The sequence below is a fragment of the Hyperoodon ampullatus genome (genome assembly GCF_949752795.1).
Source record: "Hyperoodon ampullatus genome assembly, chromosome: 15".
Lineage (NCBI taxonomy): Eukaryota > Metazoa > Chordata > Mammalia > Artiodactyla > Ziphiidae > Hyperoodon > Hyperoodon ampullatus.
Genome location: NC_136928.1, coordinates 34257817 through 34329905, shown reverse-complemented (window position 1 = coordinate 34329905; position 72089 = coordinate 34257817). Strand labels below are relative to the sequence as shown.

The 72089-nt window shown below is 41.9% G+C and overlaps 2 protein-coding genes across 2 annotated transcripts; one reads left to right on the top strand and one right to left on the bottom strand.

Annotated features, from left to right (window-relative positions):
- Positions 1-5226: 5226 nt before the first annotated feature.
- Positions 5227-13314, top strand: CEP68 (centrosomal protein 68; the record flags this gene model as incomplete). Its single annotated transcript, XM_079721383.1, is given in 5 exon segments — positions 5227-5371; positions 5374-5573; positions 7234-8763; positions 10221-10343; positions 13007-13314. Coding segments are annotated over 5 exon segments (2121 nt in total). The 3' UTR covers positions 13130-13314.
- An 8769-nt stretch (positions 13315-22083) lies between these two features.
- RAB1A (RAB1A, member RAS oncogene family) lies at positions 22084-48952 on the bottom strand. Its single transcript, XM_079721209.1, has 6 exons — positions 48825-48952; positions 33965-34037; positions 29320-29415; positions 24652-24747; positions 23160-23291; positions 22084-22903 (listed from the first exon to the last, which is right to left on the bottom strand). The coding sequence occupies exons 1-6, from the start codon at positions 48845-48847 to the stop codon at positions 22706-22708; spliced, it is 618 nt and encodes a 205-aa protein (XP_079577335.1). The 5' UTR covers positions 48848-48952; the 3' UTR covers positions 22084-22705.
- Between the last annotated feature and the right edge of the window lie 23137 nt (positions 48953-72089).

The window sequence follows — 72089 nt, the reverse complement described above, 5'->3', positions numbered from 1 at the left end:
AGGGCAGCTGTTTTTCAGCCTTGCTCTTTGGTGGGAGCAGAGTGTCCAGTTGATTGACATGTTGAGTCCCCATCATCCTCATACTTGGAGCTTTGTTGGATGGCAGCAATCTACTGACTGCTGAGGAGGCCAGAGAGCTTGGGGTTGAGGGGAGGGGTGGCTGGAAGCTCAGTTAAGATCCTCGTAGGTGTGGCAGTTGCACCTCTTTATAGGTCATCTAAAGACCTCTCATGACAAGTTAGCAGACTGGCCTTGCTGTGAGGTTCTCTGCGGCCCCAGTCAGTCAGCCAGCTATTGAGAGTGTGAAAGGAGGGGAGAGCAGCCTGGTGGCGGCCTTCCCACCACGTTATTAGAGGGACCCAGTGTGCCTCCTAGGGCCCTGGAGGACTCTTTGACTCCAAGCAAAAGGTAAGGAAGCTGCCCCAGTGGGGGCGGGCAGGAAAAGGGCTGCTGGGGCCAAGGATCCTGAAGACGGCGTCGACCTGTTGCCAAGCTGTGGGAGACACGTCTACCCCGTCATAGCTTTGAGCCTGTTCTCCCTTTTCATTTTGCTTGCTTTCACCTGCGAAGGAGGGGGACACAACACTCGGGGTGACCTGCCCCACAGGGAAAGACAGGGCCAGTGTGGAGGCCTGAGGGGCCGCGGGGCTCGTACATCCAAGGAAGGAGCAGGTGGAACGGCGGTAGCTCTCCGCCGTCGGCCTCCCAGTCTCAAACCTCCCGCCACAGCGTTCCCGGCACCCCCCACCCCACCTTGAGGCGGGCCTGGCCCTCTTGTGACTGCCCCTTTTGTTGGCCTCCCCCGCGTAAGTCTTTACGCGCTTTCATGCTGCCTCCCATGCCTGGACTGGCTTCTGCCTTTGAGCTCCTTTCTGTTGTCCATCTGGTTCCCCCAGAAGCCTTCCAGCAACCTGACAGTGCTGGGTCCTCCCCACTGGCCCCCTTTCCTTGTGGGTAGCTTTATGTTCCTAGAGAAAGAGCGGCATTGAGAGCCTCTTTGTCTGCTTCTCTGGCCAGATTCTGCCGCTGTGTGTGCACGCCGTGACCACTTACACCTGTGGCCTCCTGCAAAAACAGCACGGAGCTTCAAGGCTTTGGCTCCTGAACTGGTAGGGCTGGCTCTGTCAGGCAGCGCCTGGCCTCCATGGCCCGTACAGGTGCCGTCTGTGCACTTGGCTACAGAGACAGGCCCTGACCAGAACGCAGCTTCCTGGGCAGAGTTGGTAGTGATCAGATTGTTTGGAAGGGGAGCTTGTGATTTACAGAATCGTGGGGAAAGTCTTTTTGATCAGAGGAGGATTGCTCCCTAAGTCGATCATTTGTACCTTTGAATGGTTTAGTTAAGGGAGGGGCATCACCCCCCGCACCCCCCACACGCACACCTCCCAGTCCTCTGTTCTCCATCCTGGACAGGAGCAAGTGGGAGGAAGTCCTGGTAGCCGTGACAGGCCTGCACGAGGGTGGTGCAGCAGGTAGCGGGAAGCCCCAGGAGGCCAGGCTTACCCACGTAGTGTGACCCCATACTTCTACTGTAGGGCAAGAGTAAGCCAAGCCTACATAACTCCTCATTATAGCTGGTAGGTCATACGGTCTCTGCAGGCCGTAGAAACTAATGGAGCATTTTAATACCAAATTCCAGGTGGTCCCTCGAACGTCCTGAAGCTTATGTGTCTTGTCGCTTGGTTTGGCCAAGCACAGGGCTGAACTGGTGTGTGCACACCTTTCTCAGATGGGAGGCTTGAATTCCTTGTTCATTGTCTGTGCTCAGAGCTCTCCAGTCACTCTGTCCAATCTCCTGTGGCTTCCCGGTTAGGAAGGAGGCTGACTGAGACCTCTGCCCACCAAGGAGGCTGCTAGCCTCCAGAAACACTGTAAAATGTGTGATCAGAGAGCAGGGAGGACCCACGTAGAGGAGTAGGTTGTTTGAAGCTACCGACAGCATAGCAAGTTGTTTTCATCTGAGCAGTCCATTGGGTGTTTAGGAAAGGAGTAAGCTGTCTCTCACTGGAAGGGTTCAAGCAGAATCCCCATCTCCATCCTCACCCTCAGAGGGTTAGAAGGAATGATGACGTGTAAAATCTAGAATCTATGGAAATGAGGACTGGACTTCCATGCAGTATTACAGATGCCCACCTGACAGATGCAGACCGAGTTGAGCCCTAGAAATCCAAAGCTTGTACATTGGCTAGGCTGATGTTTTCTTTGACATGATTGATGTGTTCAGCAGTCATTACTTCAAGGAGTTTCCCCTGATTATCTCGCTCCGAGTTGATTTTTCTTTGTATTCTGTACTACTTTACATAGAATTTGGAATGAACGCTCATGGACTTTTTTTCTTTCACATGAATCTGTCTTAGTTCTCACATAAAACTCCTGTGGCGCAGGGAAAATACAGCATGCTTTGTTAGGCAGATTAATAAGTAAGATTATGAAGGGACTGCGTATCCAGACTGAGAAAATAACCACCTATAATCTGGCTCTTCAGAAGTACCATTTCCATGAAAATCACTGAATTTCAGCCCTTCTTTCCTGGTTACTGAAGGGCCTCTGGCGACACTGTTAACCTAGTTCAAGTTTGTATGTATACTTGTAAGTTATCTAGAGGTATATCTGCTGCATAGCTTATAATTCTAGCTCACCACTCACCCCCAGAATGAATGGATACCTTCTTTTTTGAATAACGAGATCCAGACAAGACAAATCAAAAATACATCATTAAAACAAAGAGGTCATTTGTGTGCACCCCTCTTTTGCCCCAGCATCATCTCATTCCAGTCCTGTCTTATGACCACACGCTTTAGTGGAGGGGGAGGGGACTAGGAGAGTAAAAGGGGTATTAGCCACCCATCATGGCCCAACTCTGGCCATTGAGAGAATCTCTAGAGGTGGAGCAAGAAGTAGAAGTTGGAGGCTGCAGGCTAGGTTCAGCCGTCACCCTAATATTTCCAGCTTGTGGGCTCAGCTTATTCCTGTAATTGTGAAAAGTTTGCCTGAATCGTCTTCATGTGCAGTTTCTTAAATAGCCACTAGGTGAGGATGTGGCTCCATGAAAATCGTTCTCAGCAGGACTTGGTCACTCATCTCTTTGTCCCTGTACCAGTCTCTCCCCTCTTCTACTTTGTGTGTCTGTCTGTTTTGTACCTTGTTCCCCAGTTCATAAAGAGGTTGGGTTCTGGAGTCACACAGGCCTGGATTTGACTCTCTCTGAGAGGTTTCCCCCTGTGAAATGAGGATAGGAGGACCTGCCTTCTGCGGGAAACTGGCACTCTCTCAGGCCACCGGTGGGAGTATAAATTGATGCCACCCTGTAGAGGTAGAACATATGCCAGAAGTACACACGCGGGTCCCCTTCGCCTCAGCAGTTCTCCTTCTGACTGTTGGCGCTGTGGGTGTGCTAGCACACGTGCAGTGGTGTGTGTACGTGGTTGTTGATCACCGTTGTTTATAGTAGCAAAAGGTTGGATCTAACGTAAGTATCCACCAGTAGGGGACTGGTGGAATACGCTGGCGTGCATCCTTACAGTGGAGTGCAGTGCTGGACAGTGGTTAAAAAAAAGAGAGCGCTAGGAAAGATCTCCAAGATATTTCATTTTTAAAAAAAGAAGAAAGAAAAGCAAGGTTCTGAACAGCGTGTCCTGTACAGTTTGCTCTTTCATGTAAAAAGAGGGGGAAGGATGCAAATAGATTTTGGTGTTTGTCTGCATATACAATCGAGGTGAGAAACACACACGACTTTAATTAGCATATTTACCTGTTTTTGTGGGAGTATGTAGTGGTAAGCATTTTGCTTGATTTATATGAAAAAATACCTGCTTTTTCGTCCTCTGTTGGACTCCTTCGTTCCTTGCAAGGTGACTTTCTGCACTGATTCCGCCCCTGCCCCCCCAAACACTAGCTGACACTCAGCATGCACTGTGCACAGGCGCTGTCGTCATGCCCCGCGTGCCCTGGCTCGTTTTAGGAATGGGGACAGGGCTGGAGGGAGACTTACATGTGCAGTGTATTTTATATTTGAACCACATGTGACCGGTTCAAGACAGTCATTCTTCTGATTAGTCCCTGCGCACGTGCTGCTGGCTGTGAGAAGGAGATGAGAGTGCGTGTGACGCGTGTTGTGCTCTAGGCTCGCCTCTGATTGTCTGGAGCCTCGCCAGGCAGGCAGGGCAGGACACTCTTGTTTTCAGGGCACACGGTCCTCACCAGTGGTGGTTCCCAGTGTGAGGGCCCAGCAGGATGAGCCCGCGGTCCCAGCGCTCCGCCCCCTCAGGCTTCCCTGCTGCCACCAGCGCCTCCTCTTGCCGTCACCGGCCTTCTCGTCTCTGAGGACACGGGGCTGTTTCTGGCCAGGTTTTAGCTTTGAGGTTGACCCAGTGCCTTCCAGGCGGCCGCCCAAATCCTGGGCGCTTGCGCTTCCCTCGCCTCCCTGTCTAGATCCTCCTGGAGTTCTCTTCCTGCCCGTTTTTTGTCCCACCCCATCCAGCCAGGGCTCCTGGCAGAGCCCCTGCCTGCACACTCAGGCTGGGGGGGTCTCCCTCTGTGGTCCCTGAAGCTCCTGTTGGAACGGTTCTGTTTTCAGATCCAGCTCCCAGATCGTTCCTTCTCTCACCCCGAGTGCTCACCCTGGTCCCCCGCCCCTCCTGCCCACCTGCCCGCCGCCTGCAACCCAGTCAGCAGGAGGAGAGCTGCCGCTCCCTCCGGTCACGGGCCATCTTGGAGCCCCCCAGGCCGGGTGTGGATGCGAGGCTGCCTCTCGGCCGCTGTGGCCTGGAGCCGCCTGCCGCCGGCTGTGTTGCAACGACAACTGCTGCAGGCTGGTGCAGGGAGGGCCCAGGCCAGGCCCCTTACCCAGCGGGGCTAGGCCAAAGTGACAGGGGCGGAAAGGCGACTTGAGGCAGGACAGACCTTGACTCTGATTGGGGCCTGCACTGAGCCTCCTGGCACCTGCTGCTGGGACTGCTGCCAGCCACACAACAGCAGAGGACACAGTGATGTGCTCCCGTGTCCCCTGTGGAAGGGTCTGGAGCTGAGGAAAAGCCAGACCTCTGTTTTCCTTCAAGGAGGGAGCCATCATTTGCTCTTTTGGCCAAAAAAGTGTTTGTCTTAATCATTAAAAGGTAAAAAACAAGGTTTCTTAGCCATAGATGCAGAAAGCTTCTCTTTTTCTCTCCCCTTCCCATTTTGTAGGGAGCTGAAGCTTCAGCAGAGCCCTGATCTAGGAACATCTTGATGGCCCTGGGAGAAGAAAAGGCAGAGGCAGCCGCGGCCGCGAAGCCCCCGTGCCCTGGGGGGTGGAGCTGCCCGGATCAGGAGCTGGACCCCACAGGGCCTGCACGCGGGGAGCAGCCGCCCCACCTGCAAGCCGAGGGGGGCCTGCCTCTCCTGTCGGGGGTGCCCAGGGGCTCCCTGCCCCTGCTTGCTACGGTGGGGCTGGCCCTGGCCCCTCGGGAGCCTGCCAGCCACAGGCCAGCGGGGCCAGCAGGGAGCCTGCAGCGGGTGGGTCTCAGCCAGCTCTCAGTTCCCTGCTTCCCCCTGCCAGCCTGGGGACTGGAGATTGGCACTCCGTGAGAAGCCAGGTAGGGGCTGAGGCAAGTGGGGCTGTAGCGTCACCTAAAACTGTCCTGTGAGAGTACCTTCCAGCACTGTCTCAGCATCTGACACGCTTTCCCAGCCCCCGTACGAGGTGGGGAAGTCGGGGAGCTTGGGTGTGATGATTTCTGTTTTACAGGTTCACATGGAGACTTGGGCCTTGGGGCCAGCAGGGGGCTCTGTCCACAGCATCTCCTATTCCTCAGGCATGTGACTGGTGACCTTTTGAGGATCAGGGAAGCTATGGCCAAGACCTGCTGTCCAGAGGGCTAGGCCAGGGGAGCCCTGACAGGGGAAGCCATGCCCTGTTTTAGACTCGGTGATGTGTAGGCTTTACAGGGCCCCTGAGGAGATGTGCGAAAGGAGGGTCAGGGGCTGTGGGCTCCTGAGGGCTTTGAGACTGTATCCCCTTGGGACCCAGGGAACCTGGCGGTACCTTAGAGCCCCTATGGTGGGCAGCACCATCTCTGGGCAAGGAGAATTTTGGGGGCCTCCCTGATTACAGGGCAGCCTCACCTAATGGGAGTCACGTGGAGCAGGGAGCCCTGCCTGTGTCTGTGACCTCAGGCAAATCACCGGATCTTTCAGGCCCTCAGTATAGTTGAGAAGGTTATCTGATGGACCTGTCCCTCCCATCTCTACGTCCTGTTGTGTTCTGCTTGCCAAGGCCTTTCATGGGAACGGCTTTGATCTCTTCTGTGGCACTGTGGCATTGACTGCCACATGCTGCCCCCAGAGCCCCATCTTGTGAGGAGGTGCTGAGCTGACTGGGAGAAAACAGGCTAGGCCCACCTGCCTGGGGGCTAGGGGCGGTGCAAGGCTCGGGTACCTGAGTCAGATTCAGTGAGGCCGGCAGCACGTGAGCAAACACAGAAATGGGCTGTTTCCTGAGTGTGAGTCTGGTGCCATTATAGCGCTGCTGTTTGTTGAGCTCTCACCCTGTGCTTTTCACCCTTGAGCTCATTTAATCCACATGTCCTGAGGAAGCGGTCCTATCACTACCCCCATTTTACAGGTGAGAGAAGTGAGGCTCAAAGTCGTAATCTGGAAGCTGGCAGCTAGGGGCTGGACTCAGGTCTGTCTGGTTCCAAAGCCCATGCCCTTAACCTCTGTGCTGTCCTGCCCGCCTTGCGGGCAGCCTCTTCATCAAGCATGTTAAAAACCTGAAGTGAAGAGGCTGAGGTGAATGACTCATTTTGCCGCGCGTCACCGCTGGGTGTGAGCTGAGCCAGGTGGGCTGCCTGACTGCCAGGTTTGGATGCGAGTCTTGTCAGCGACAGAATGGTTGAGGCTCTGCCTGCCCAGGACACGCTTCTCAAAGGTTAGGCAGTGTGTTCCAGCTTCAGCGCGACAGAGCTATTTGAGTTCCGCTCACTCACGAACTAGGCATCTGCGGAGGAAGAACTTTGGAAAGGACGGGGCGGGGGTAGGATCAGCTCGGGGCCGGCGGTCTGCTCCCCGGAGCAGGCTGCGTCTCCAGTCACCGGCGGCACACTCTGTCTGATTCTTGCACCAGGTAGCAGGCTCTTCCTTTCAAGACCTTTCCTCAGTATCATCTGGGTCCCCAGAGAAAAGTGCCAACTTGTCACTGAGGAAAGAAATTTGGCGTGCTTATTTTCACCTTTTCCTTCCCTCCTGTCACTGCAGATGGAGGAGACTAGGCTTTCTGCCTCAGAGGAGCTGCCTCAGACTCGCACCGTTCCCAGAACCACCACTCTTTGCTCAGGACATGATGCTGACACTGAAGATGACCCGTTCCCAGTGGAGTCGCCGCAGGCGCTAGACCACAGCCCACAGTCTCACGTCTCAGGGTTCCCGTTCCCGTCAAGGTGGAGGTCCGCGGTGAGCCCAGGTGCCACTGTGCCTCAGTCTTCCAGCTGCAGCGTCTCTGCCTCATCCCCGGGCAGCAGCCTCCAGGGTCACCAGGAAAAGGTGGAGCCTCAGAGTTGCCCCCTTGCCAAGGTCTCCTCCTCCCTGGAGCTGGCTGTCCCGCTGTCGGCCCCCTCGGTGGTGGGGCTGGGGCCTCGGCTCCAGTGGTCGCCCCAGCCAGTGTCCTCAGTGGGCGATGCTCCTGGGCTGGGCAGGAGGCGCCTGTCCTTCCAGGCCGAGTACTGGGCCTGCGTGCTGCCAGATTCCCTGCCTCCCTCCCCTGACCGCCACTCCCCGCTCTGGAGCCCGAATAAAGAGTATGAAGACCTGCTGGACTATACTTACCCCCTCAGGCCCGGGCCTCAGCTCCCAAAACACCTTGACAGCCGCGTGCTGGCTGAGCCCGTCCTGCAGGACTCGGGCATAGACCTGGATAGCTTCTCTGTCTCCCCAGCAAGCACCCTGAAGTCACCCACTAATGTCTCGCACAGTTGCCCACCAGCAGAGGCCGCTGCCCTGCCGTCCTCAGGGCCCAGAGAGCCGATCCTTAAGCGGTGGCCCTCAGGAGTACCCCAGAAGCAGGGCAGTGTGGGGTTGGCGTCTTGTAGCCCCATTGCCTCTACCCCCAGAGCCCCAGGCAGTAGGGACACTCCTTGGGAGAGCAGAGAGCCAGCCCTGAGGGGCATGAAGCACTGGCCACCTGTGGGCAAGCACCTTGAGCTGGGCTCTCCCAGCCTGAGAACACGGGACAGAGGGTGGCCCTCACCCGGGCTGGAGAGGGAGAAGAGGGCCAGCCAGGGTACCGGGCGCTTCGCCTGCACGGAGTCTGGATGGAAACCACAAGAGGAGGTGGAAAGTGATGACGAGTATCTGGCCCTGCCCTCTCGGCTGACGCAGGTTTCTAGCTTGGTTTCGTATCTGGGTTGCATTCCCACCTTGGTGCCCCTGCCCACTGATGCCGCCGAACGGCAGAGATCCCTGGACGTGTCAGACAGTGATGGGCCAGCTTCCCTCCCGTCGGACTCCAGCCAAAGCCAGCTTCCCTCTGGGGCTGCCCTCAGAGGGTCCCGAAGCCCTGAGGACCACAACCACTGTTTGCTACGCTCCTTCGTCCGTGCAAGGGGCTCAGCGGGAGAGGGCAGTCTGGCGAGCAGCCAGGCCCTGGGGGTCTCCTCTGGACCACTGAGAGCACGCGCCTCCTTGCCGGCGATGTTAGACCAGAGGGCATTCTCGGATCCAGATGCCGAGGGGCAGCCTCCCAGGAAAGGAGGAGAGCAGGGAAGAGAGTCGCTCGTGCAGTGTGTGAAGGTAAACTCAGCCCTTCAGAGGAGTCTTCTTTCTTCTTCCCCAAGTCCACTAACCTCATACTAAAACCTAGTGACACTGAGTACTGACGCGCCAGGCACTGTATTGCACCTTCTCCTGTCTAACCCTCATGACTTTCTACTGGCGTTCTCATGTCCCAGTTGGAGAAAAAGGCAGTGAGGGATGAGGTAACCTACCCGTTCACAGTTAGCAAGGGCTGGAGCCTGAGCTGCTAACCACTACCCAGGCTGCTCCCCGAGGCACTTGACCTTGAGGATTAACAGGTACTCTGCACAGGAAGGACCGGTGCTCAGATGCCTTCAGGAAATAGGGGCTCAGTGAAAGTGCTTCTTGGCCGAAGGACTTCTCAGAGTTTCAGTTTGATAAAGCGGTGTAACTGCAGGGTTGGAGGTATCAGATGCGCCGCTTCCTAGGCTTCTCGGTCACTGAACCTTCTCTTGTGGACCACCTAAGACCACCAGGAGATGGAGCTGATACTCCATGGAATCGGGTTGTCAGCATCAGGCAGATGTGAACTTTGGCTCAGTCTCTTTAGTTTGCTCGTTTGTAGAATGGGGAGCTTTGCCTCCGTGGGACTGTCGTGTGGATTAAATGAAGTAATTCATGCCGAGGGCTTTGCGTGGTCCCTGACACAAGGATGTTTGGAGCGTGGCTGTACACACGCTCGGAGAGCCCACGGCCTGCCTTCCGGCTGAGCGCCCAGGTGCTGTGTCCACACGGCAGCAGGGCAGCCAGCCCGAGGGCTGTGTCCCCAGGAGCGACATCACAGAAATTTTCTAGCTCTCAAGGAGGGCTTAACCTGCCCCCTGATGTCCCATGGATGACTATTTGTATGGTGAAGCAGATGGGACAGGTGTTAGCATGTGCCCTCCTTTGTGATGAAAGACCGAGAGAGACCATGGGGTGAAGTGCTTGGGTCACAGCCACCCCTGATGAGTGGGTGGCAGGAGTCTAGGGCCCCAGCTCCATGGGCGGGTGGGAGCAGAACAGGGACAAGCAGTTTTAATTCAGTCGTTTTCAGGCATAGGATCAGGTCAGTCACGATCACGGTCACGTATTTTACGTCCATGTCTTCCCCAGGAGCAGTTCTAGAGTTGGCGGTAGTGCTGGCCCAGGAACTGGTCTCTGTGCCAGACAGGTCCCTTCTGGGCTGTCCTCGTCCCTGCCCTCACCTGAGCTCCTCTGTCCCTACCTGCGGGGCTGGACTTTCTCAGACTGAGGGGCCACAGAACCAGGTGCGCTCTTCTTACTGCCCTGGCGGAGGTCTGGAGTCACGGGGTGGGGACAGGCATGGAGGAGAGAGGAGACAGCACCTCAGTGGGGGAATGTTCTCGAAAGGTGCGCAGTCTGTATCCTGGGATTCCCCCAGGTATTTTTAGCCTTTGAAAATGTCAACAGCGGTTCCATGGGTAACACCACGTGTCAATTTGTCTACACAGACATTTTGCTGTCAGCTGGAAGAGCTGATCCGCTGGCTGTATAATGTAGCAGACGCTGCTGACCACCTGACTGCATCCAGGTCCAGCCTGACAGGCCTCAAGTCTTCTCTGCAGCTTTACCGGGTAATATGTGGTCCTGGCATCTGACTGTTCACTCACGAGAGTGGTGGCTAAATTACTTGATGAGAAAATAGAAGTTCAAATAACTGACGCTATGTATGTTGTGGTCCATTGATTTTTACCTGAAGTCTAATCAGAGGTTCTTTTCAAATTCTTAGAGCTGAAAAACTGTAACATGTATGAGTTATTTCCCAGGCGAAATAGAATTAGAAGAAAGTGCATTTTATTTATCCTCAATCAGAAATACTTCAGGGTTATTTGTGATGTGATTTTCCAAATATCTCAGGGATTGATAGGCATAGATCTGCACTCTTCGGAAGTCAAGAGTCACACATGGCTATTGAAATTAAGTAAAATTAAAGATCAGATTTTTCAGTTATCTGGCCACATTCCAAGTCTTCAGTCATCACATCTGTCTGGTGGCTATGATATTGATTGAACAGAGCATTCAGAACCTTTCCAGCATCACAGAAAGCTCTTTTGGACAACACTGACTGGATTTAAGGATCTGAGCTGCAATTGTACTGACTCCAGAATATACACAAGGCATTTTGATGGTATATAAACAAAAATAGGATCCAGTTTGCTTCTCAAGGTATTTTTTGGGGGGTGGAGGTGGCCTCTTTTTAGATTTTGTGATTTTAAAAAATCTCTTTGTGGGTTCCGGTGAACTTGACTTTAGAACAGGTGTATTTTGGGTGACAGTCTGTGCTGTTGTGGCATAATTACCAGTAGGTGCCCCTTCATTCTCAAAAGTGTTCTGAATTGGATGATAATCGGTTACCCTAAGTATAAAGGTTAACTGTGACTGAAGTGCCCACTGACTTCTGGCATGTCTGGTTGGCCAAGCCTTTCTCACCTCTTCTGAAGGATCAGAGGTGGTGTTTGTGGTCTGAACCTGACGCTGGTCTAGAAGGGGTTTTCTGGGACAGTCCTTTGAGTAGGAGAGCGTGTGATTTACTTGTGCCTGAGCCACGGCCGTACCACCCCACTCAGAGCTCCCACCACACCCAGGCAGGAGGCAGGGCCTTTGTTTTACAACTTGGGAGCCTACTAAAGTTTAGGGGAGGGGGCTTGCCTGGGTGGGCCAGCTGCCCTACCCTAGTGGGAATGCTGTTTCCTGCTGTATGGAGAGAGGCTGCCAGAGTTCCTTTCTCGGAGTACACTTGAGGAAGGAGAGGAAGGCCGAGTGCAAGGGTCCTCTGTGTGGGACCCCCGGAGGGTATGTGCAGAGCTGGGCAGGGCCCACCCCCGGGAGGCCCAGGGGCATCACCAATGTGGGGAGAGGACATTGCCTGGAAATTGCCCTAGTTGGATCTACCTGGGTGGCCTTTCTGGAGTGCCCCAGCCCCGCTCCCGTCAGAGCAGGTGTCACGTAGAACAGCTCCATGCCCTCCGTTTTATCCCGCATCCTGTCCTCCTGCACCTCCACTTCCAGGGTGGTCGTAAGCAACTATCTTGCTCTGTGGGTAGAGCTGAGATCTGAGCTGGGAGTTACCCCTGCAGGTCAGCGAAGCCTAGCCCACTTGTGTCATCCACACAACTGTGTCACAGAGTGGGACCACACTGTCAGTCCCTCCCTACACAGAATGGGGCTTGGCTCAGGCATATGTATGAGCTACCTTGACCTAATATAAGCACACATGCTTGTGTTCATGTATTTTCACTTGTGACTCTGTCTTACATACTTTGTCTTAATAACACAGTGGGTTCCTGGCAGCATATAAACTGCAGAGAGTGCTAAAGAATAAAGTAATAAGTATAGGTAATAGGGAAAAGGAAAACTGAAGACAGGAATACAGTAAATCCAAAAGTAAAACTGTAACTTCAAAATTAAACTGCCGGGCTTCCCTGGTGGCGCAGTGGTTGAGAGTCCGCCTGCCGATGCAGGGGACACGGGTTCGTGCCCTGGTCCGGGAAGATCCCACATGCCGTGGGGTGGCTGGGCCCGTGGGCCATGGCCGCTGAGCCTGCGCGTCCGGAGCCTGTGCTCCGCAACGGGAGAGGCCACAACAGTGAACGGGAGAGGCCACAGCAGTGAGAGGCCCGCGTACCGCAAAAAAAAAAAAAAAAATTAAACTGCCAGTTTCTGCACCCTGTACTAAAGGTGGTCACAGATTTGACTTTACATCTTAGCAGCTAAAGGAAAAACCAGAAACGGCTACAAGGCTTGATACTGCGAGGGGAAAAGAAATCAGCTGCTTAGGAGACCGTCAGCTTCCCTGACGCCTTCCCATGTCCTAAGGTCCACAGAAAGCAGGACATTGAGGGGAGGACGTGGGGCGAGGCAGCAGCTCCCTGTGGTCATGTGAAAGGCGTTGCTCTTGTGGCTCTTGCTTACCAGGTCCGTGTTTTGAGTTTAAAGAGAGCCCTGTGAGGTGTGGCACAAGCAGGAAACCCTGACTCCAGGCTGTTCGTGAGCCAGGCTCTGCCAGGGAAAAGAAAGCTTTTCTTTTGTCAAACTGTAAACAGAAAAAAGGATTGACTCTGTGTTTGCCTTGGGCTCAGAGAAGGTGAAGTTAAACTATCGTACTGTTTACTTGGATTCTGAAGACTGGGTGGGTTAAAGGGGAATCAAGCTACTGAACAAGGGATCATTTTTAATAACTTATACGAAATGGTAGTAATGAAACTTTTTTTCTTTTTTTTTTTTGATATGCTTTAAGCAATTTAAGAAAGATATAGATGAACACCAGTCCCTGACGGAGAGCGTCTTACAGAAAGGGGAGATTCTACTTCAGTGCCTGTTGGATAATACCCCAGGTGAGACGCTTGAGGTTTTGAATTAAGCCGGGGCTTAATCCCTCTCAGTGTAAGTCCGGGACCCACACTGTCACTGGGAAGGAGCCTAGTGCCAGAGTCCCTCCCATCCATACCCGTTGCCTTCAACTCCCACAGCCGTCTGCCAGCCCCTCGAATCATCACGGCCCCGCAAACACATGATGAGGCAGTCACAGCCCTGCAGGTGCTAAGAAGTTAGGCATTGAGCCTGCAAGAACCGTGCTGTCTAGTTTCTGCTTTTATCTTAACTTGGTGGTGTCCTGGATGGGAATGCTGGCTTTAGTCCTGTCCTCGGCTTTCGGCTAGGGTGCCCACAGCAGGGAGCCCCTAGAGTTCCCTCCCTTTCGCAGTGCAGGCTGGACCCCTCTCTGGTTATGTTTGGGGAGGGATTTGTTCCAGGATCTGAGAGCAGTCAGTCTATTCTACAGGAAGAGACTGAAGGAAGAAGTGAACTGATGAGAGGGGACAAGTGGACAGCAGTGCACAAACTAAGCTTGAGCCCCTTTTGCAGGATGGGGTCCCAGGTTAGAAAGGTGTGAACATCACAGATTTCGAGAGTACATCTCAGCGTGCAGGGTGCAGGGGTTTACGATTGGCCTTGACCTTGCTGGGGCAGATATGATAGGATGAGCTAGGAGAACGTAGGTTAAAGCAGTGAACTGATGGACCACCCCCCAACCCCCGCCAAGAGCAGCCGCTACCTTCCTGTAAGACTGAACAACCAAGTGTTGAAAGAGCCTATGTCTTGCCTCAGTTTTGCAGTGCAATGGGGTTTACGCTGGAAGCAAACAGCATAAGCAGAAGTGGGCAGGACCCACTGGCTTGAGATGGGAAGAGGTGGCGCTTTCCTGACCAGAAGTGGTGGGCGGTGGGTGGTAGGGAGGTGGTGGAGACCGGAGTTTCTCAGCCTGAGCACCGCTGACGCTCTGGGCCATGGGATGCTTTGCTGTGAGGTGGCTGTCCTGTTGTTGCAGGGTGTTCAGCAGCGTCCCTGGCCTCTACCCATTAGACGCCAGCGGCACCTCCCCAGTTGTGACAACCCTGAACGTCTCCAGACATTGCCAAAAGTCCCCTGGTTAGAAAAAACCGAGATTGAAAACTGACTGGGCAGAGGGGTTTTGATGGGACGAGCAGCCACTGAAGGGTTTTCAGCAGGGCATGGCTTATCCAGTGTGAATTATGTGAGCCCTTGGTGATCCCCTGCCTGCGGGAGGCCTTTGTCTTGGCTCTTCTGATGTTCTCTTGCACTAGGGTTTTTAGGGTTTTTTGGTTTTTATTGGGGCAGAAATTCAGTATGCCAGGCTCCTTTGCCACTTGTAATTACACCAGTATTTTCTTGAATACTGTGTGCTGAAGCAGTTGACATACAGTTTTTTCGTTCCATCACAGCCCTGTGAGATGGATACTATTATTACTCTTATTTCACAGAGCTGTGCATCTGCCTTGGGCCGCACAAGGAGTGGCAGCCTGGCTCCAACCCCTGTGCGCTGACCCCCGGCTCAGGCTCCTGCGCCTCCAGACTCAGCAGCACAGAAGAGCTCAATACCAGGACACTTCCTGGAGGCCACGTGTTAACAGTGGGCTTCTTACAAGCTTCAGGTTCTTGGACCTTCATTTAAAAAGTGATTCAATAATACTTCTCAGTGCTTAATCTGTAATAACAACCCACTTTGCCCTCCTCTCCCAAAGGAGTCTAGAGGTATTTTACTGCCCAAATAAGAGGATTTTAGGGAATTCCCTGGTGGTCCAGTGGTTAAGACTCAGCCCCTTTCATTGCTGTGGGCCTGGGTTTGATCCCTGATTGGGGAACTAAGATCCCACAAGCTGCACAGCACAGCCAAAAAAAAAAAAAAAAGAGGCTTTGGGTATTCTGTGGTTTCAGAGTGACACCCTGCCCCTCCCGACCCTCTGCTTAGAATAATCAGGAACTTGGCTGTTTTGTGAAAATCACAAGTTTCCCTAGACATTCACAGGGTCTCTCCAGCTAGGTGCACAACTCTTCTTTCCAGAGCATGCTGTCAGAGACAGTGGAGCCTGAGCACGGACACCTCCCATCCCGTCCCACGCCCCCGCCCCCCTCAAGCTTCTTCAGAGCCTGCTTTCTTCCTCAGCCACAAGTATAACTTTAGGGACAGGTCGTCAAATTAATTCCTTCAAAATCTGCCCATCTCGGCTTCCAGCCAAAGGCCTCCCCAATGGCTATCTGGCAGGTTTTCACATTTTGACCCAGTTACTTTGGTGCATGAGTTGACGGTCCTGTCTCACACCCTAATTTCTCATTATACGGGATCAAATAACTAGAACCCATTGGCATCAAGCTGAACCAGGCCCCTGTATGCATGTATTCAATTAAAACATCAAAGTCTCAACTGAGAAAGATAATTTCATCACTGTTCCCAGCTTTCCTTTTATTTGGAGCCAACCAAATGTTCTAACATTCTAAAATAAAAGTTCAAAAAATAAAGGTCCCCTTAATTCCACTGACCACTCACAGGAGGACCGGGCAAAGGTCTGGTGAATGTGGGAGGGGAGAACCCAGCCCATTCGCCTTTCCAGGTGAGCTGTGCCTTGTGCCCTGGCTGCATTCCTCGGCCTGCCTTGCTGGCTCTCATAAAAGTTGTCCGGTCGGCACTTTGCCCTAACGATGCTGCACTGACGTGGCTTCCCTAGGGGCTGATCTCAACACAGCCAGCCCATTCCTTCTTCCACCCATCTGTCAGTATCCTTTGCAGATACGCAGCTTCCCCTTTCCCTTCCTCTGTTAGCAGATGTTGCAGCTGTGGCAGGAAACTAGGGAGGGTGTGAACACAGCTGATAAAGGCGCAGGAAGCAAAAGCAGCCTTTGTGTTTAACAAAGGAAGTAAAGTTTTTAAGAGAAAAAAACAAGCCTGCTGTGGGTGATGCACTCTGAACCTAGCCCATCCCTTCCTCAAATGAACACTTGACCTGTAGGGGGTGGAATCTTGGCCTCACTAACCATCTTGTCTTAGCCTGCTTTCAGGTAATTTTCTTTTGAAGTCTGTTCATTTAGGACCCACAAAAAAGGGTTCACAAGCATTCCCATATTACATTACCAGATCACCCATATATGTGCTAAATGACAGTCCCACAGCCAACAAGTTGATAGGACCTGGTAGCAGGACCCAGAGTCCTAATCCTGGCATGTTGTTTTGTTTCATTTCAGACTTCTGCCCCACAGGATCTGGGCGTGTGCCCTGGGTCTTATCTCTAAAACTCAGATAATTCCAGTCACCAGACACCTATGTCTCTGTGCCTTTTTGTGGATTACGTAACTCCAAAGTGGAGCCAGTGAAATAATTCTCTCAGCTTTCATCAGAAGTTAACAGCATAGATCCTCCAGTGCAATACAGTCCCTGGAGAGTCACTGTCAAAAAAAAAGTGGACATTGTGAAACTACTGCCGTGTTCCTGTCTTGTATAAAGTGCTACACCCTTATATGTTCTTTTGGAAACACACTTGTATTGTCTCTTTGGCCTGACTGCTTTAAACCTCATTTGTTAGTGTTAAAGGACATCCTCGGGAGGATCTCCAGGCAGCCCAGCGAGCTGGAGAGCCATGCAGATCACCTGTATGACACTATCTTAGCCTCTCTGGACACACTGGCTGGCTGCACCCTCATCCCCGAGAACACACCAATGGCACACAGGAACGCCAGTGTGAAGGGGATTAGCCTGGTAAGTAGAGCAACCCAAGAGAAGAACATCTGTCCTTGTGCCCAAGTAGGGTACAGAGCTCCTGCTCTAACAGTTGGCTGTTTCTTAGAAGCTTGTCGAGCTAAGAGCTGCTGAAACAAATAAGAGGCTGGGAGAAGCCCCTGAAACTGAAAAAGGGAGATGCTGCCATTGCCAGGAAGGGGGGGGGTGTCTTCCAGTGATGATGAAAGCTCACGGTGGTGCTTCCCATTACTCAGCTTCAGCCCTGCACCTGCTGAGGACTAGGGTGCTCTAGCTTCCGTTGTCTATGCAGACCCGACACCGCCCCCACCCCCCACAAGAACAACTGCAAAATTTACCTGTACCTGCTTTTTAATGTCTGCACGTGGACACTTCTCCAGTACCAGCTGCCTCTGTTCTGCAGACTCTTCTCACCCAGCTCATTTGGTGCCCTATCTCTAAGCAACTCTTAACAGCACCAAGTACCCACAGGGATCCAGGATTGCTGACCACTCTCCATACCTCCTTTTCCTGAAAAGGCTCCCTTCCAAAAAAGGCTAGGGGGATAAGATGGGAGTTCCATGCCTTGGAGACTTAACAGTACAACTTCTTATCTCTGGAAAAGTCAAGCAGGAGTCATAGGGAAGGGAGGCCAAGAGAACAGAGGGATCGCTGCCGGCTGTGGAGTTGCCACAGCCCAACGTGATGATTCCACAACTGGAGCATACTTTCGCTGAAACTTCCTGTCCTACAGCCAAAATCTGGCGTTTAACTCATAGATTTTCTGGGTGAGAATTCACTGTAGACACAAAGAAGGTAAAGGATAAATCCAGGTATATCAAGAGTAGGGGAGTCCCTTTATTTGCCTCAAATAAATCTGAGCAGTAGTCATTTTAATTCTCAAATGAATGCAGGTGACTGCCGTGTCATTTCTTCCTGTGCAGCATTCTGCCTGTAACAGATGCTTCTCTTTCTCTTTCAGGCATCTTCTCAGGAAGACATGTAATCTGTTAGCCAAAATCTGGCTATTGGGAAACTTTCAGAAGTCCTTGTTAAGAGCCATTCGGTACTGAAATCAAGGGGGAAACTTTCATGTACTAGCTTTAAAATGCCTTTCTCTTCCCTGAAGTAAGGGCTGTTGAGTTACTATTTTTATTTAAAATGAATCCTTCCAAATTAAGGTTTTCCTCTGGTGCTTCTCTACAGAGAGCATGTAGCTTTGCAGTTGTTGATAAAATAATGCAAATAAGGCTTACAGGTCTTTCCTCTGTCCATTTAAAAAGAGAGAGTGCTCCTAAACTAGTCCACCTGCTGAGATCATTTAAAGAAGGTATGAGAAAGCAGGTACCCAGTACTTGGTATTCTCAGACATACAAGAGGATCCAAGAGACTGGTGGGCCAGGAACTTGGGTCTTTTCATAAAATGAAGCATAGGCTTATAAATCCCTCTTTGAAGATTGTAGAAGAGACTTTTAACTCTCCCAATAGAAGGTTCTCAACAAATAGAACCTCTGTCAGTTATTTTGGGCTGTTAGGGTTATCTTTTATCATCCTAAGTGCTCAGGGCTCCATCTGTCTGCCTAACTAACATCTTAAAGGAGAATGTGTTAGGGACTTGGGGAACTGCCATTGAGCTTCAGCCCGACTGTGGACTAATTATCCGCTTTAAGGGTGCCTCCGGGAGGAGCCTTCCTCCATTCCTGCTCTCCCTTGGAAGAGTAGTCCATGGTCAGAGAAGGGCATGGATAGGATCACACAGCCTGGTTAACTGCAGAAGCTAAGGCTGTCGATAGTGAGGGGAAAAAGGTAATTCTTCGTTGCTTTGGGAGTTGACGTGTAAGTATCTTGTAGAGAGAAAAAAAAAAATCTATGGATCAACCATTTAAAGCCAATTCTGTGGCTTTTTAAAGCAAAATGATCAGCTACTGCTGGTAACCACAGATTCTGCAAAAATAAAAAAGCACTTAAAAAAAAAGTTTTATTGGGCTGTGAATGAACATGGAAGGAGGAAAGCACTTTCCCCGTTTACTTTTAGTATTACCGTGGGCTAAGACTTGAGGAAAGGTTCTTCACACTTAAATATGTGAGATAAACACTTAAAGATCTTTTTTTCAAACTCCAGATTCTCGTTTGAGGAGGGTGCTTAAGAAAGGAAGATCTTTTAAGTTCATAAAGAAATGAACAAGTCACCTGAACCCAGAGAAGGTAACATTAGAAGTTATTCTCATAAAGCAGACTTCTGATATCCCCTCAGAATAAAACATTTAATACAAAAGTAGCCTCTTTAAGAGAAGTTGTGGACTTTAGTTTTGGGGGCTGAGCCACATAAGCTTAACACCATCTCGTCCACCTAGGTGTGAACTAAAATCCTATGAACGTGACTTTTCTGCTTCAAAATTTCTCAGACTATGCTGGAAGATGAGCTGTAAGTTCTAATATTTAAAGATTAACTATGAAGTAAAACTATATATAATTCAATAGTAGCTATATAAAATGCAGTATTTCAAGTGCCTCTGTTACTCTGGTATGATTTATCATAATGCTTAATTAAGGGCATGTTCTGTGTATTATGATTCTGCCATCTCTATTTTAATCTTGGTTCCACACATAGTGAGATTTAAAAAGACAAAACACCTTCCTAGCAGATCATTATATATGTAAAACATTCTTAAAAGCCTAGAATTGGTGAAAAAGGCCCATCTAATGGCCTCTGTTCTTAAATTGATATATTTCACCTTCTCTCTGTGGCTATAAATTGGTACATGCCTTTCCAATGAGTGTGTTACAGGATAGCCCTTGGGAGTTAAACCATTTATTTACTAACATTTGACTGGCATGAAAATAAGTCTTACTAGTCAGCAAAAAAATTGAAGATGACAATCCTATAGAAACTAACTGGCTGATGGTATTTTATAGCAGTTGAATGCTGAACATGCCATTCTACCATTCAACCTAATAATTATAATCGGCTTCAGCTGACAGGAATTTCCACAGAATATTTTATTTCGGAGTACCCTGTTTCCCAACAAAATACTGCTTTTACCTAGAGATGATCTAAGATATTTTTGTTCAAATAAGGTGTGAATAATGTTTGAAATAAGGTGTGACTGAAGGGTGCCTACTCTGGACCTAGTTGTGAATGCCACTGAAGAGTATGAACACAACCGTTAATGATGTCTTCGGCAGTGCTATAAGAAGTTGAAGACCTCCCTTACAACTCAAGCTGAAGTTGTTTCTGACTAGGAAGACGCTGCCAGCAGCATTCCATGAGCAAATACAGCCAGGTTAGATTCAAGAGGCCTGGCTGGCCAGTGCACTGTGGTACATACTACCTTAAGGACAGCAGTGCCTTCCAGTGACGTATCATGTAGTTCCAAAATCCCAAGTTTACCTGTATTATAATTTCCTAGTAGTCCCCTTAAATTAGTAGAACTTAAGTCCACAGGGAAGTGGCAGTACTAGGAGCTGGATTGGCAGTTTCAAAACCTGGGTTCTTGTTGAAGCTCCATGGCTAAGCTCATCTGCAAATAGGAGTCAATACAGGGCTGTTTTGAAGTTTAAATGGGAACATAAAGAAGGGCCGATGTAAAATATGCTGCAATGGCGACATACATGCCAAAGGAAATTCTGGTCCAACGTCAAAGAACAGGAAGTTACTGCTCATACCAGAATGGCTATCATCATTCTGTAAGGATTCCCGGAGACTGTGACTGCTTAGGTTTAGAACACTCTTCACTTCTGTAAGCTAATTCATGGCAGCCACTTATATTATTTAAAATATGGCGAGCAATAATTCCCTTTACGGAGTTGAACGGATTATGAAAAGCCCATAGTAGCTTGAAATATTTGTACTTGAAAATGGGGGTAGGAATGGGAATCCCCCCCCCAAACTGCATTTATTGGCAAATTTAAAATAGCAAGTAGTGAAGCATGCTGAAACATCTTACAGTAAGCCCCAGTCTGGACTGCCATGGGGGAAAAAGAACACTAGAATTTTCCAAACTAAATAAGTGTGTAAATATGCTTACATCTCAAATTCATGTAATGTTTTTTGCTAACTAACTCACCAAGAATAAGCTGACAGTTTGAACTTGCTGTATAAAACTGAACTGCATCACACTTCTAACATTTGTATCATCTACTTTAAAACAGTTTGAATTCTTTCCCCCTGTATACTGTATTGATAAGGCAAAAAAACACAAACCTTCTGAAGCATTAAAAAAAAATCTTCACCCAAATAACTACTGGTAACTTGAGGAATTTTTCAGTTGCCTTATGTGAGGATGAATAGATCCAACAAGCACATCTATAATACAAAGTAAACTGTGATTTTATTGTGAAATTCTCATAGATGGAAAATTAGATTGAATATTTATTCTGTCCATTTCATTTTACAATACTCTTACCACTTATTTTTGTACCGTGTATTTCAATTGCCTGTTTAGTGAAAATAAAGAAACCTATAATTTTTGGCTTGTTTTAGCTTAAATTTTACCATTGAATTAAAGACCCCACCATGAAATGCGTTGCCAACAGCCACATCCCAAGCCCCTAAGTAAAGAATGTTTTGGCTGCTAGTTCAACCCCAAGGAAACAATCTTTCTTTGACTTCTATCACCTTAAAATGCCAGTGTTATTAGCAAAAGATTTTTGTCCCCACAATAAAAACCAACCCTAGGATCTTTAAGGTCCTAGCTAACAAAATTGTCACGTGTGCAAAATTCGACTGAAATAAATATATTTCTCTCATTTATCATTCCCACCCAGCATTCCTGTTTTCAGCTAATTTTAAGGGATATAATTTCTAAAATTAGGGCAAAGAGTAAATTTCCTGCCTTCTACTTCAATGCTTTAACTCTCCTCCAATCTACACAGTTGTGGAGGATAAGAGAGCTGACATCTGATTCCAAGCATGGAAGAAACAATATTAGCACACGTTAGTCTAATCATCTTCCACTTAGAAGAGGTGTGCTGCTTTCCACCTCTACCACAGAATTAAAATGTTGATCAGTGAAGCCATTTCAAATGGTTTTAGAGAAGGATCAGAGATAACAGGCTAGATAGCATACATCTCCCTGAACCACTAAGCTTGGTTAAATCCCTATGCAGCACAGAAGCCTCCCTAGGTCATTTATTAGTTATATTATCTGGAAAGCATATTGGATGTTGCTCTAAGATAGGTCTACAATGCCCTGGTTGCACACACAAATAAATGGCTGTTTTGAGTATAATGCAAGGCTCTATTTCCCTTTAGCCATAAGAATTAAAACAATACTTATCACCATACATTTTGGTATTACTTCCAATAAGTACAATATTTATTAAACATATCTTCAGTTGTTTTGTTACATAGTGTGCAACAAATTACAATATTCTGCAGCCACAAATTATATGCAGAGTATGAAGAAACTATTAATCAGATAGTGTAATCTTTCCGTTTATAACTCTACGAGGAAGAACTAGCAAATCAGATCTTACATATAACATCTCACTAAACTTTATGCATGGAAAGTGACAGACACTGGTTGTGCTGTTTGATACAAAATGGCTGAACTTCATCTTCAGAAGACTAAACCTGACATCTAAACATGCCAATATAAACATCAAAACAAAATATATTCTAACCAACCACGGGAAACAGTCTGGTATCAGGAAAGCAACAAGGATTACACACATTATTTTATAAACCAGCACACAAAGGTTTAAAACAGTTCTGAAAATGAAGTTAGCTGTCTTGAGTCAAGGGAATAAAAAAAAAGTCAGTATTGACCATTTACAATCTCTGACCTTTGTGGAGACGGTAAGAATCTGTTGTAGTGCAGCTACATACAGTACAATTCAGGCAATTTTGTTTTTTTCACGGGTTCAGATTGCAAATTCATTGCTGTGAGAAAAGGACGGAGGCAAATTTTAGCAGCAACCTCCACCTGACTGCTTGACCGGAGTGCTCTGGATTTTAACATTGGACTTCTCTGCACCACCAGCTGTTGCTCCAGGACCCATTCGCTTTTTAATCTCAGCTGCCATTGTCATGAAAGACTGTTCTACATTCGTTGCATTCTTAGCACTGGTTTCCAAAAATGGAATTCCGAGGGAATCAGCAAATTCCTAAGAGAACATATAAGGCACAATTAATTGAAAAATCTTTTTCACTTAGTGCATTTCATCATCTGAAATGGGGAGTGATGAAGGACTAAGTTTACTGAATCCAAGTAGACACTGCACAAATTATTACTGTCAAAGTATTCTGGCGCATGTATTTTTAAAAGCTAAGGCAGTTGCGGCCATTGTGTGACTCCATACCCATATATAATTCAAATTCAGCACCTTCCAATTCAGTTTGAAAATCAAACTTTAAACATACCTTTGCTGTTGTGTAGTCTACTACTTTCTTTGTGGTCAGATCACATTTGTTCCCTACCAACAACTTGTTGACGTTTTCACTGGCATAACGGTCTATTTCCTGCAGCCACTGTTTAACATTATTGAAGGACTCCTAAAAAGACATTTTAAAGAATGATAATACAGTTCTGGACACAACTGTTCTAATGAAGCAAGTGATAAACAGATGTATCTCTCCCGACCTAAGACGAGCTAGTGAGACAATCTAGCTACAAAAGAAGAACTCTAATGCTGGGAGAGAAGTGAACTGACATTAAAATGATGATACATATGTACATGAATAAGAAAACAGAATTTGAAGCCTTGAGGATGAAAATGCCTTATCTGAGAGGGAAATACAGCTCAGCATTAAACTACAGCTCAGGCAAATCCAATTGTTTCGGAGTATGCCATTTATATGCACTACGAAACCTGGTTTTTGAAACGTGACAGAATTTTGGTTTATGAATAAACCTACTAAATGTGAACTACTAGAGATGTCAAAAATCATTAAATAAACGGGTCCAAAGTAAAGATGCTTGTTTTGTTTTCCATAGTCATATTTAAGGGAGGAAATTTTCCATTTTTAAATATTACAAGTCATTACTGGAGATTTTTAAAACTAGCAACATTTTTTTCCTCATGTTGATATCACTCACCCAATACTCCTAATGGTGCTGAATCTAAAGTCTGTAATTCTAGCTATCTCCTAATTAGCTATGATTTCATAGTTGAGGTGAGATTTAACATCTCCTACAAGAATTATATATTCTAATTTTCAGAGTTCATCTTTCATTCTTTTCTTTGACGGGCAAAATAAAAGGACCCTGAAATTTTCTAACTTTCTGGTCAAAAGATCAATTATGGCCCTCGGACCACATTCTTCACACTATCTCCACATCCCCCTACCTTCTTTCAACAGCTCACCTTTAGCTTCTCACTCTCCTCTTAAAATCTTCCTCAGAGCTCATCCTATTTCTGAACCACATACTCCACAGGCAGAAGCCTCTAATCTTACTTTTGGCAATTCCGACAGGTCTAATTACCAGGCAAACTCCTGTTAACACTTGGCACCAAAAACAGCATAAGCCAAACAATCTCAGTTCCCTACACACTCTTGACAAAATGATCAGTCATTTAGTTGATAATAAATATAACTTGGGTCCCTTGAAAGCAAATGTAAAACCAATTACTAAATTTCCTATTTACTAAAGGAAAATATTAGGAAATTTTGGTTGACCCATTCATTAGGTGTTCAAATGATGTAGGGGAGAAAAATAACAATGTACCTATCCTTAAAAGATACATTGGTTTAGAAAAAATGTTTTTTATGTCATTCACTTCCTTAGGGGTGGACAAAGTTTTCTGCCATATAAATGATACTGATGGCTTATATGCAAAGTAAAATAGTCTGCTATTTATCAAATAGTAACTTACTACTTTGTCAGTATAACACAATTTTTCCTGGAGCTTACCTGATCTGTCACATCATACACAACTATGATGCCGTGGGCTCCTCTGTAATAACTGGAGGTGATTGTTCGAAATCTTTCTTGGCCTGCTGTGTCCCACTATTAAAAAACAATCAAGAAATCCAAACAATTCCATTAAAACAGAGTTGGGGAAAAGGAGGGAGGAGGGAGAACAGTTTAGTTTACATAGTTGTGGATTACCAGGATTTGATATAGAAACATTAGCTCTCTGTGCTCACACTACTAAATTGCAGGGTAACTGCCAAATACCCGAAGGTCCAGAAAAGAAGGCAGTGTCTAATTTAGCTTGCAGTAATGCTACCAATACTATAAAGCTACTGGTCTACTAACACCCCTGTAACAGTACAACTCTCACACATAAGACAAAATTACTTGCGAGCACAATTTATCATCATGGAAAGCACTGAAAGGACCTAATGCAGATAACCACCAGTCAAGATAGCACTTTAGCCATCTCAGGAACAATTATTTTAATCCTAGGGAAAACAATGTAGGTAAGATGATTCCAAATACTTTTATAAAATTCATTTTAAGAGCACTTTACCACATTTCATTTAGGCTCCAACACTGGAAACAAATAACATTGCTACATTAAAGTTCTGGGTTAAAAAAAACTATTAAAAATATCAAGGGACTCCCTGGTGGCACAGTGGTTAAGAATCCACCTGCCAATGCAGGGGACACAGATTCGAGTTCTAGTCCGGGAAGATCCCGTATGCCATGGAGCAACTAAGCCCGTGTGCCACAACTACTGAGCCTGTGCGCCTAGAGCCCGTGCTCCGCAGTAAGAGAAGCCACCGCACCTCAACGAAGAGTAGCCTCTGCTCGCAACAACTAGAGAGAGCCCACGCGCAGCAATGAAGACCCAATGCAGCCAAAAAAAAAAAAAAAAAAAAAATCAAGAAAACAGATTTTTAAAGCCACGACTTTAACCAGGGCAATGAGAATTTTGTTTAACTTGCTCCTAGACAATGTCCGTTTCTTAAAAAAAAATTGTTTAGAAAAGCTACCTACCCCACTAAAAAATACCGGTAAAAGGTAACATCTTGATTGATGGGGAAATAACAGAATGGTTACTTAATGGTTACCATTAAAGAAACAAAAACAAAAAATGGACTTAACGCCTAAGACAAGTGGAGATTAAGATGCCACAGCCTTTAGTGGGAAGGAATTGTAAAGTTTTGGAATATATCTGTGAACTTGACATTGATCCCCACTAGTCCTAGATGGCAAAAAAAAAAAAAGTTCAGGAGCACTCAGTGAAATCACTTCCTTTTCTAAGACCCAGCCAACATAGAGCTGTTAAAAATAAGCTTTAATTTTGGGGAAATTTAAATACAAACTGGATATTAGATAACATTAAGGCATTAGTGTCAGTTTTGTTTTACTATGTCTATTTTACATAGTAAAATAGAGATGCATAATTATTTCTGGAATAAAGTATCATATCTATAATTTAACATACTGAGGGGGGAGGGCAGGGAGAAGTAATAATGAAGCAAATAAAGTAGTATGTTAACAATTGTTAATTTAAAACAAACAAAAGCCACCATAGCTTCATTACCTTTTTCGTCCAAAGTACTAGCCTATGAGAGTCAGGAGACTATCTAGATCTACTGTTATCAGTAAGGAGCCTCAAGTCTTTCAGGATATCCTTGGAGAAGCATGACCTCTGGAGCCAAGCCAACGTGACTTCAAAACATCTTCTTTGGCTTCCTGGTTATTTAACTCTAGGAAGAGTCACCTAACAGTTTCTTCGTCTATAAATCCCAGATACCGCTCACTTTATAGAATTGCTAAGTTTAAATGAACTAATGCTTGTAAAATGCCTAGCACAACGCCTGATTATAGATGCTGCTCAATAAAATGTTAGTTCCCTTCTCTTCTCTGCCCACCAACCCCTTTCACAAAGATAGCACAACAACAGGAAGAAAATGTTTCTGAATAAATGTTAACAAAGAATTGTAGCTGACTAAGCAATGGCATCCAAAGAGCAAAATTTCTGAGGTCTCCTTGCCACTCTGAAAACTCTGCTGACTCTATATCCTAACAGTACCTTCACCTTCCTCTGTAACTGATCACCCTCTATGTACATAATCCTCATTACCCCTCATAATCACAGGGTAACTGATTTTCCCATGTTTGTCTCTCCCACTGAAATGGGATCTCCTCCTATGGGGCTGTGTTTCATTCATCCCTTCAACCTTGAATCTATCTGAATGTCTGTGTAATGTATGCATTTCCATAAAGCTTCGAAAATGAATAAACCATCACAGAAAGAGGCCTTTCATGGTATGGGACTACACTCTGTACATGCCCCGCACCGCTGAATGTTCTGTATTCACCAACTCTGATAAAGATCCAGATGGCACACTTGAACAGGAAAAGCAGAAAAGATAATTAAAATATAGATAAACCCAATCATTTTGAAAGACCCAGAAAACTTGGAAGGGTAATTCAAACCAGGCAAGATGAAATGTAACAGGGTTAAAAGTAAAATCCTGCATTTAGGTTTTTAATGCCCTAGTCACAAAATATAAGACTTAAAAACAAAAAAAAAACAAAAACTTTAAGATCCAAACTAGTAGGTAAAATGGTTATTGAGATAGCAAATGTAGTAAACGCAGGTTTTCTTTTTATGTCCTTGAATGGGCCAATGATGAGAAAATGGCATGAGTCCCTGAAGTGTGAGAGAAAAAAAAGAAATTCAGAGTCCGAATCAATAGAGAATTTACCCCATGTAGTCACACTGGCTGGATTATATCTTTGTATTTGATTTTAGGAATCATATTTTAATAAACAGCATGTATAAAATGTAAGAGCAACCCAAACCCAAATTGTAAAAGGTTCTGAAAACATGCTTCCAGAAAGGAATGACCAACTTCAGAGGTAGAAGGTGTGGTAAGATCAATCTAAATGGCAGGCTGCCAATAGAAAAGAAATTAATCTCTATCAGGCAGCTGCAAAAGGCAGAGTAGTAAGAGACAGAAGTTAAAGGAAACTGGCTTTGGCTCAAAATAAAGAATTAATAACTAAAAGGTTATTTATAAATGGAACTAGCTGCTTTGAAAAATGGTGAGCTTCTCAGAAATGTTCCAAAAAAGGCACCAGATAGGGAAAGGAAAGATGAAAGAAGATGAAAGAAGACTGAGTGAGTGACCTATAAGATCCCTTCCAGCCAGAGGAAGTAGCAATATATAAATGTTTCACAAATATATACCCAAATGTTATGAAGACCAATGATCACACATAACACAATCATTTCACATCAGTAGTTACAGGCTTGGGTGCTTCTTTCTGAAATATTCTTTATGGTGCCAAGTTGGCACTCTACATATAATGGGAAAAATCAATATGGAAGATACTCTGTTCATTGGTTGAAAGTATTTCAAGGTATCTCTGATAACTACATCCTTGCAAGTCCTAATTTGGGATATCAAGGGTGTTCACTTGTATCAAAATCCACAATTCTTTTGTAATGTACCTTTCTTTTCCTTATCAGAGTCACATAAGAGAACAAATAAAAAAATAATAACCTATCAAATATCCACTTGTCTGGGTGTGTCGTATCATCAGTAACAATTGTGTATTGATTGCCTAAAAGTTTACAAAGGGCTTTCACATACATTATCATACACACATACACAGAGCTATAGATTTGGTTCTCACAACTACCTTATTAGTTAGTAAATCAAGCATTATCACACTCATTTTAGAGGTAAGAAACTGAGTCTCAGGAAAAAGACTGAAGTAAGTTAAACCCATGACTCTCTAATAAATAGCAGAATGAAGACAACAAATCCAAGTTTTCTGACTCCAAATTCAGAACTCCTTCCAGTTCAGGGTGTTATCAATTCTATATAAAGAACAGTCACTTGTTTTCTATGTTACCTCATACTAATACCCAGATACCCAGATATCTAAAAGATACCCAGAGGTTTTTTTTTTTTATGACCATAGGTATGTCCACACTGGTAATACCCAGACCCATATTAAGTTTCTACTACAACTGCCTACTTCTAATTCAGGGTTGAGGATATAAGGATGGATAAGGGAGTGAGGACGGCACAGGGACACAAAATATTGAAAACAGAGAGCTATGGGTCACTTGGTTCTGCTAGTAACTGTAGGCAAGTCACTGAATCTCTTAGCATCCATCTTCTGAGCTGTAAAATACGTAAGAAAAGCTAAGTTCCCTTCCAATAAAATTCTACTTTTCTACAGAGTTGCTACATACTATCTAATAAATACTCTTCAACTAAACCACATATGAAGAACCTCTCCTAGGTTTCTTCTAATGTTCCATAGTATTCAGCACAATAAAAGACATATGAAAATTGCTCAATATACTTCTGCTGTAAGACAAGGTAAACCTCAACTTAGACCCCTTAGACCACACTGATAAAAGCACAAGAAAAAGAACTAGGACCAAGTTTGACTTAAAAACATGTATTTCTGCTTTATGAATAGAAAATTCAATGAGGAAGGGTAATCTTTTATCATTTTTCATCTAAACAATTCTTATTCTACCACTGTCATTAGATGAATGATTCTTAAGATACTTTAATTTTGTTAACATATTAATAACAAATACACTCTAAATTTACCAAAATAGTTTCCACAAAAATTTCTAGTCCAAAAATTACTTACTATTTGAAGTTTGATTGTTTTCCCATCTAACTCTATAGTTCTTATTTTGAAATCCACACCAATTGTGCTGATATAGCTTTCCGTATATGTATCATCCTGAAGGGAAAAAAAGCTAACAATTAAAATGAATGTTCAATAGAGTAAATAAGAAAATACAAAGTTAACTTTTATCTACAAAGCAGATAAGTGCTATTTAGCAATGGTTTCTTCTTAAAACATTTTTTTTCAATAGCTATTCTTTAATTTTTCCAAACATCTCTTGGCAAATTCTTTACATACATCACATAGAAAAAGGTTTTAAATTTTTAATGATTATGAAATATTTTTCTAATTTTCTAATCAGTGGAACTCTTGCTCCTCCCCATCCAACTTATTCACCACAAAGCTATGATCATGTCCTCTCCTGAAATATTTTAGAAGTCAATTTTATTTCTCAGTTACAACTTTTTAAACAGATATAACTCACATACATGAAATTCACCCTTTTAAAGTGTACAATTCAGTGGTTTTTAGTATATTCAGAAGGTCGTGCAACCATCAGCACTATTTAATTCCAAAACATATTTTCATCACCCAAAGAACACCCTATACCCAGCAGCACTCTCCATTTCTTCCTCTCCCCCTAGACTCTCGAAACTACTAATCTACTTCATGTCTCCATGGATTTGCCTGTTCTGGACATTTCACATGAACGGAATTATATACAATGTGGCCTTTTGTGTTTGGCTTCTTTCACTCAGCATAAACTTTTCAAGGTTCAGCCATATTATAGCACGGATCATTCCTTTTAATGGCTTCATTCCTTTTCATGGCTGAAAAATAGTACCCTGTGTGGATATACCACATTTTGTTTATCCATTCATCAGTTCGTGGACATTTGGGTGGTTTCTACATTTTGGCTATTATGAACAATGCTGCTGTGAACATTTGTGTACAAGTTTTTATGAGAACAATGTTTAACTCGAGGTTAAACTTTTAAAATTACACCTGTTTTTTTTAAATTGAAGTATAGCTGATTTACAATGTTGTGTTAATTTCTGCTATTCAGCAAAGTGATTCAATTATATGTATATACAAATTCTTTTTTTTTATTCTTCTCCATTATGGTTTATCACAGGAAACTGAATATAGTTCCCTGTGCTATACAGTAGGACCTTGTTGTTTTTCCAATCTATATATAATAGTTTGCGTTTGCTAACCCCAAACTCCCACTCCATCCCACCCCATCCTCCCCTCCCCTTGGCAACCACTGTCTGTTCTCTATGTCTATGAGTCTGTGTGAACCATGTTGTGAATCGTGAATCAAACCAACTATAACACCACACTTCTTAGACAACTAGGGAAGTTAATTTTGTTGTCAACAAATGTATTTTATAGGAAAATGTCCAGTTCTTAGAAATACATATTGAAGTATATAAGGGGAAAATGACACATTTGGGATCTGCATTTGTGGCACTTCCAAAAAAGAGAAGGGGGAAAAGGATTGAATGAAGCCAGTGTGGGGAAGTCTTGATAATGCTGAACCTGATGAGTACATGAGACTGAAACAAAGATCACTAAAGAACAAAATGTGATCAGAGAGAGTTCCAAGTGGCTAGAGGTAGCTATGCTGACTTATCCTCCACATATATTCACATTAATGCACACACAGAATCACTGGATAAAAGGATAGTCTTGAAGCATTGACTGCAATTTGACAAAATGCTCATCATTAAATTTAAATTTTTTACTTGTCTAATAAGCATCAGGTACTATAGAAAGTGGATAGAGAACAAAATGAATGCAATCAACATTCATTCAGCACTCGTACATGCCACGTACTTTGTTAGAATTCTTATAGACCCCTAAATGACCCTCACTTGCATGCCTCTGAACCACTGCACACGCCCTTCCTACTGTCCAAATTCTCAGTATCTCCTTCTCCCCACTCCCAAGCTTTATCCCCCTACTCCCCAGTCCCTGGGTCACATGGCAATTTTTATTCATTTTTCAATTCTGAGCTCAGGCAATACTGACTGTCCAAACATTCCCCAACTATTCAGCCAATAGTTAAGAGATTCTTCCCTCTGTGCTCCCAAAGCTTATTATACATTTATCATACCTTTCACAGCCTGTCTCTACTTCAGGGGTGTGAGAATCAGTATTTTCAAAATGCATCCTAGGTGATTCTACTGTGTAGGTAGTATGAAAACCTATGACTTAGGTCAATAGGCATCCTGGAAGGGATTTTCTTTGAAGCACAAATACCTCAGGCTATAGCCATTTTCCTCAAAAGAGGCCAGCTTCTTCCCACCTACCTAGAATTGCTGATTTAATACTAGGAATTATTCTTAATTTTAATTAATTAATTTTTAATATTTGCCAATTTAATAAAAATTAAGTAATATCTAATTTTAAAGTCCTTTAAATACAAATAAAATTGAACTTTTTTTCATATTTATTGGCAATTGTATTTCTCCTTTTGTGAACTGCCCGCTTATGTATTTGCTCATATTTCCATCAGGGCAAACATCCTTTTATTATTAATGTGTAAGTGTGCTTTATATATTGAGAATATCACCCCTTCCTCATATATATTTTTTTCCTAGTACCATTTGTTTTCCAACATTTTTATGTGCTCAGCATTAATTTTAATGCAATCAAATTTAACAATCTTTTCTTTCCTGATTTTTTTCTGTGTTAGAAAATACTTTCACATAAGATTAAAGAGCCACCTAACTTTTATTCTGGTACTTCCATGGTCTCATTTTTTAACTATTATATATAGTGAAGTTTTATATATATATATATATATATGGGATTCATTAATATCACTTATATCATCAGAAAAGTCATATTAAGTATTTGAGATGCTGTCAAGCTTGCAGTGGTGAATTTTAAGTTTTCTAAAATTCTGATTTTCCTTTGAAAAGCTTGAATTTATTACAGGCAGCAAATGCTGTTAGATATTTTCCTTGAAGTGATAATGTCTGTTCATCTGATAAAATGTGTACCCAATACTCAATTCTACATAATTATAGTTTGTTAGTTGTTCTTTCAAGTTAAAAAAAATGTTCAATGAAAAAAGCAGCTAGTTTAGCTCAAAATGGAAGCAACTATACAAGTGCTTTTCTTTCCCTTGAGACAGCCAACATACTCCAGTCTTCAGTAAAACTACTTTATGCAAACTCCTCATTTCTTCACACAGAATATTTAAAAAAGAATACTCGAGGATCAAGATTTTTTTAATTAATCATTTTTAGAAGCAACCTAAGTGTCCATCAACAGATTGAATGAATAAAGATGTATACATACACATATACATACACATACAATGGAATACTACTCAGGCATAAAAAAGAATAAAATTTTGCCATTTGCAACAACATGGATGGACTTGGAGGGTATTATTGTAACTGAAATAAGTCAGACAAAGACAAATACTGTATGATATCACTTATATGTGCAATCTAAAAAAATAAACTAATGACTATAACAAAAAAGAAATAGACTCACAGTTTGTTCATAGAGAACAAACTGGTGGTTACCAGTGGGGAGAGGGAAAGAGGGAGGAGCAAGATAGGGGTAGGGGATTTAGAGGTACAACCTACTATATATAAAATAAAAAGCTACAAGGACATACTGTACAACACAGGGAATAGAGCCAATATTTTATAATAACTATAAATGGAATATAACCTTTAAAAATTGTGAATCACTATGTTGTACACCTGAAACTTATATAATATTGTACATCAACTATACCTCAATTTAAAATAGTATGAAAGAAATTAATCATTTTTACTGTTTCATCAAAGACACTCTTAAATGAAAATGGTGTTTTTCCCCGCTGTGAGTGAACAGAGGTAAACACCATGACTATGAGTATAATTTGGGGCTTAGCACTGCTTCAACATGGTGCTAATAAGGCACCGGCAGTTTTACCCACCACTGCTTTTGCATCATCAGAGCAAAGATCAATAGAGTGAAAAAAGGCAAATGTCTTTTGCCTTAGTACTAAGTAATTACTTACTTAGTAAATACTAATGGTTTAGTATTATTAGGAAAGTAGTTTTGACCTCATGGACCCCAAGACGGTCTTGATAATCCCCACTGGTGCATACTCTTAAGAACCAATGATCTAGACAGTGAGAAGGAAAACATGCTAAATTTGAAGGCAGTTGATAAGACTATGAATAAGACTGTAGATTTTATTTATTAGGTTGAAAGCTACTTATCAGTTTGTAGATTTCAGCATATAGAACACTATGCCATTGTCAAAAATAGTTTGTACCAGACCCCGCTTTTTCTTTTTATTCTACTAAAGTTTTACTTGAAGATTTGTTTTCCATCAAGTCACTTTCAGCACAGACCTATTATTTTCCCCTTACCTCACTACTTATGCTGGAATGAAACACTGATCTCCAAGAAGAGTATTAGACACTCTGACTTTATAACTACACTTTGCTTGAATTTCTTTGAAGAGCAACAGCATTTCTTCTATTTAAGAGTCTAGATATCACTGGGGATGTACACTTGGAGGCTTTATATATAATATATAAATTCTGGAAGAATTAATATTCTGAATAAAACTGTTTAATCTTTTGTCTCCCTAGGAAACATAAACAGCATTGATTTCTTTAAAAGCATTTTGATTTCAACTTACTGCAAACCTAAGAAGGAGGCAAGACTTTCCAACTCCAGAGTCGCCAATCAGAAGTAACTTGAATAAATAATCACTGCAAAGAGAAAAAGAAAATCACGTTAATAAAAAGCATATTGTATTTTAAGTTCTACAACAACAAAAATATAGCCAAGAATAACAGCTCACTGAGGAAGACTACAGCTCCTGAAAAGCCCATGAACGGCCTAACAGAAGACCAAACGGCCTAACAGAAGACCAAACTGCAACAAACAGCAGGAGCCCTTTTGATGAATCACTGAACACGACAGAATTATGTAAAAATAAGATAGGCAATGCCACCCATGATCTCTAATATAAGCTGAACTTCCACTTCCAAGCAAAGATTGAAAGGAAACATAAGTGATATGCATTCTTGGAGGGTCCAAGGCTTACGCTAGAAAAATCCCACTCTTCTGCAATATTAGAACACAGGGAGCTAACTTTTCATTGTTCTTGCCAATGAAACGTATCTCTTCTTCAAATTCCAATCTAAAGTCATTATTTCATAGCAATCCTCCAACGAAGGGCTTTAATGATCCTTCCCTAGCATTCACCTGGAATTCTCTCCCTTAAAAAAAAATGGATCATTTAACTTCTGAAAGTCTATATTATAAATATCTTAAACTGGAGATGCAGTAAAAGCAAAGGCTGTGTAAATGCACAACTTTACCAACATTCTAAGCTTGTATTAAAGCATTCTTTGGAAAACACTGAAAGCCAGGCTACGTTTATGCACCTTTACCACTGCCAAACCTAACTCAAAAAACCATTCCCAGGCACGGACATATATACACTACCAAATGTAAAACAGATAGCTAGTGGGAAGCAGCTGCATAGCACAGGGAGATCAGCTCGGTGCTTTGTGTCCACCTAGAGGGGTGGGATAGGGAGGGTGGGAGGGAGATGCAAGAGGGAGGAGATATGGGGATATATGTATATGTACAGCTGATTCACTTTGTTATACAGCAGAAACTAACACACCATTGTAAAGCAATTATACTCCAATAAAGATGTTAAAAAACAAAACAAAACATTCCCAGGAATTCTTTCCTGAACCTGAAGACAACAGACGGTCAGCCAATGGTCTCCAAAGGAATCTCTCATAGATTCTTCCCAACTCTGACCAATTCTGTATGTTCTTTTAAAGCAATTTCAAGAATTTACAGATTTTTTTTTCAGAAGATATACATGATTCTTTATTTTCTTCCTTGTGATTTAGTTTTTAAAAAAATGCTGCATACTTGAAGTGAACCCCAAGTATCACTTGCAAATGAAATGTAGATTAAAATTATCAGATTTACATGTAAGCAAGATGTTTAGAAGTGATTATGTCTGTGAATATTAATCAACTGTTACCTAGGTTTATACAGTGATATGTATTACTTAAAACATAGCTTTCTGGTTTTACCGAGTTACCATAGTACACTTATTGTTCCTAATTATACCTAAAGGAAATAATTTTTTTGAAAATCCAAAGTGCCCTAGTCAGCAGCAAAATAAAGGTCACAGAAGGAAGTAAGCTTTTAAATAAGTCATTAGGAAGAGTTGATTGAAACATAGGATGAACTTAACAACTAACATCCTTTCCAGTTTGAGATCCTAAGGAAAATAGGGGGTAGTGGGGATAATGATTATAAAAATTTACCCTTAATAAATTACTGGTACCTAATACCAAACAAGTTTTATTTTAGTCAATACAGTTGCTGTGCTGACTCGCTTCAGTACTACTGATAGCTTTCTCTTTAATTAGCCCAAATGAATTCTTAAGAATGCTGAACACTGAACATTAGCAATGAATTTACATTTCAGTCAGCAAGAAAAAAAATCACACCACCAATACTACTACAATTACTTACTTATTAACAAAAATTCTGATACAACAAATGCCCTGAATTTACCCGTTTCCCTCAGGACAGTGCCAGGCATCCAGTAAACACTCAATAAACATCCTCTGAATCAGTGGTACTGGACCCCTTTACAGTAAAAGACAGCACTGGGCCACATATGCTGCCTATAGTATCATTCATTACCTTAAAGATCAATTTCTCTCTTTCAGAATAACCATAAGGCTGTAAAAAACATGAATGCTTCCTAACTGTGCTACAAGTTACATTATGATTTCAAGGAAATTAGTAGTCAATTTTTTAAAAATTACTTTTCAATTATCATTCTTTTTAAATTTTACAAATGGCATTATTTTGAAACGTTATTTAATTTATGAGTTCCTGATAATTTAAGGCTCAGAGCCGTTGTAAATAATATGAAGAACTAGTTGAGCACTCTGTTCCAAAATGAATCCTGTTAAAGAAGGCTATTTTGTTCTCTCCCAAACCATCAGCTTCACTAACACGACAAGAGACGTGGAGGAGAATGGCAAACAAAATCAACTAACAAACTTCTTTCCTTACCGAGTTCACACACCAGGAGACTGTGATCAACAGCATGTTACCTGCACTGGAACGTTTTAAATTACCTACTCCTATAGTACCTTATTTCTAAACTATTAATACATAGGATGTACAAGAGAATTCAGATTTGAGATCACTTAAACACATTTCTGTAACTATAATTTACAAAACAGAACACAGTAAAAATGTTGATAGGAAATATACAAATCTAAAGTTAGAAAGCTCAATATCAGAATTTTGGTACAAAGAGTCAAGAATAATTTAGCAAATAGTAAGACTTCAAATGTATTTTTCTTTTATTCTCAAGAATTTGGATTAAGTTTTCAGTCTGCAATACCATTTTGACTTAAGTGAAAAAACTGAATTATATCAGTTGAGAAATCTTTATGTACAACTGTAATCACCACTCACCTAAATCAGATAGTTCTAGTAAATCCTATCCACTGTTCCCAATCAGAATTTCCTCAGGTTTTTTTCATGTCTAATTTACTATGACAACGACACTTCATATTTTCTCCCCATAAGTAGTCTGGAGTCTGTTTTTCCCCATTCTTATGTTTAACATACCTATCTGTGTGAAGGTAAACTGACTTATTCATCCAAAATATAACACTGTGCCTTTTACAAAGCACTGTGCTAAGAGATCAGAGAACATTTTAATTTTGCGTTTTTAATCAGGTCTCTTTCATTGTGAGAAACACCTAAAGAATATCTATAGCCATCCTTGAGTAACGTTTTGGGCAAAATGCTAGAGAAAAAAATTTACAGGAACATGGCATGTTAAAAGGACAGACACCAACCTCAATGGCCAAGGCAACAATTTGAGCCACAAAGTAAACAATCATGTACTGGATTATAACCCAAAGAATAAAATAAATATCCATGAGTCCGTAAGTGTATAAATCATTAACTAAATAAATAGGAGAGGAGAGACAGCAATTCCTTACATGAGGATTCAAACTAATGCATGTAGAAGGAATGAGAGAAATAGAAAATCACTGGTAGATTAACTGCTGCAGGCAAGATCCACTGATGAATGCTAAAATTAGTGGGTGAAACTTCAAGGAGACTTAGGATATTTTCACGGCCTCAAAATTTGTCCCCCCCCAAATATTTATTACTGCAGTGGTTTTAACATATGCCCACAAATTCTTTGAACACTCCTCCCTCCAGGAAGTGGAGCTTAGTTTCCTTCCCCTGAGTGTGGGTTCTTAACGACTGGTTTCTAACAGAGTGTAGAAAGGGAAAAATAGTAATTTTACACTGGAGAAACCTGACAGATGCCATTTCTACTAAGTGATCAATGTGAACATCACCAGCAATAAGTCATACTGATATTATGTACCTTCTGATACGATGTAATGAGTAGAGTGCTTCACCTCTATGGTATCTCTCTCCAAATCCATAACCCCAGTCTAATCATAAGAAAACATCAGACAAATGCATACGGAGGGAAATTTACAAAGTACCTAAACTCTTCAAAACTGTCAAGGTCATGAAAAATAAGACTGAGAAACTCACAGACTGAAGGAGGCTAACATGACATAACAATTAAATACAATATGGTATCTTGGATTAGGTTCTGGAACGGAAGAATGATATTAGTGGAAAAACTGGAGAAATTGGAATAAAAGTCTATAGTTTAGTTCATAGTTTACCAATGTTAATATCTTAATTTTGATAAATGTACCATGGGATATAAGATGTTAATATTAGGGGAAGCTGGGTGAAGGGTATACAGGAATTCTCTGTACTACTTTTGCAACTCTTCTGTAAATCTAAATTTATTTCAAAATAAAAATGTTTTAGAAAAACAAACTATGAGGACATTAGTGAAATAGGTACAATCTCGTTGAAAAGCTAGCCCCTGATATCTTTTAAACATGAGAGACATATTTTATGTTTTCTCGAGTTAAATCAACAATCATAAACCATGCTGGATTCTGTAAAATAAAAACTTCGCTTTTGAGGCACAAGTATTTTTTGAGAATATTAATTTAAAGTGGAAATAATTCAGTGAGAAAGTAAGACAGTTAAGACTGACATAGATTAAGGCTCGATGGAAAGGGGCAGATTCAACCTTTTAACAATTGGATGGTGGGATGTCAAATATGGTAGCAAGTGAAAAATTATTTTTGCTATCAGTTTCTCCTTAAGTCTACTCCTGGTCTACTTCAGCAATACTCTAGATCCTCTATTTCCATTATTTATGATCTGAACATAATCGTGATACCCATGCCATTTTTGCATGTAAGCATTAACATTTTCTATACCTTAAAAAACGCCACTATTGTGAGAGCATGAAACAATATTTTTTAAAAGTTATCAAAACCCATTTTGACTCAAAATTCGATTTAGGTAAAATGTTTTCCTTTTTATGAAGTTACCAAACTACATCTATAAAATATGAAGTAGGAGATGAATCTGCTTGTTGCTGAATCTAAAATACTACTCGGAATTCTATAATCTTAAAAGAGACTACTACGTGATACTGTTATGTAAAAGGATTATAGACTATGTTTGTCTAGTATAACCCATTTTTGTTAAAAAAAAATTTGTACACACATAAAAGATTTGGGGAAAGAATGGACACTTCTAAATTGTACGATTACACTTGATCTTTTCTTTATATTTTTAAAAAATAGTCTGCAGTCAGACTGTATTACTTTTCTAACCAGAAAAAAAAAAGTCATTTGAGGGGAGGAAAAATTGTTAATCAATGATTTATTCAATGACTGAACAACCTTACAAGTTCTTTCAGCATACCTGTCCTAACACAAATGACATCTAAGTAGGTAAAGTAGGTCAAGGTTGTAAGCAGACAGCACTGGCACATTCCCAATATAGCCACAAAGATATGAAGTCAACTTTTTGGATTAAATAAGAATAAACTTTTTTTCTTCTTTTATGAAACAAAATTTGGATTACCAGACATAGTTCACCTGTCAATGAATATAAGAGATAGCTGACTGACATTAATATAAGTTTCAACTACCCTTTGGAAACACACCAAGGAAGACAAAAGTAAACAGTGGAGAACTATATAATTGTTTTTATCCAAACAGCACCCCCAAAATACAAATTTCACACTGTCAGCTATAAGTATACCCTAGAAAAGGCCTGCTATTTTAAAAAGTTCAATGGAGCCTAAATTCGTTCTCTTTCACTTAGAACAAGTTCACTTGCATGATAGGAATCATTTAGTTTTTATCTTTTTATAAAATCATACTTGAAAACAGCCTAAAACTAAGCTAACATAACAAATTTAAAACAAAATCATGGTTATGATATTATGATATAGTGGCCAAATAAACTTGAATTCACTTTTAAACTATACACTAGTCTATTAGTCTTTGGGGTATGGAATGACTAATAAAACCTGAGCTGCAATAATTGTGCTTGACATCTACTTTTCTTCTTCACTCACTTTAAGTATGCTCCACAGAACACAATTCAAAACTGACCATCGGGGGACTTCCCTGGTGGTCCAGTGGTTAAGATTCTGCACTTTCACTGCAGGGGGCGTGGGTTCTGGGCAGGGAACTAAGATCCCACATGCCATGTGGTGTGCGGGCAACAACAACAAAATTGCCCATCAGGCTGGATAAAAGAAGTAAGAACTTTTAGTTACTTCATATGCTTCTATATCATTTGAATTTTACAGAGTACATATTAGTTTTGTGATTAAATTAATAAAAAAACTAAATAAACCTTCAGCTATGGACAAAAGCAGCCTGTTAGTCAAAATAAATAATTACCAAGAATCTGAGAGGGCAACAGTCTTTCCTCCATATTTAAGAAAATAGCCAAGCAATTTTTAAAAAACTCTCCCCATAACTGACCCCTAAAACTACATTAAAAAAATATTTAGAGACAATAGATTAATTTTCCAGGTTCCACTTTATCTCTGTTTAAAACAGTGTTCCAAAAATCCAAAGCTGGAATTCTGAAAATGAGGGAAACTTTGGTTGTTCTGAAGAAGTAGTAAGCCATACAACAGGACAAAAGAGTAAACGGTCTTACCACGTAGATAACAGCAAATATTTAGTGAAAAACGCACCAAGGAGGGGCTGTGAGTGTCCATACCTCCTTACCTTTCAAAGCCTGCATGGGTCTTAGACCTGGAAAGAACTGTATTTGAATTCAGGCTTCATCACATACTAGCTACAAGATCTTGAGGTAAGGTACTTAATCTATCACCATGAAGCTCTATTTCCTCATCTGTAAAAAGGTTCAATTAGCACTCTCTACCACCCAATTAGGCTCTGGTCAAGATTATAAATATTGCCTCTAAAGCATTTAGCACAGTGTCTGGTACAGGAGCACAATAAGTGGCAATTATTATTATTTTTCCTTCCTCCCTCCAAATCAGGATGCAACCTGATGAAAAAATCTCAAGAGCTACAGACAAAAACTTTGAAGCTATTTATCCAAAGTTTCAGTACAGATGATGGGTGACAAAGTATCCCAGGAGTTTACCAGTATAATCTAAAGTAAAAGTGTAAAAATTACCAGCTAACAGTTATAAGTACAATGATCACAACTCCCAAAGTCTAGCAACACATGAAACAGTAACACGGTCTGCAGCAAATGTGCCTGCCTCTCCAGCAAGAGACAGGCATTCTCTGCTTTACTTGCTTTTCTCACAGAAAGACATCCATGACTTTAAGGCCCCAAGTATAAGTATTCAAGAATAGTCATGAGGGTAGAAAAACTGAGAATGGATAAGATAATTAACTTCAAGCCTAGAGAAGCTTTAAATATCAACCCAAAACAAGATGTGAAGAAAGTCAAAGGGCCATTCACAATACATACCTCACAAACCCTTCTTAACATTTTTAAAAAGGCCTCTCCAATCACGAATTTTAGACATAATTGACCACAAAAATGCTAGTCGCCTAATTAACTGGCTTACTTTTAAATTCCTAGAAGTTAAACACACACACTAAGCTGGAAACAGCATACTTGGACTGTAAAATCACAGGCCCTTGAGTTAAAATTCCAATTCTACTGCTTCCTCTGAATGCCCCTGGGCAAGCCATTTAACTCCTCTCTGGCTCTGATTGCTGTAAAATTAGGACACTATTTCTTCATACTATTAGGGGAAATAATGGACATACATAAAATTTCTGACTAGTGGTGGGAACTCAAATTGTTATTTGTTGACCTTATCCCAAGACCAGTGTCAGGGCTTCGGGAAAGTCCTCCTTGGTGCTGTTCCTCTCCAGCTAAAGCAAAATAACTAAAACTTTGTGTTAATAATAGAAATCCTAGGCCCCTTCCCCAAGTCTTTTGCACTATTATGCCATCTTATTCTTTAAAAATATCACAAGATTTAATTTGTGCTAATACTGTTAAATTGATTATGCTTGTTTGAGCTTGAGTCATCTTAACTGGTAAGCACCTGGGAGCAAAGTCCGTGTTTTATAATTAAAAAATAAAAACCCCTCAACTCCTAGCATAGTCTAACTGATAAAAGAGAAAGAAAGGGCTGGCTATTTTCTTTACCAAGCTTTTTTTTCCAGGGAAATCAAATTGTGTGTGCGTGTGTGTGTGTGTGTGTGTGTGTATGTGTGTACATTCACTGGAAGATTTTAAATATCTGTATTGAAAACATTTTTCAAATAGACAAGGTCAGAGATCAATGTGTAATCATTAAATGTGTTAGAAAAACATTAAAATTGAAACCACCTGCATATATATATTACATATATTCTTACATATATTCTAACATCCCTTACTGGAATACATGTGTCAACTCCTGCATAGCACTGTACAGTTTACTCTTGAGACTCAGAACTGAGGCAGTACTAATCACGTTATAAAGAAACAGGCTCAAAAGGCATAAATGACTTTTATGAGGTAAGTGGTGGTGTGAACTTAAACCTAGGGTTTACAACTCTAAATGCTGGGGTTCTTCTGTTTTTTTCATATCTCACCACATTCCCTCAGTGATATATACTCAGATATGATAAAAATGTCAGTAAACGTGTTAAGTCCTACTTTGTATATAAAACCTATCAGAATGAATCAAACCACCTATGAACTAGCACACAGACCTGACCAAATATAAAGAAAAGTGTAATTCACTGCTTAAATTAACTTAGAACATTTGTCTTAGTAGAGAATAAGTTAGCTCAGCTCAAAAGAGCATGGTAAATTTTGGAGTTCAGACTACATTAGCTTTAGTAACTGATGAACCCAGTTGCTCTTTATGAGGACAGATGCCAGCCACCAACCCAAAAATTAAGCACTAAATAATTAGCCAGTGTATATTTGACAAAGTTGCTTCAAACATCCTTTTATAAATCTGGCTACCTAATTATTTTTATAAATCCCATCTAATTCAATTAAGACTATATTACATATTACACTTGGCTATGCATTTATCCTAATTACATCCATATGAACTTTAAGGTAGTAAAGATACTGCAGAGATGACATTGTTCTTAATGTGAACACTAATGTTCTGTGAACTTACTCTGCCTTTGTTTCAAGAATCTTGGTAACACTTCATATACTAGTAACTTAATGAGAAACAAACAGGTAAGCATTTTAATAAAAGGAGAAGAAAAGCACAGACTAGGTCATCAAAACAAAGCCACGCCCAAATAAATCTCACATTTCGAAATTAATCAGTTCAGGATACCAGATTTAATATTAAACTCTGTCCCTCTTGGGTTAAGAATTGGTAGTGAACATTCTCTTTTCTGTTTTCAATCTTCTAAATCAGGCATTCTTAACTTGAGGTTCATGAATAGGCTCAGGGAATGTGAACAACTTGCAACTTCATGCAAAGTGTTATGAGTACGTATACACATAGGGAACAGATCCACAGGGTTCATCAAATACTCCTAAGGGTACATGACCATAAACGGGTTAAGAATAACTGCCCTAAATCAAGTTACTGGAAAATATCTATGGGCAGAGTAGCAAGGACAAAGAACAATTCCACTTAAGTACTATTGTTATTCAAAGAAAATACATTCAGACAAGTTAAATCCATCACTGTTCCTAGAAAACGTCAATTATATAATTCACTCAATTTCCTTTGTAAAGATCACTAGTTTGAGATGCAGACTGCAGAAAATATCCTGGGTAAAGACCCTAGCCAAGTAGCTGGCACAAAGAGTAAGCACTTGTTAAATAGTAGCTATTATTATTGAAAATAATGTTTCCAAAGAGTGGTCACCTTTGTGAGCAAAGGTAACACTACCTGTCAGAATTGGGAATCTATAAACATGGAACAGAGTAAACAACTGGAACCTATCAACAATCTTGGATTTAATAAAGTGGGGTGTTCTGACCAACTGAGCCATCAGTCACAAAAGTACCAAGGAATATTTCACTTCCTACCTCTCCTTTGTATCCTATTTCTTCACATGTTTAAGTCAGTAAACAAACCAACAAACACTTGTTCTCTGGTTCCCTAAGGCCTCAGGATTATTTTTTTCCCCAAAATATCATTACACCATTACCCTTTTATAATCTGAAACATCACAGGGTGGTTCCAAAGAAAAGCCAAGACTTTGGGTTTTTTCCCTAAAGTCTATTCCAGATATCAAAGAAGCAATCTCTTCTCAGCCCCACCTTCTACAAGAATACAGTGGAATAGTCTGACTGTTGCCCTCTCCCTGTAAGATTAAAAAACAAAAGCAGGGGGACATTTTGCCTAAATCTCTTACTAAAACTCCAAAATGTAGTTCAGACAAACAGTGGTAAAAAGCAGGTAAGTTACACATCTAAAATATCTCCTGCACTGGCATCCTACACCCATTTTCGGTTTCTCTTCATCTTAAAACACTCAAAGTATTTTTTAGCAAACCTTTAAAAATCTCAAAATCTTAAAAAGCATTTTATTTAACGCTGTTTTTATATATTAGGAAAGAGACAAGAGTAGGTAACATTAGCAAAAGGAAGCTATTCTTAACTATCAAAAATGAAACTTAACTATTACAACTACAAATAGTAAAACCATCATATATGTACAATCAAAAGTTGCCAAGGAGAGAAAACACACATGGCCAAAGGACTGCTGATAGAATATGAATACAGCAAGATGCTTAGCACTTGTTAATCATAATCACTTAGATAAATCACTAAGATTGCTTCTAGAATAAAAACTGAAATATTAAAGAAATTGCTCAGAAAGCAAAATTCTCTTTAAAAGTCAACTAAACAGTCGGCAAGAGAACACTTGATTCTGAAGCTCTTCCATCTTTAGGACAAAAAAAAAAAACCTTGAATATGTAAGAAACCGTCAACATCTTATACTTTAACCTAATTATGATGAAAAGGAAGAAGAAAATTTTAAATGCAAAATTTCAGTTTCTTTCAATGATCCTTCAAGATCATCCATTCACACAAAACTCTTAAGATGGAAAGTCTATATAGCTACTGGTAACTTACATTACCCAAAGAATTACATACATTGATTCTCTACGGACATTAAATAATCATATTCTGAGTAGTGAGAATACCTCTTCTTTAAACTTCTTTGAATTTCTCAAACCATTATCAACACTACGAAAAAGACATCAAGGCAACCTACAAAAAGAAAATCAATTTTTAGTTGATTTCTGCTTCTTTTCTAATAAAAAAATTCTAACTAAAAATTATGTAAAAGGCAGTAATGATATACTTGTTAATGAAATTACACTCTGTCAGACAGATAACAGAACTGATTAACTTGTTTTTACCTTTAAACCCTTAAGTTAAAAGACAGATTTATTCAAAGCACAGTGCTGACAAAAAAAAAAAAAAAAGTCAGATGTTCCTTGAGTCTACCATGACAAAAAACAAAGTTTAAGAGACTGACTAAAACTTAAACCATGATATTTTAAAAAGTTAAAAACAAGGTAAAAAAATTTTTTAAACAAATTTTTTCTACATTAAACTAGTCGATCCAGAGACTACTACATATAGTTCTTCCTACCGTAGTTAACTGGTATATTCACGATAGGTACACCTACTTTATTCTTAACACACTCCTTGATGAAGCGGCCAAAATTATTTTCTTGACGCTAAAAAAAAAAATCTGCTAGAAGCTAATGGATTAGGAAAAATGCTTCTGATATGAGAATAATGTTAAGTATTTCTTAAGCAGTGTGCTGAAATAATCACTGCCTGCTTTACCACCTAGCTCAGGAAAATCAAAATCTTTCCTCAAATCTCCAGAAAAAAAAGAAAGCTCTGATCCTTTCCATCTACTTTTTCCACCGCTCAGATTCCACTTCAGTTGCATTTTGTTTTTGTTTGTAGCATTTGTAATTCAAGAGAGTCAGTCATTACCCTTAATTTCTACCATAAAGATAACCCAGGGCCATCATTTCTCCCAAATCAGCCAAATAACAAAGAAAGTAGTAAAAGAAAAAGCTTAAAATGTAATCATTGATTGCCATATTTCTTATTCTCCTCACTCCCAAACCAAAAGCTTACAACTAAAGATCATAAAGTAAAAGCATTCCATAATAAAGCTACCAACAGGTAATCGTATGTCAACCTATATAAATCTAAAATCCTGTTCATTCTGAGAGAACCAAACTTTTTCTTTTGTCAAGAACACATCTTCAGTACCAAATTCAGCAGCACCCATAAAGCAGATTCTGAAAGTTTCTAAAAGGATTAAGATAAATAGTAGATGATAAACCAAAACAAGGAACATTTGGGGGTGCACCTGTAAACATTACCTAGTATACTATTATTTCAAATTAGTATATAAAGTGTATGCTATAATATACATGTATTATAATGTACAATATTGTACCTGGCATATAATAAGTGGCCATAAATGTTAGCTATTAGGATAACACTGTGGAATCATGAAAGGCATTCATCCATTAAAAGTTTTAACTTAAGAAAAAAACATGCGACTTTAAAGTTTAGAACAAGGTTTTAAAGCAAATGGACTTGTGTTTGGGTGATTAAACTCTAAGAATTTCCTTCTTTTCTCTATTTTCCAATTTTTCTCTACTTTTATGATGGTAACAAACTTTATTAAAGATAAAAAGAAGAAACCGCTGAACTCAGATTTCTAAAAATCTGCTTGCTGGTTGCCTTTGTGACCTTCTGTAATAAAATACCACCTCCTCTCACCTTAGTACTTTTCACTAGTGCTTTTCCAAACTCCTAGGTTATTTTACTTAAGAGACAGTCTAGAATATAAATACAGTAACCCAGGTACAGGCACACTCAAGGCCATAAAAATATACAAATGATTTCTGGGACTGATTCTGTTGAGGTCATTAATCTAGAGTCCTCAAAAGAAAAGAATGGTTTGGCACTCTATTTACTTAAGAATTACTACCCTTGCCATTTATTAACCATTCTCCTTTCTTCTTCCCTCTTGAACAATCCTTCTCACTCCCACTGTTTCTCCAAATCTAATGCTAGTAACTCCCTTACTGGTTTGTTTTCTATAAGGTCTTTCTAAACCCTACTAGCCAACCACAATCCCATACCTTCTTTTAAAATCTTGTGGCTCCAATCCATGCCACACATCTGGAACTTACCATACATACTGGTATTTAACATATATAAAATATATTTTTCATATTCCATTATAAGTTCCTTGCAGGTAAGGATTGTATTTCTAAATCCCAGCACTACTGGAATGCCTCACATAATGATGTACACCATCTACAGTGCTCTTACAGTTTACCAAATTGTTCTACATATACTTGAGCCTCACAACTACCCAGACAGGAATAAAGATGACTGTCCTATTTTACAAAAGGAGAAACAAATTCAGAGTCTAAATCATTTGTCATGGTTCTGTCCAACTAATCTTCAAGATCTATTTACAGTACTAAATATATGCAGCAAATTTAAGAAACTCCCTGAACAGAAGACAAACCTCCATAAAATGGAAAATCCGTGTACTTTACTGTTGCCAGGAAAACTACTAAATTAGGGACCTCAAGTTCAACTCTGCCCAACTATGCAAAACCAACTTTGTCCTTGGAGCCCTTGATAAAAAACTGCCAACACAGCAAATTTGACCCTATTGGAACACTGTCTTCAACTTCTTAAGGTATATAAAATTTTAATAAAATACTATGGCTTCTATTTAGAACAAAAAAAGGGGACATTTCAGTGTCAAACCACAGTATTACAAAACTTGAAGTCAGAATGCATTTTGCAAGAGCCATGTGACACACACATGACAGTCAGCTAAAGCCATGGGCGGATCTTTTAGGGGAAATGTTCAGCAGTAACTGACCAAAGCAGCAAATAAACTCAACATTTAGGTCAAATACTGATCTTTGCTTTAAAAAATTCCCCCGTTTCCCTCAAAGCCTCTGACACTGAAGAGGAATACCAATTAAATCTCCTTCAATTATTCCTTAATTTCAATATGCAAACTGTAGAAGGATGTTTTTAAGGGCCATTAAGGAGAACCCAAGAAAGTCTTCCCAAGGAAAGTGAACACCAGTTCCCAGGAAAGGTGCCAGGTGTGTCACATCTGCTGTGGTGACTTACTGAGTAAGCAAGAAAAAGAAATACATTAACTTTTCATGACACGTCATGGAACCTCATTCCCTATCTGCAAGCATTCAAGTAGGTAATCCAAACCCTACAGATCTATCATAGGGCCCATTCGTTTCTCTTTCAACTTGAAAGCAAAGTCTTCCTTTTAGTTGGTAATATCACAAAGATGTCCCTAGGTTTTAGTGCTGGTGTTTTGTTTTTCCCTTGACCTATACATGGCAAAATGACTGTAGTGTCCTCAAAAAAAATAAAAAATTCTCAAATGCCCAGGTTTTTGGGAAGGCAATGAGACCGCTGAGTTCGTAAAGAACTCCAGGAAAAAACTAAAAAAGAGAACTAAAAATTTTAAATCGCTTCTCACCATCTACCCATTCCCCTAAATCCCACGCAATCCTGAAAAGCATCCATATTACCTACAACCTGGCGCGGAGGGTGGAAGAGAGAGCCAACAAGCTCAAGATTTGCAAGTAACGCTGGTTTCCACCCCGACGGCTCTGACAGCTCCGCAGACCGCGGGCGCAGGGTCTAACAGTGTCCTCTAGGAGAGTTCTCCTACCCCATCCCCTCCCTCCCCTTAAAAACAGGCCCTACTTCAAAAGTCACTGCCTCCAAGAGAAGCTACCCCTTCCCACGACCCCACCACCGACTCCCCGACGCCCCAACCCCCTTACCAGACTGTTCCTCCGCACCGGCCTCGCACTCAGGCCAGGACTCCAACCAGATCGGGTCCAGGCCCGGGGCGGCTCACCCCTCCGACCCGATCCCTCCCCCCGACCACCCCTCCTCCGCCAGACAATGGGGCCCGACTCCCCGCCGCCAACCTCTCCTGCCCCATCACCCCCACCTCACCCCGGCCGAGGCCCCCGCCTCCGCCCTCCTCGCCCCCTCTAAGCTTTCCCAAGCTGGCCCACGGACCCAGCCGACCGGCGCTCTCCTGCACTCACTATTCGGGATTCATGCTGGACATGTCACTGCAGCTGCCGCCGCCGCCACCGCCGCCCTTGCTGCTGCAGCCGCCGCCCTGACTCTCCGCGCCACGGGTAGTCGAAGGGAGAGGAATGAGATACGCTATTCCGAGAGAGCAAACGTCTTCCCCGACTCCGTCCCCTTAGAACACAATCAGCAGCCGCCACCACTCAGCTATCGCTTCCACCCAAAATGGCCGCCGGCGAACCAGGAAATAGGGAAGCCTTAGACCAAGGGGCCTTTACACAGCCCAAAGGGCGGCCGCACCGCGTAGCACGCCGGGAAAGAGAGTTGCGAGCGTCGCTGTGGGCGCTGGGGAACGACGGTACGGCGCCGCGACCCGGACTCAGCTTCCCGCCAAGCCCCGCGCTTCTGGCGCACGCGTACTTGAGGGGTTGTCGCCCGCCCTATTCCCCCCTCTCCCAACACCCCCCGCTCCGCCCCTCCCTGCTCCCCTCCCCTCGGACTCGCTGGCTAGGACTTCGCTAGGACTCCCCCTAGCGGATTGGCTAAGGCCGAGCGGCCCTGGTGATGTCATCAGTGAGACGTGGCAGCCAGGCGAGTCAGCACCCCACGGGGGAGGGGAGGGACTGAGGGCTGTGCCGGCCGCTGGCGGAAGAAGGGGGTGGGGATCAGGGGACCCTGAGCGGCGGGGAGAGAGGGGTTGGAACCCGAGGGACCGCCTGAGTGTCTAGGCGGAGGGAAGGTCTTGCCTCCTGTGCGCCTTTTGCTGGCCTGACCAGCTTGAGGCTTGAGCTTCCCGGCTGGTCCCAGGACCTCCGCTCTAAGGATGGAAGAAGAGTCCAGGGGCCTCTGCGGAAAACTTTGGGTCTTTGGAAAACACGAAGCAGTTCTTTCAGTTCTCTTCCTCACTCACCCAACCCCACTGGGTCTGGTCATCGACCAGTGTTGGCCGCAAGCACTACCATTTTCTTTTCTGATCTCTTACCATTCCCTTTCCAGCCCCTCTCTGATCACTGTCAGCCTGGATATTGCAGCAGCCTCCGAGTGGACTATCTGCCTCTGTCTCTTCTCTGCCCCATGCCATTTGCACCCATATCCAGACGTATCTTCCTGAAACAACATGTCCATCCCTAACCCCACATCTTTCAGTGCCCCCACGTTGCGTGGATGGAGCACAACCCGGAGCCAGACAAAAATCATGATCTCCCTGCCCTGGTTCCAGCCTTCGGGTTGAGTTATACTTATTTTTAGTTGTTATTTAATTCTGAGCCATTCTACAAGATTGACAAGTAATAAGCAATAGCACAGATCATCACTATACAATATCCGGAAACTTCAGGAGTAATATTAACACTACATTTAAAAAAAAGCTTATTGTCTTAACAGCTCTCTTTAATCAGCTCTGGAATTTAAATCTCCACTAAACTTTAACACATTATCTTGGGTTACTTAATTACACAGGGCACAGTATAATACATTGGCCAAAGTTTATCTTCCAACTTGTTCTAAGAACCGAGAAAATTATCTCAAAAGAGTGGTTGCATGATCACTTTAAATTCCCATGACACCAAAATATGGAAAGAAGGCAATTCTTATTTCTACCCATTTCCTAACTACACCCCTTTAACGCACAAATTTAACGCATGCGCTTTAGTTGACCACCTCATCAAACAGTACACTAGAATTCCTTCTCATCATGTTGGCTTCTGAAATGAATGTGGTCAACACGTCAGAAGTACCCTGAATGGATCAATGATAGACGTCAAAAAGTGTTTATTACCCTAGACTCTCGTCCCTTCCTGCTTATTGTGATTTCACAGAAGAAAAACTCAGAAAATCTCTAAAGAATTCATCTTGAGGGACTTCCCTGGTGGTGCAGTGGTTAAGAATCCGCCAGCCAATGCAGGGGACATGGGTTTGATCCTGCCACGCAGCACCTAAGCCTGTGCACCACAACTACTGAGCCTGCGCTCTAGAGCCCGCATGCCACAACTACTGAAGCCCGTGCACCTACAGCCCGTGCTCAGCAGCAAGAGAAACCACTGCAATGAGAAGCCTGCACACCTCAACAAAGAGTAACCCCTGCTAGCCACAACTAGAGAAAGCCCGCGTGCGCCAATGAAGACCCAACGCAGCCAATAAATAAATAAATAAATAAATAAATAAATAAAATTTATTTTTTAAAAAAAAGAATTCATCTTGAGCCAAAGATAAAAATTCTAACCTGTTCCTCCCCTTTATTATGTTAAGATATGTTCCCTTTACCCACTTTGATGAGAGTTTTTATGATGAATGGATGTTGAATTTTGCAGAAGACAAACTTTTTGCATCTTTATCACAAGAGGCCTTGGAGCAAGTTAGAGCAAGTTGTCCACTGAGCTGGGAGTAAGAGTTATCTCTTTGAATGTTTGCATTTCAAAGATATAAGAAGCAGAAAAGGATTTATAATTGCAAGCTTTCTAAAGTAACTGCTCTAAGAGGGGGTCCTGTGGCCTGTCTGGCTGTCACCAAGTTTTGGCTGGAATAAACAGTAAATTCTCCAGGCAATATTGTGCTTTCTCAGGCAGGCATTTTAAGGGGGGCTGGGGTCATCCTAAGAATGTGGCCTCGAGCTGTTAGAAACGATCCTGGTGTTTGTTCAAATCTCTTGGTGTGTAGGGGTGAGTGGGTGGGGTGGGCGGTGTAGACAAAATCATTTGTGCTGAAAGTCCATAGTATTTACAGGCCAAGGTTGAGACCTAGTTGAGAAGAGGGCTCAAAGGAAGTTGACCAGATTTTGGCCAAGGAGAGAGTTTTTGTCAAGACAGAACTCTGGCTTTAAGATGTCCAACAATTGTGTGAGAACCATCCCTTTATTTCAATGACTCTCAAGTACCACATTTGATACAGATAGTAGGCAGCAATGGTGAAAAATCTTAGTAAAGTTGGAAAAGGTTTCCAGGACTTGAACTTCTGTCACCACCTGCCCCTTCCTCCAGATACCCCCTCCCCATACCCAACTTTACCCTAAAAGTATACCCACAACACACATTCAGCTCATCCCCAATTCAGTTTAAGGGGTTTTCCACTCCTCCTCTACTTTTCCTCACCTCTCCCAACCTACAGAAGATCTCCTATTGCCTTAGGGCTGAGAGAGAGTTTCAAGGCGAGGTTACCACTCCACCTCTGCTTTCTCCCTCCAAAACAGGAAGGTGGAGAGGATGTAGACTCTTGCTTCCCTACATCCCCCCCATCGAGTCTTCTCAACCTTGTGCAAGACTTGAAGCTGGATGGCATTGGCTGAACCATCCTGTTTCACTAAAATGTGGTGGGAATCAGGGAACACTGGTACAGGAGAGAACCTTGGAGAATATTTACTAAAGAACACTTGATTAATTTTAGGCAAGAAAACTAAAGCCTGTGGGTGAGTTAATGACACAGGAGGAGTAGAACCCACCCCTCCCAACTCGCATTCTAGTGCTCTTCCCATTGCCCTTAGGATTATTTGCTGAGGCCCCTGGAAAGGAAGTGTCAGAGGGCACTTAAAAAAAAGAGAACTGTCTCATCAAACCCAGCCATCTTTTTAACACAATAGATGAAATGAAAACCAGAAGAAGACTCTACTCTGTTCAATATTTACTCTCTAGTACCCCCAACAGGGCTCTGAAAACTCCCAGAAGTTGGCACTATCTTCTACTTATTCTCCTGTCAGAATTCCACATATTCCTAGGACCCAACTATAATCACACCCCTTCCTGGAATCCTTTCTTGTCCACATCAGACTGAAGTGGGTTACCTTTGCCCTCTTGTTTACCTCAGCTCTTGTTTTAGTGCTCACATAATTCCTCATACAAAGCTGTCCAATTCAGAAGCTATGATCCACATATGGTTATTTAAAATAATTAAAAGTAAGTTAAAAATTGCACTATCCACAATTTAGCTGCTCAACAGTCACATGTGGCTAATGCCTACTTTATTAGACAATGCACATTATAGAGCATTTCCATCATCACGGAAAGTTCTATTAGACTACATACCATTAGTTATAATATTTTATGTATATATTTTATTTTTTCCAGCTAGACTATGAGCTCCATGAGGGCATGGACCACACCTTACCAAACTCTATATCCCTTCCCACCAGCACTTAACATAGTGATTTATACCTAATAAATATCCAACATATTCATTGATTGGGTCCTCAGGAAAGCATTGCCTTATTAGTAAGCTCTAGGATTACTTAAATCTTTTTGCTTTTTCCTCAGCCAAAAATAAATCTCAGTCTATCTTCCCAGAAACAGGAACAATGCATCAAAGCCTAACAGATAAGAAACTCCTGTCCACCAGGAAGAGATTGGCTACAGTGTACTAAGGCTGGCATGGATATCATACTCCAGGCCTTTGACCCTCTGAAAAGAACTCTCTCTGAACGCCTAGTTCCTTGACTTCCACCTCCTGTGGAGTTGTCTCCAATCTGCAATATTTCTGTGTTGCTAAGACCATCACAGTGCTCAGCAATCAGTAGGGCAGGCCACAGGTGTGTCAAATAAAATCAGATTGAAAATTCCCTAAATAGCTCTCAGAACCATTCCAGACACCCCAGGCCCAGAGTGACAAAGGGCTCAGCTAGTGAACTTGGACCTCCAACAGTGCATACCTCCAACAGCCTGACTTTCCCCAGCTCTCAGGTACCGACCTGATCTCAATCAGTCGGGCTCCTGGACTCAGTTATTAAAACCTAATCTCTCCCAGAAATCCACTAGCAAGTAAAAGTTGATCCATGCTTGATTATATTCAGTCCAGTATTTTCTCCTCTAAGAGCTTCTTTATTTTCTAATTGTTTTAAGTGTAATACTTGTGCCCTTGAGAGCAGAGACCTCATTGCCATCACTGTCCTCCACATTTCTTGAGGTGATTAAATAAAGGCAATGTTTGTGAAAGTGCCTGCCACGGACGAGACCTCAAAAATGTCAACTCCCTCTGCTGTTGTCTCCCTCTCTGGCATCTAGCCCAGAGCTACGCCTCCTTTCCTCGTTCCTCTAAGTCTCGCCCATTCTAAAGATTCAATTTAAAGTCCCCTTTCTCTCCAGGAAGTCTCTCTTGACCACCCAGTGGGAAATGATCTCTCTCTCCACTGAACTTCCACTACCAACACCACTGAGACCTTCACGACTCTGCTGGCCTGGGTATTTTGTTAGTTACCCTTCTGTGTATGCTTCATTTTTTTTTTCCTGTGGTATCATTTTTTTTTTTAAACATCTTTATTGGAGTATAATTTCTTTACAATGGTGTGTTAGTTTCTGCTTTATAACAAAGTGAATCAGCTATACATATACATATATCCCTATATCTCCTCCCTCTTGCATCTCCCTCCCACCCTCCTTATCCTACCCCTCTAGGTGGTCACAAAGCACCGAGCTGATCTCCCTGTGCTATGCGGCTGCTTCCCACTAGCTATCTACTTTACATTTGGTAGTGTATATATGTCCATGCCACTCTCTCACTTTGTCCCGGCTTACCATTCCCCCTCCCCGTGTCCTCAAGTCCATTCTCTATGTCTGCATCTTTATTCCTGTCCTGCCCCTAGGTTCTTCATGACCTTTTTTTTTTTTTAGATTCCATATATATGTATTAACATACAGTATTTGTTTTTCTCTTTCTGACTTACTTCACTCTGTATGACAGACTCTAGGTCCATCCACCTCACTACAAATAACTCAATTTCATTTCTTTTTATGGCTAATATTCCATTGTATATATGTGCCACATCTTTATCCATTCATCTGTCGATGGACACTTAGGTTGTTTCCATGTCCTGGCTATTGTAAATAGAGCTGCAATGAACATTGTGGTACATGACTGTTTTTGAATTATGGTTTTCTCAGGGTATATGCCCAGTAGTGGGACTGCTGGGTCATATGGTAGTTCTAGTTTTAGTTTTTTAAGGAACCTCCATACTGTTCTCCATAGTGGCTCTATCAATTTACATTTCCACCCGTGTATGTTTCTTGAGGATTGTAAACTTCTTTATGTCTCCAGGGCTTAGCCCATAACAGATCTTCTGTAAATATCTAGTGTTTGACTTGTTTGTAAAATCAACAAATATATTTTAACAAATGTTCAGTTATATTGAACACACAGGTGTTGGTGTCTTTCTCCACGAGAGACTATATCCAGGACACAGGCTGAATGTATAACACATAACAGTGACTGGCTTTTATCAACCACACCATTGATTGACAAATCTCAGTGATGGCTCTTCTTATGCGGCATGTCCCAGTGCTGCTGCCATGGCACCACCTATGGGCATAGCACCATAAACTTCTGCACAGGATCACTCAAATTTCAGCTGATGCTCTTGTAGAGGGAAAATATCTTTTTCCTCTACTCATTTTAGGTTCATTGGCTAGTGCCCCATAAATTAGACCGATAAAAGACATTAACAAGAGAAAAACAAACAGAAGTTTATTAACATGTGCATTGTACACACACATGGGCGCACTCAGAGAAAGTAACTCAGAGATGAGTTACTCACATAGGTGTTAGGACTTTAACAAAAGAATAATAAACTTTTAGAGAAGTGTCAAGAGGAAGGGAAAGGACTTTGAGTTTCTAGCAGCAGCAAGTTGTGGAAAGGTATACATATGGGGGAACCAATGGAAGAAAAGGGCTAATTAGTGAGATTTGTTATGTAGATTCCTCTGGTGCCATCTCTGGGCTGATAAGGGTCTAGAATTGTCTCTGATGATTAACTTCTGTCCTTCCAGGTAGAGAGGAGAGAGTGGTACATCTTTACAAATTTATGTCCTGCTTTTAGGCAACTATGGGAGGGTAGAGAAGTTTTCTTACATGTGCTTCTTCTCTATTGCCTTCAGCTGAAAATAATCCTTATGCCAATGTGGCATATTTTGGGATGGCATATTCTGTTCCCCTTCATTCTTCAATCAGCCAAGCTACAATGACATATCATATGCAAGGAACTCATTTTTACTCACTTTTCAAACAATGGCAACCTGTGTGGACAACTTCTATTTCATATAATAGCAATACTATGTAAGTAGGCTGAGCAAATAAAAATTATGATCTAGCAGATAAGCAGCTGTAGGACAATATGAGATCACCATAAGCACTCCATGTAAAATCCTGTATGACTGCATGATGTTCTCTGGAATTGGGCCAGAGTGGAAAGGTAAGAAAGTGGAGTTATCTTTTCTGAGTCACTTTGCCACAAGAGTCTCAGTCAGGAAGTCTCATCACTAAGAGTTGCCTTTGCACGCCATGAAATCCATCTTGGTCTCTCATCTACTCTTTGATCCACTCATTTATACAACAGTTGTATATTAAGCACCTATTCTGCTCTGACACAGAGATAAACCAATGAACAAAACTGACCAGGTCTATGTCCTTACAAAGAATGTAAATTCTCCTGAGAGGTCTCAGTGAACTGTTGTATTTCCTCAAAGCTAAGGCATTCATCATTGATTTCCATCATGGATTTAATAGCAGTTTTTCAAGAAAAAAAAGTGCTAAACATGTACACTGATTGGATGTTAGCATCAAAAATGCCTCCCTGCCAATATCACCAGGGCAACGAGTTGCTATGACAAAACTCAGTTTATTGCTTACCAAAGTAAGGGAGAACACTAGACAGCCTTCATAGCATCTCAAACAGGAGTAAGGGCAAATTGGACTTTTTATTGAACTTTAAAAGTCTGGTTTAAGGTGGGTCTTTCACTGAGGAAAGAGGGAAGTCTTGGTTAGCACTGGATAAGGATCATGATAAAATAGTTTAGGATTGGTAGACACAGAAATTGAGGCAATGGGCTCAAAGAGTCTTGGAGTATAAATTGTCATTTGATGCTTTATTCTGAAGAGTTTATGGGTCTTTCAAGAAGGCCCTGGAATCAACAATAAAGTAATTTGTAACTTTTATCTTCCTGGTCAAGAGTTTCCTAGAATAGTAAAATTATGTTGATGACAGCAGAGGAATAGTAAAGTCATGTTAATGTATGGAGTAAGTTATGTAGGTGGGCTTATAAACACGTGAAAAACATGCATCTTAGGAGAAATAAAGTGATTACACAATTAATTATAATTGCAAAATATGTTGTGATGGACAAATATACGGTGTTATGGGAGCATGTAACTCAGGCACCTCACTTACCCTGCAAAGGTCAGGAAAAGCATCTTTAAGGAACTTGTGTTTAAACTGATGCAAAATGATGAGTTTGGCTTGAGGAAGAAATGGACAAGTGGGGATGGGAGGATAATATAGCATGTGCAAAAGTCCCATGGCAGGAAGGAACATGGTGTATTCGAGGACTTGTTGAAAGGTCAGCAAGGCTGGGGCACAAGGATTGAGAGGATGGAGGCACATAGATAAGCTAATTGGCTGGGGCGTGGGGAAGAGATTGCTGTCCACTGCTTCAGAATGATTATTTTTCTTTTTCTGAGACAAAAAACACTTTGTGCTCTTAGATCTGAAGATTGTATCCCCAGAATCTCAATCTAACATTCTCAAAGCTTTAAAAGGGTTGACGAATGAGCCTCCATGCTAGGCTCGTAACATCGGATTCAAACTGTTGCCCAACAATAGCAAAACCAGTTCTAGGATATCCTCCTACATGAACTCAAACTTGTGATCAAACAGGTTGTCTTGATACTGGTCTGGAGATCTGGCCATGCCTAGGAAGGCAGATAAATTAAGGAAGAAGAGTAATTCTCATGTGTTTGATTTGTAAATGAGCTAGTCAACATTCGTTTTAAAAATCTGGGATTAATCATTCATTAATTCATAAAAATACTTCACTAATGTCTGCTAGGTACCAGCTGCTATGCTAGTCCTTGAATAAAACCTGCTCCCTGTTTTTAAAGAGTCTAAGCAATTGAGGATGGGTTTAGAACTACGTGGTCAAGTGAAGTTCTTTATTCAGGGCCTCTTTGTTCCAGTTCTTTATGGCTGTGTAACAAGCTACCCTCAAACAACAAGTTATTATTATCTTTTGTGGTTTTGTGGGTTGACTGGGTTCAGATCAGCAGTTCTTGCTTGGTGTCTCTGATGCAATTGCAGCTGTAGGTCAACTGGGACTGCAGTCATCTAACTGCTCAACTAAGTTAGACAACCCAGGTGGCTCACTTACCTGGCTGGCGGTTGATGTTGAATGTTGGTCAGGAGTACACCTGAGGTTGTCACCCAGAGCACCTACATATGGCTTCTCCTCATGGCCTGGACTTCTCACCGCATGAAGGCTGAATTATGAGAGGAAGCAGCCCAAATGTAACCTTCCAAGAGACAGGAGCAGAAGCTGTTGGGCCAGTAAAGGACAATGGGTGGAACTTCCCCAGTGTTACTTCTGCTATGTTCTATTGGTCAGAGAAGTCACAGCGCCTTCCCAGATTCATGGAGATGGAGAAATAGACTCCATCTCTTGATGAGGGAGGGAAAAGGTCACATTGCACAAGAGCAACAGGGTGGGGTGGGAGATATCACTGCAGCAACCTTTGAAAAGTACGATCTACCATATTAGAATAGTGATAATATTTGGGCAGAAGCTTGTGCCAAGCCTTATAAGAAGGAGGAGAGGCGTGCAAAAGAATAACGTGCATGGCTCTTGCCTCTGAGGTGGTTGTTGGCAACGCTAAACACTTGAGAGAATGAGTTAAGGTACTTCCAAAACTACATACCTGTCAGTATAGAGAAATGCACAGGCAGCTTCCACTCAGGAGCAGAAAAGCTCTTTTGAAAAGTGGAAACTCTGTGTAAAAACCCCAACTGGGAGCCCAGTTTGTATTATTTAAAGGGGAAAAATTATAATCAGTTATGCATCAACTCCAAACTCCTGAGCAATATTCTCAGTCAAAATTAAAACACCGTAATGCACCCATATATGAATGACAGTCAATTATTTTAGGGTGTAAAATGCTTAAAACATTTCTTCCTGATCATCAGACAATTAATATGAATGTTTATAAATAGCTGCTTTGTGTCAAGAACTGTGAAGGATTCGAGATTTTTATCCCACTTACAAGCTAACAAGTTAGTCTGCCACAGTTTTGTGGAGGCTGACCAAAGACAACTCTCCTGAGTTAGTGACAAAGGACACTTTAGCACTCAGAGCAATAGCAGTAGCCAGAGAACTATCATTTTCTTGCATCGGTTCTCTGACTCCAGTTCCTACAGGTGTCCAAAAGGAAGACACTATCTTTATTATACTGCATAGCAAACAAACTTTCTACTCTGGAGGGAGACCCTATCTCCACCTTCCCATGCTACACTATCCTTGAAAAAATAGCGTAGAACAAAAGCCTGTTGGTGCCTTTGCTCACAAGACATGAAGAAACATTAGAGACCCATGGAGAATTGTCTCCCAACGTTTTGTGGGCAATCAAATGCTATTTCCCGCGTGCTGCAACTACTGAAGCCCGCGTGCCTAGAGCGCGTGCTCCACAACAAGAGAAGCCACCGCACTGAGAAGCCCACGCACCGCAACGAAGAGTAGCCCCCGCTTGCTGCAACTAGAGAAAGCCTGCGTGCAGCAGTGAAGACACAACACAGCCAAAAAAATAATAATAAGTTAAAAAAAAATCAAATCCTACTTCCTAGATCAAACAGTCGCTGAATCGTGTGCCCCCTTTGTTGACATTTGACATTTTCAAAATATCTGCATGGAATTCTGATGTCCTAGCACTTGTTTTAGAATATAATAAGAGACTTTCCCTGAATATCATTTTATTATTCAGTTTCAAAAGAGAAAGAGAATGGGCAAGATACATTTTTTTTTCAGTCACCAATATACTGAAAATTGAGGCCATGAAAGGGGATGATGAGATCACCATCAAACCACTTGTTTATTTCTCCATTCATGCACTCACTCATTCATTTATTCAACAAGTAATTATTTAGGCTCTGAGGGTTTTGGAAGTAGAAAAGATCGTCATGTTTCCTGCTGCCACGGAGCTTATGCTCTAGTGGAAGAGACAGACATTAAACAACTAATTACACAATGAATTGTTGTTAGAATTGTGGTAAGTGCTCTCAAAGAGGGAAAGCTGATCCTACCTGGGGAATCGGGGAAGGCTTATTGTAGAGAGAGGCAGGTTAAAGGATGAGTGGTAGTTAATTAGGCAGCAATGGGGGAAGACTGAGAGCAGTGAAAAGAGAGACAGCCTAGGACAATCCCTGGAGATAAAACCTTGAAAAACACCCTTATTTAAGGGGAGGTAGAGGAAAAGAAGCTCACAAAGAAGATTAAAAATTAGGAGCTAGAGAGGTTGGAGGAAAATTAGTATTTAGAAAAATTGTCCAAAACTTTGGAAATGAGGTGAAGAGGGCAACTGCATCTTTTTTCTTTTTTAAAAAAATTTTTTTGTGGGGGGCCTCACTGTGCAGCACGGGGGATCTTAGTTCCCCCACCAGCGATCGAACCCTTGCCCCCTGCAGTGGAAGCACAGAGTCTTAACTACTGGACCCCCAGGGAAGTCCTTGCATGTTCTTTCAATGTTATGGTGAAGTACTATTTAACAGGCCCACCCAAGGATGATTCAATTTTTGAGAAGAATGTGCCATGTTTGGCTTTGTTCTTTATTACTGATTAAGGACTGAGACTCTGTAAAATTACTAACTGACATGTCAATTTGTGTCTGGTAGAGATTTGAATAATTTATTTCCACTAGAAATGGCATGCTGATAAACTGGCTGAGGGAAGAGGGACTGGCTTACAAAGTTCCTGAATATTTAACAATCAGCTGGTATGACCCAGCTCCAGCACAACACGTGGCAACCTCAAAAGTTATGGTTTATTATCCTGTAGGACATTAACCAATTTTGTCTCTAACCTAGCAATATTATTCTAAAATACTTTTTAAAAAAGGATTATATAAACTCTGGTTTCTCGAAATACTTTTTGAGCCAGCTGTACCATCTTACTTGTTTCCTCATTAATTAATGAATTGATTACATTTTGACACATTTTCATTTTAGATTGGTATAAGGGTCATGTTTTTAAACTTTTTTGAAAATTATATTTTGATCCTAAGAGTGTAGCTTCATGGAAACCAAGGTAATCATTTATAGTCAAGAATAATGGGGGAATTCCCTGGCAGTCCAGTGGTTAGGACTCCACATTTTCATTGCCAAGGGCCCGGGTTCGATCCTTGGTCCGGGAAGTGGGATCCTGCAAGCCGTGCTGTTTGACCAAAAAAAAAAAAAAAAAAGGAATAATGATGTGTCACAATGGAAACCACTTCACACCCACTAGGATGACTAGATCAAAAAGTCAGATATTAACAAGAGTTGTCAAGGAAATCAGAACTCTCATACAGCGCTGATGGGTATATAAAGTGGCTGCTTCAGAAAACAGCATGGCAGTTCTTCAAATGATTCAACAGTGTTACCATATGACCCAGATATTCCACTTCTGGGTATATACCCAAGAGAAATGAAAACATATGCCCACACAAAAACTTGTACACAGATGTTTATAGAAGCATTACTTATAATAGGTAAAAGGTGTACACAACCCAAATGCCCATCAACTAATGAGTGGTTAAACAAATGTGATATATCCATACAATGGAATATTATTAATTGATAAAATGGAATTAAGTACCCATATGTGCTGTAACTTAGATGAATCTTGAAACCATCATGCTAAGTGAAGGAAGCCAATCACAAAAGTTCACATATTATGTGATCCATTCATATGAAAGTCCAGAATAGGCAAATGTAAAGAGATAGAAAGTAGATTAATGACTGCCTAGGGAAGGGAGTGGAGGATAGCAAGAAAGGGGAGTGACAGCTAAAGGGTACTAGGTTTCTTTGTGAGGTGATGAAAAGCTGACTGTGGTGATGGTTGTACATATCTGTGAATGTACTTAAAACCAGTGAATTGTACACTTTAAATGGGTGCATTATATCTCAATTTTTTTTTAAAAAAAGAAGAATGGTCTGGTTCATAGTATTAAATGCTCAGAGGAATCAAACAGAAAAAGAACAGTGAAGTGGGAGGTGAAGAAAAAGATGACTGTTTCAGGAAGTTTGGCTGTGAAGGGCAAGGTCTAAGGTGGATGTAGTATTGAGGAAATATTTTTTTAAGATTGAAGATGAGAAACTATGTTTAAAGATGTCAGTAGAGGGGAGAAGTTGGAGAGAGGTTTATTGATAGATAGAGGTCCCTGAAATGGCAGCAGTAGGAAAATCCAGGGTACAGGCGACAGGCACAATCATGGGGAACACTTCTTTTGGTGGAATGGTAGGGATGGAGAGAGGCAGGTGGGTGTGTAGGTTGGGTCATAGGAAAGTGAAGAAGTTCTATGATGGCTTCTGTTCTTGCTGTGAAGTAGACTGGACCATCTGAGGGAGAGAGAAAGACGGTGATAGGATCGGAAGACGGAGGAGTGGAGTAAGTTTGAAATGGTTGCTTCCAAGAATGGGAGGGTGGGTTTGCAGTGTTGCAGGAAGAACTGTAGTTGGAAGAATCTTATTTGGTTCCTACCCAGCAAGTTCAGAAGAAGTTTAATTCATAGATATATCCACCAAGATGAGCAAGAGAATGATGGACCCAGGGTTAGGGTGGCCTGTTGGAGATTCCTTTTGGGATAAATGATTCTGGGTTTGGGTCTAGAGACCTGAGTTCTAATTTCAGATAAACTGCTTATGTGTTGTGTGATCCTAAGCAATCAATTAACCTCTCAGTGCTTCAGTAGTTTTTTTCATTGAAATTATATTTTTAATCTTTTGTCTTGAAATAATTTAAAATTTATAGAAAATCCAAAGATGATAGAGTTCTCATACACCTTTCACTGAGCTTTCCTTAATGTTAATATTGCACATAATTACTGCACATTTATCAAAGCTAAGAAATTAACATTGGTACAATACTAAATTACAAATTTTATTTGGAGTCTACCAGTTCTTCCACTAACATCCAGGTTCTGCTCCAGAATCTAATTCAGGATACCACATTCCATTTACTCATCATGTTTCCTCCCATCTATGACAGCTTCTTAGTCTCTTCCTGTTTTTCATGAACTTGGCACTTTTGAAGAGTACTGGTGAAGTATTTTGTACAGTTTCCCTCCATTTGGGATTTGTCTGATGTTTTATCATGATTAGACTGGGGTTATGGATTTGGGGGGAAAGACTACAGAGGTGATGTACCCTTCTCATCGTATCAGGGGGTACATGATATCAGCATGACATTACTGGTGATGTTTGTTTGATCTCTTGGTTAAGACGGTGTCTGCCAGATTTCTCCATTATAAAATTATTACTCCCCCCCATACTCCATTTATTAGAAGTCAGTCACTAATCCCAGCCCATATTCATGAGGAGGGGAATTCTGTGTTTCCGTTTTTTTTTTTTAACTTTAAAAAATGTATATTTATTTATTTGGTTGTGCCAGGTCTTAGTTGCGGCAGGTAGGCTTCTTAGTTGTGGCTCATGGGCTCCTTAGTTGTGGCTTGCCGGCTCCTTAGTTGTGGCATGTGAACTCTTAGTTGTGGCATGCATGTGGGATCTAGTTCCCGGACCAGGGATTGAACCCGGGGCCCCTGCATTGGGAGCGTGGAGTCCTAACCACTGTGCCACCAGGGAAGTCCCTGTGTTTCTGTTTTTAATCTTTGCAATGAAGTTTAGCCCCCAAATTCTATGCTTCTAGGCTGTTTTCTATAGTTATACAATTTGAGGGGAACAAAGTTTCCTAAAATGAATCATCTACCTATCTTAGCCTATGATTGAAATTCTGAAATTAATGAGGCATTCCTTGGCGTTTTGTGTTGCTTATATCTTTCAAAATGCAGTCCTTTCTGGGAGAATCAGTATTGTGAATGGGTTGGAGTTTTGGATTTAGAAGGATGCTTGGAGACCAAATAGTACAACCTTCCATACAAAATGCAAACATTCCTATTGTGTGTATGCATATGTAACCTGAAATTGCCTATGTGGTTAGACCTTTTTTTGTCCTTTGCCCTGCCTTGAGACCAGACATTTATTTCCTTATACATATACCCACCAAAACTGTTCCCAAAGCATTGTTGAATCATATTGATTTCACTGACATTTTCATGGGGAGACAGGGCCAAACAACAGAACGTTCCCATTAGACATCTCTGTTCTCTTTCTCAAACCACTCCTACCTCAACTCACTATTCCTAATCTCCTTCCACAGTCTGTCCCTTACCTTACTCTCCATGCCCCCTATTATCCCCATCAATAAACTCTCAGCATCTTCCACTAGTAAAACAAAACCCCAAAGCTGGTGAAATGGTCCCTGGGGTGGATCTTAAGCCTGCTTGTCTCAGCTGGGTCATACCTCTTTGAGATAAAAAGCTAAGAACTCTGTTCCCAAAGAAGCAGCAGCTTGCCAACATCTCTAGGGGCATCACTGGACTCCCAAAGTCCATCCTTAACCCCACTCTCCAGATTCCCAGTGCTCCACTTCATCCCTGAAAGCTGGCCACTCACCTCTGCTTGACCATGTCTGGGAGATGGAGTCCTTAAGTAAATCTGTTCTCTGGAGTGACAAATAATAACTCAAGTTCCCTTCCATATCACTGCTTTTCCTATATTTGAGGACTGTCAACATGACCCTTTTGGTTTTCTGATTTTTCTAAGTAGCCTCGTTTTCTTCAGTTATTTCTTAATGTGATATGTTTGCATAATTTTCATCAACCTCAACACTCCTCACTGGATATAAGACCAGTTTTCAGAGGCTTTTTAAAATGTGATACCCCTAATGAGATTCTACTTCACACCCATCAGATTGGCAAATCTGACAGTACTAAGTGTGGCAAACTGCTACTGGGTAAATAAATTGAAGTGTATATCTAACAATGGAATACTACACACGATTAAAAGTCAATGAACCTGAGTTACATGTATCAAGACAGATAAATCTCACAAATGTAATGTTGATCAGTGTCAGAAGGAGGGACTCCTCTGGCGGTCCAGTGGTTGAGACTTCGCCTTCCATTACAGGGGAGTGTGGGTTCGATCCCTGGTTGGAGAGCTAAGATGCCTTGCGGCCAAAAAACATAAAACAGAAGCAATATTGTAACAAATTCAATAAAGACTTTAAAATAAGGTCCACATCAAAAAAATCTTTTAAAAAAAGTGGCAGAAGGATACATATAGTATGATTTCACTTATATAAAATATGAATACATGGAAAGCATCTCTATATGTGCAGATTAATTTTTTATATGAATATAAAAATATATGGGAATAACAAATACCAAATTTGGCATAGTGGGGTCCTCTGAAAAGAGGGAGGGGATGAAATGGGAAGTACGTACAGAAGGCTTCGACTGTTGGCACTGTTTTACTTAAGTTGGGTGAGGGATACATGTGTGTTTCTGGTACTGACCATAATGTAAAAACAAACAAAAGTGGATCCAAGATCGGCGATTTGTATTAAAAGCCTTAAAATTGTTTATACCCTTTATCTGCTCATTCCTCCTACAAGGAATTTTCCTAAGGAAATAATAAAAATGTACACAAATACTTATAAATATGGATGGCTGTGGTGGCTTTATTTATAACAGGGGAAAAATTACAAACCACCTAAAGTTTCAACTCTAAGGGTTTAGTCAAAGATTATGTTCCGTTTGTATGATAGATGGATACAATGTAGCCACTAAAATTTTTGTGTGAGGAGAGTATTTGGTGGCATGGGAAAGTACTGACCATTTACTGTAGTTTTTTTAAAAGGATGTCACAAAGTAATACATACTATATAATTTCAATTAGAAAATGAAGATATATGGACATGGGGAATGAATAAATTGTGATATATTCCTGCAATGCAATACAAACTAGTGATTAAAAAAATGAATTAACACTCATGTATCAGCTACATAGAGCTCAAAACTATAAAGCTGAGCAAAAAAGGATACAAAATGATACATAACATATGCTTCCATTTATTAAAAGATTAAAAACAGACAAAATAGTATCACATCTTGATTGTGGATATGTACAATTTGTAAAACACTTAAAATAGCACCTGGCACATAATAAGTGCTTGCAGTAGGTTGCATTTTCCAAGATAGCCACAACAAGACTTCTCATCCTACATTGTGACATTTACATTCTTCCTATCAAGAAGTGGGAGGGTCTATGTTCCCTCTTCTTGAATCTGGGTGGGCCTATGACTATGGTGGAAATAATGTCATGTGCTTCCAAACACAGATCATAAGAGGTGTTACAACTTCTACCTGCTCCTCTTGGAATCCAGCCACCGTGCTGTGAAGAAGCCCAGGCCACACGAAGAGACCACATGTAGGTGTTCCAGCTGATGGCCCTAGTTGAGATTAACCAAGAGCCAGCATCAGCCACCAGATCTGTGAGTGAGGAAGCCTTCAACGTAACTCCAGCCCCAGCCACCATCTGACTGCAGCTTTATGAGAGAACCGCCCAGCTGAATCCAGTCAGTTCACAGAACCGTGAGAGATCATCATACAATTATTGTTGTTACTTTGTGCCAGAGAGGTTGGGGGTGATAGGTAATGCAGCAACAGATAACTGCATGGGGTATATATGTGTTCATTAAAATAAATAAAACAGTAGAAGTATAAAACAGTAGAAGTATAAAAACAGAGACAGGAAGTGTACCTGCCAACTTCATGATAGTAAATACATCTGGGAAGGGAGGGAAGAAGATTTAGACTGGAGAGAACTTAATGTGTTCATTTTTTTAATACAAACAAAAAAATATCTGGAAGAAAGATAAAATTGGCATTTGTTAATTCTAGGTTTGAAAGTTTTTAATGAAAAAATTGTCCATTTTCCCCCTACCCTGCAATACACACATACTCCTCCAAAAAGCAGATATAGGTCTACAAAAGGGACCCTAAACCTATCAGTTTTAATCAGATGTTATGTCTCCTGCCAGATGAGCCCCGAAGCTATGAGAGGCTCTTGTCTGTGCTTCTCAGGGTGGGGAAGAGCTTGCGGGCTGAAAGGATAACAAAGAGGTTAGGAGGGCGCCGAAGTCAGCACCGCTTCCTTCACAATCTATGACGGAATGTGGGAAGGTCATCTCATCTCCCATTACGGGTTACGTCACATCTCAGCTAACCTAACTCGTCTCTGATACAAGAATGATAATAACACACAACTCCTCCTGGAATGGGATGGAGGAATGCGGAGGCACCAGAGAGATGAGATATTCCTCAGCACCCTCTAAGCACAGGGGCCCGGCCAGTGTATCACACACACATTACAGAGGGCACACTTTTGTACTGCATAAGTTCTGGAAGGAAATGATTAAGGAGACTACCGGGAAAGGATTAAGGAGGCTAGCAGGGCAGAAGGAACGGAAACTGGTTCTCCATCAAAGAGCTGGTATTTGCTCCAGTGAAAACACCGGATGTTGTATGTCTTCACACTTTGAAGTAGAGCAGCTCAGAAGGACAGGACAGTATTATTCTGTAGCCTACGAAAAATTTATGTAGACAGTTATCCTTGGAGAAGATAGCATGGTCCTGAAAGATTCCCTACCACAGCACTTCTCAAACTATCTTCAGTGAAGGACCAGATTTTTTAAATTTCCAGTCCGACATCTACTGACACTTTTGCCAAATGAAATGAAAATAAAGTACAAGAACAATAATCACGTGCTTAGATTGCTGTAAAACTTCCTAGATACTTACTCTCAATTTCTGTGCTTACGTTGTCACGGACAAGTAACAGATAGTTTGCCAACTGGTCGCAGTCAATGGATCCCACTTTGAATAGCAACGCCCTACAAAGCTGTCTTAAGAAGCAAATCTCCTACTTTCCAGTTTCACAATAAATAGGTCTCTTGTAAATGAACTACTTATAGAAAGATGGGAATTCAACATCTATGTTTCTTTTTCATTGCTGCATCAAAGAAGTTGGCTCATTCTAAGCAAATATATTTTAAATGGTTTTGGTGGAAGAAATTAGGACAGGCTGGCATTTTGTAAAACTCCATCTCAAGCCTTAAGTATAGAATATGACAGATATCCAGAGTCTCAGGAGGTAAGCTACTTGTCTTATCTGGCAATTTTTATTAATTGATCCACCATTAATTAAGAGAGAGAGAGAGCATACCTTAATAGTTGATCTACAGCATGGATTGTCAAAATTGATGAGCATAAAATTTCACTCCTCTTTTTTTTTTATTTTTTATTTTTTTGCGGTACGCGGGCCTCTCACTGTTGTGGCCTCTCCCGTTGCGGAGCACAGGCTCCGGACGCGCAGGCTCAGCGGCCATGGCTCACGGGCCCAGCCGCTCCACGGCACGTGGGATCCTCCCGCACCGGGGCAGGAACCCGCGTTCCCTGCATCGGCAGGTGGACTCTCAACCACTGCGCCACCAGGGAAGCCCAATTTCACTGCTCTTGACATATCTCATACCTGCCTAACTGTGAACCAGGTGCACATGTTTCCCAAGACAACCTCAAAGATAATGCATCTAGTCGGGGGCAAGGAGAGCAATGAGTTTCATTTGGGGCTTAATGAGGCACATAGGACTATTATTTATAACACAATCACCATACACAATTTACAAAGTGATTAAATCTTGTCCCAGAAGGTCTCACATGGATCCATGCCATGAAGACCTGATTATTTAGAAGTTTTTTTCTATTCTGTCATAATTTGCTCTCCTGTGACCAAAAAAAAGGATTTGAACTGCTCTGAGATAAAGTTCAAGGCCATAGCAGCCTTTGTTTTCCCAAAATTAAATGGTAACAGAAATAAAGACTCAGCTTAAAAAGCAAAACAAATTTAAAATAACCTCATCCTGAACCCCCAGATGCAGCCATGCACATTTTGATCTTTGGGTTTTCATCCTTGGTAATTTAATATCCTTTCATTCCCTAAGGCCTTACATTTATATGATTGTTATTCTTTGAAAGTATTTTTAGTTACTGTACAAGATCCTTCCAAACTCTTTGGGGTGGGTGGTATAGTTATTATATCCATTTTCTGTGGCAATAGTAAAAATATTTGGCTTGGGCGCCACGGGTCTAAATGAGGCACGAACCCATAAGAAGTGACACCGGCAGTGAACTCTCATTGCAGCTGGAGCAGAGGCTACGAGGAAAACTGGCTCTACCCATTTGTGAGAGGAGGAAATAGTCAGGAAAACTGTGCCTTATGGTCACACGGTCAATATTTTCCACTTCAAGGTGGTAGGACTGGTTCTAGGCTGCCTGACTTCCAATCCAAACCCCATCCATCCCACCACATTTCTTACCACTTTAAAATAATACTGAAAGTCCAAAATGAGTGGAGAAGATGGTAGATAAGTTTCTTTCATGTCACTAAACAAAGAAAGGAAGAAAGGAAAGTTGAAGGGGAAGTGAGAGGGAGAGAGAAAAGGAAATATCAGAGCCCCATAATCAGCATTTTTTATCAGTGGAAATATAGCCTCATTGTGATCAACTATTTTCAAACCTCAATTCTGTTTGAGTTGATTGTAATTGTACGATATAGTTTGTCTGTTTAGTGCCAGGTTTTTCAACAGTGGTGCTATTGATATTTGACATTTTGGTCCACATAATTCTTTCTTGTGGGAGCTGTCCTGTGCACTGTAGGATGTTTAGCACCATCCTGGCTTCTACCTAGAAGCCAGATGTCAACAGCACCCCTGGAGCTGTGGCAACCAAAACTGTCTTCAGACACTGGCAAACATCTCAGACCATTCTCCAATTGAGAACCACTAGTTTAGTCGGTTTGCTCTAAACATGTTTTCAAACTCAATTCATTTTATACCCAAGGATCAAAAAGTTGCAACCGAGAACTGGAATGTGTATAGAAAAGAAAATACAAGATTCTTGCATTAAAAGAACTCTATAATTTGATCAAAAATTTCCCCCATGATCTTCTCTGACTGGATTTTGAATGCAAATTGAATTATTAAAACAGACAGGCAGCCAAGAGTAGGTAACTATCTTTGAACTGTATGGTTCATATACCTAACAACAGGTTTGCATTCATCTACCTATTATGATACATAGAATGCCATTTCTTGATATTTTTCTAACATTTTCAATAATTTCTTATGTTTGTTTTAGATTTATAACATATTTTCTTTCATTTTTTCTTAAGTATAATAACTATATTATCTGAGGAATTTACACAAATTCTTTTTAATTTTTTCATGCAAAAGTAACTTTCAAAGTATTGATACTTTGATAGAATTAAAAAGTGTTCAGGGCTTGCCTGGTGGCGCAGTGGTTGGGAGTCCGCCTGCCGATGCAGGGGACGCGGGTTCCTGCCCCGGTCCGGGAGGATCCCACGTGCCGCGGAGCGGCTGGGCCCGTGAGCCGTGGCTGCTGGGCCTGCGCGTCTGGAGCCTGTGCTCCGCAACGGGAGAGGCCGCGGCGGTGAGAGGCCCGTGTACCGCAAAAAAAAAAAAAAAAAGTGTTCAGTAAGAAATATACCTTTCAGGGACTTCCCTCGTGGTGCAGTGGTTAAGAATCCGCCTGCCAAAGCAGGGGATATGGGTTCGATCCCTGGTCCTGAAGATCTCACATGCCGCAGAGCAACTAAGCCTATGGGCCACAACTACTGAGCCTGTGTTCTAGAGCCCGCGAGCCACAACTACTGAAGCCCATACGCTCTAGGGCCCTCATGCTGCAACTACTGAGGCCGCGTGCTGCAATTACTGAAGCCCAGGTGCCTAGAGCCTGTGCTCCGCAACAAGAGAAGCCACCACAATAAGAATCCCATGCACTGCAAAGAAGAGTAGCCCCGGCTCGCTGCAACTAGAGAAAGCCCGCATGCAACAACGAAGACCTAATGCAGCCAAAAAAAAAAAAAAAAAAAAGCTCATCAACAGATGGACAAAATGTGAAATGTAAGTACAATGGAAGATTAATCAGCCTTAAATAGGAAAGAAACACATGCAACAACATGCATGAACTTGAGTCCATTATGCTAAGTGAGATAAGCCAATCACAAAAGGACAAATATTGTACAATTCCACTTATAAGAGGTACCTGGAATAGTCAAATTCTTAGAGACATAAAGTAGAATGGCGATTACCAGTAGCTAGAGGAAGGAGGAATTGACAGTTTTTATTTAATGGGTACAGGGTTTCTCTTTGGGACAATAAAAAAAGGTCTGGAGATAGATAGTGGTGATGATTTGCACAAAAATGCACTTAATGCCAATAAACTGTATACTTCAAGTGATAAAAATGATAAATTTTATGTGATGTGTGTTTTGTCACGATAAAAAATTAAATTGTAGCATTCAGCAATATAAAAAGACTATGTACATAAAGAATGTGCAAACATAATACCTCATTCACAAAAAGCCCTTTTCTCTGGAGCAAAGGGCATGACATTACTGTGATATACAGGGACACACGCAGTGTTCCTTGGAATTTGGTTGAATGTGTCTCCAGCTGTTCTGCTGAATGGCACTGTGGCCAATTCAGCCATTTCAGTCATCCCTGAAATCCAATTGCTGAGGCAAGTCAAGCCCGTATAAACTCACTAAGCTCATGTGGACAATTCAAAAACAGGAACTGCCCTCTCTATGCTTTTTTCTGAGTGCCAACCTTGGATTCAGTTCACTAGCCTCAAAAACCATTCAGATCATTAAGAATTGAGAATGAATCTTGTTTCTCTCACCCACTGGGAAAACAAGGGAAGGAGCACCCCATTTCTTTTCATTGCCCCAAACCCTATTAATAAATATCTGACACTGTGGAATTGATTTGTTCCATCAGTAATAGAAGAAAAATTAGTGTCTGTCTCTAGTAGAGTGCATTGTGTACAAAATGATACTCTACACTTGTCAATGAAATTAAAAGTTGGAAAAGAAAGTTGTCATATGTGGGATGAAGTGCAATCACTATCCAAACACTTCTGTGTAAAACAGGGCATTTATTGTCTGGCTCCTGTCAACATAGACACCCTACTTCCATCACCAATCCTACATCTTCCATCACCAATCCTACACCAATCCTAAATCATCACCTATCTACAGTTAGCGTGTACACATTCATAAGTAAGGAGTTCTTATTTTGTAACAGGATGTGGAGAGGAAGTCTGGGGACAGGGAGAGGCTGAGGTTAAGGAATTGGGGAATGGAGGGAAATAGAAGGGCTTCTGGTATCCACCTAGTTCCTTGGACTGGTTTTGAGCTCATTAGTGAGAGAGAGTTAGAAGCAGAAGTTGATGGAACTATTCAAGAGGGGCTTTGGGATACCTGTCAATAACAGGGAAGAAAGAGGAGGAGGCTCCTTCTTCCCCCTTCTGTTTGCTTCAGCACTGTTTTTGGGCTCTGAGAACTTGGAAATGTTGAGAAAACCCAGAGA

Excerpts from the sequence above, each read along its gene's own strand:
- RAB1A (XM_079721209.1), bottom strand. The coding sequence starts at position 48,847 with ATGTCCAGCATGAATCCCGAATA. Across the intron at positions 34,038-48,824 it reads TCCAGCATGAATCCCGAATA|TGATTATTTATTCAAGTTAC; the intron begins GTGAGTGCAGGA and ends TTCTCTTTGCAG. Across the intron at positions 22,904-23,159 it reads TAGACTACACAACAGCAAAG|GAATTTGCTGATTCCCTCGG; the intron begins GTATGTTTAAAG and ends ATGTTCTCTTAG.